We start from the raw sequence: 72089 nt of genomic DNA on the forward strand, positions 1-72089 counted from the left end.
CATTTACACGATTGAGGTGTCTTGTGATGTTTCCTAGCTAGAGTTTATCGTAGTTGACGCTAGTTAGACATCTAGGAGAATAGCTTGATATGCTCTATTGGTTGCATGATTGATCTTCCCTCACATTGCTTGACTTAGCCAATTTAACCTCCCAATTAGTTGATTCCAATATGACTACATGTGGATCCTAGCCCTAGTGCTTATTACATTTGATTTCTTCTCGTTTATTTGCCGTGTTTGTCTTAGTATAGATTTCACACCCTATCTTTAGACTTCGGGATAGCTTGACTATAGACAATAGACAATAGCCCACCATTCCTTTGGGTTCGACCCTCGACTTACCGTTATACCTATATAGGGGTGTGTTGAGTGCTTATAAATGTTGTTTGACCTTGGGTAGGGGTTATCCCCAACGACCTAGCTTCGACCCTCGTCAAAATGGCGCCGTTGTCGGGGAATGGTGTCGTGATTGTATATTGTTGTTGAGTCTATTCCACTTAATTCAAAATCACAAAAAGATTTTCCTTTAGGCTACACTTGTAGCCGTGCTACTAATAATTTCGTTTGAGATTGTGTGCAAGTGAACATGGGAGAAGCTCATAGAGTGATGTTGAAGGAGTTGGGCACGCCGGGCGCTTACAAGTATGAGAGCGGGATTGCTCCATTATTGATCCCTGATGGTGATTTTGAAATCAAACCGGCTATGATCACCTTGATTGAGAGGAAACAATATGGTGGCACAAAAAGTGAAAATCCTCTTAACCATCTCAAGGATTTTGAAAAGTATTGTAATACAATTATGGTAGCCGGAGTTGCTCAAGAATATATAAGGCTCAAGTTGTTTCCGTTCTCTCTCATTGGAAGAGCTTTAGAGTGGTTGGACAAGGAGGTAAAGCCATGGTCCCTTAGGACGTTGGATGAAGTCACAAAAGCTTTCTTGTCTCGCTTTTACCCACAAAAGAAGATGGCGGAGGCTAGAGCCTTAATCCAAAGTTTCAAGCAATTGCCTAGAGAGAATCTCTATGAAGCATGGGAGAGGTACAAGGATTACCAAAGGGAATGCCCTCACCACGGAATTCCGACCTATCAAGTCATACAAATTTTCTATGGTGGTTTGAGCTCTCAAGGTAGATCGAGCCTTGATGCCAGAGCCGAAGGGCCGATTATGAACAAAACGGAAGAAGAGGTTGTGGATGTAATAGATGATGTGGTAAGGAACTACATGGATTGGCATGATGTAGAGAGGGAATCGACAAGCACAAGTGGCTCAATCGATCAATCTAATGTCATCAACAATTTGTCCACATTGGTCTCGGAGTTAGGAAAGGAGGTGATTTCTCTCAAGACCAAGCTCGAGAGTCCTTCACAAGCTTCTAGTCTTCCTTCCCAATTTAAGGGGATAGGTACATCTTCCTACTCTAACCCTCTTTTTGCTTCTTGTTGCATGATAAGAGATTTCTTGATTTGTGATTTATGTGGAAAGAATGATCATAATGCTTCTAATTGCCCCAATGTTCCTTGTGATAGATATGATGGATATGAGAATGTGCATGTGAATTGTGTTGATAATAATGATTTTGGACCTAGATTTAATGCTCAAAAGAATGTTGGGAATAGGAATTATCACAATGATGGGAGCTATGATAATTATAACCAAAAGAGTGGTTATCGTAACCATGTGACCCAAGAGTTTTGTGGTAACCATAATAACTTTTGTTGTAATGATCAAAGCCATGGCCAAGAATATGGGGATCATAACCAAGGTTATGGTAGCCATAATCAAAATTCCAGCCAAAATCATGGTAGGAGTAATTAGAGTAATCAAAGTACGAGAGAATTTCAAAATGATGTTCAAAGAGATACCCCACCCCAAATTACTCCAAAGACTCAAAGCCAAGGTGATGATTTCTATGATCAACAATCCCAATTGAATAGGCTAGAGAATTTCATGATGGCTCAATCCGAGATGTTGAATGAATTCACATTGTCTTGTAACAAAATGTTTGAGGTCCTATTTACTCATAGAAAGATGCTTGAGAACCAAATCAATGAACTAGCCATCCCTTTGAGAGATTGTGCTAGTCCTCTTTCTTTACCCTCACAAGAAGTTGACTCTTGGGAACCGATGTGTGCTATGACCACTAGGAGTGGTAAGGTCCTTAAGGAGAGTGTTCCTAGAAAGAGTAAGGAGAGTGAAAAGGAGAGTGATTCGAGTGAAGGGAATAAGCATGAAGAGCCTAGCAAGATGAGTGAGGATTCTAATTATAAGCCTAAGGTGAAAGAGAGAAAGCAAGATGAGGTTTACAAACCTAGACTCCCTTACCCCCAAAAGCACAATAGGCATAAATTGGATGAGCAATTTGGTAAATTCATCGAGATGCTTAAGCAACTTCATCTTACTCTTCCTTTCACCGATGTTGTAGAACAAATGCCAAACTATGCTAAGTTTCTTAAGGAAATTTTGAGCGGTAAGAGAGATTGCAATATGGTGGAACCGGTGAATTTGGGGGAGTGTTTTAGTGCCTTTATTCATAATGACTTACCCCAAAAGTTGAAAGATCCCGGAAATTTTCTCCGTACTTTGCAAAATCAAAGGAAAATTGTTCCACAATGCTCTTTGTGATCTTGGTGCTAGTGTTAGCATCATGCCTTATTCCGTTTTTAAGAAACTTAAGCTAGGTGAGCTCCTTCCATGCAACATGACCCTTCAATTGGACGATCGGTCTATTAAGTTTCCAAAGGGGAGAGTTGAGGATGTTCCTCTCAAGATAGGAGAGTTCACCATTCCCGTTGATTTCATTATGCTTGAGATTGCGGAAGATGACCATATCCCTATCATCTTAGGAAGACCTTTCTTAGCCACCTCGGGAGCCTTGATAGATGTTAAGGGAGGTCGTATTACCTTGAGAGTTGGTAAGAATGAGGAAAGTTTTGATTTGAAACCAATGCATGAGTCTTTGTCTCTTGTGAAAGGAATTATGTGTGTTAATTCCCCTTGCTCCATTGATAATGTATGCATGATTGATTCTTCAACTAACGATTTTCTTGAGAATTATGATGATGTGCTTTTGAGTTGTGATTGCAAGAAGGTTAGTGAAGATAGAATGATGATTCCCAAGCTTATGGACGAGGAGGAAGTTGACATTCCTCATTGGTTTGAACTCTATCCTCAAGATGAAGGTGATGTTTCCATGAGTTTAGATGGTGAGGAGCCATCTATAAAGAACAACAAGGCAAATAAAAAAGCTCGAGATTCAAAGAAGAAGAGAAAGAGAAAGAAGTTGTGGAAAGAAAAGCTTGCATTTGAAAAGTCTTTGTATGAAATCTCGTCAAGCGACAACGAGAAGTTGCTAGAAGTTGAGGATGAATTTTCTCTTTCCGCCACTTTGAGGAAGGTGGTGTTCTTTGACCCTCCATGATTTGGAGGAAGGGTCGAGCTTAGGACCATAAGCAAGCGCTTCCCGGGAGGCAACCCGGAGATCTCTAATTTTTCTTTTTGATTTTGAATTTTCTTATTTTCCCTTCTTTTAGTTTCTTTTCTTTCACTTTTCTACTTGTTTGGATTTATAGGTTGGATTATTAGGATTGGATTTCATCAAGTGAGCATGAGGAATGAGAAAGTGTTTTGCGGTTTTTGATATGTTTATACTCGATATCATCGAAATTTGAGGTAAAAGGGGAAGAATTTTAGTGAGGTAAGATAGGGAATTTTGTGCTTTAAAAGTTGAAGGAAGTTTGTTTTTGGTGGGTTCATGTGGTGCTACCATTATTTTAGGATTTTGAACCCACTAAAATGGGGTTTTGCTACTGCCTATGTTGGTGTTTATCATCATCATTATTTGTGTACCCACCAATTACCGCGCCCACTGCCATGCCCCTTATCTTCCCCTTCCTTCTTTCTTCTTTCATTTCCCCTTATTTCCTCCTTCTACCTTCGACCCCCATCACCCTCATACCCTCAAAACCGCACCAAACTTCTTCCATAACTCATCAAATTTCATTTATCCAAAACCTTTGGATTCAAGTCCCTTTGAATCCAAATTTTGTAGTCTAGTGTCTTTTAATTAGCTAGTAGTTTAGTTGGTTACTTAGTGTTACTTTGTATCTTCCTTTTCTTCTCTTTTTGGTTTTGAAGTTACTAACCATTTTCTTAGTTCATAGTTTATTTATGTAAACACGGAGGAAGTAAAAAAATATCATGATCGCTTCATGGAAAAGTCGCTTTGACTAATTATGCACTATTCAATCACTATTTTTGAGTTACTGTTTTTTTTTTTTTTTACCTAGAACAAAATGAATAAATGTCATTTTATTGCTCATAAATTTCATTATTTATTTATGTAATATATCATTTGATTACTCATATAGCTTTTTCCATACATAAGGGTACCAAATCACAGAAGGGTACGACTAAATTACAGAAGGGTACTACTGATATTATATTTGATTTAACTATTATTCAAAATATAAGATCAAATGGTAGATAAGAACAAAGTACCCTTTATTGTCACATTAGTACCACTGCATATTAAAAGGATTCCATTAGAATATTGTAGGGTACAACTGAAATACATACATCATTGAGTAAAACGAAAGTACACTTGTCATCTACGAGGGTACAATTGGTACCTACTAGGGTACCATCAATTATATAAAAATCATCTACAATCTACAATAAGAAACTTTTTGCAACATTCTAGCCTAATCAAAAGCTAAAGGAGTTGAAAAGAAAAACTCAGCACTGGAACAATATAGGGTACCATTGGAAAGCAAGCATCTTATCATTGGATACATATGAAAACCTAAGATTAACATTTACAATTATTTACCAATATAAAGTTAGCAAAGGAAGGAAACCACCCTTTAATAAAATTAAGGAACCATTACATCACTCCAAGTAAACGTGAATAGAGTGTGTCCTCTAATAAAAGAGTGCAAAGAGTTTTAATAAATCAAAATTAAGGGAACCATTTAATCAAATAAAACATGTAACGGCCATCTTTTGATATTACATATAAGCCATACATTTTCCACTATTTACCTTATTTACCAATTTAATTTAAGCACGGGGGACTATTTAATCAAATTTAAGGGAACCATTTTGATGAGTGACATTTATGGCACTCATTTGATCTCTTTTAGGATGATTTTCATTTCATTTTGTAGCTCTTTTCCTTAGTTTTTCTTAGTTTTTCTCTTTATTTTGTTAGTTTGTGCTTTTAGTTGTTAGTTTCTTTATTTTGTGCATTTCTTTGTTTATTTGTTGTTTTTCTCTATTATTTGTTTGTTTTCGTTTGTTTTTAGGTTGTGATCGAGTTTCCAAAGATTTCTGAGCTTCCCTCCTACATTTCTCATCATATTGGATACCTTGTGTTAGCATTTGGAGCTTCAAGTTTGGAGGAACTCAAGGGGCAAGTCTAGAGACCGGTGCACGTATGCGGTGGGGGCATCATCTTTGCCACAAACCCACCAAGATACTCATTTCAAGATTGCATACTTTGATGTTCATCACCATCACCAAGCCATGCGCACAAGGTTGATCAAGGTCGAAGAAGGGGAGTAGGAACACCCAGATTGGTGCGGGCACACCCAGGGAAGGTGCGGGCGCACCAGTTGCGCGTGCGGGCGCACCCACCTGGGTCTTTGCCCGTACCCTGCTTCGTGCGCCCTCTTTTCTCCCTTGTGTGGCCGCATCTCCGTGGGTCTATTTTTGGACGATCTAACCGACTTTTCCTTGTATATATAGTATTTTCCTTCTATTTTAGAGAGAGAATCATTAGAGAAGAATTAGAATAGAATTAGAATTAGTTTTTTATCAAATTAGAGAGGTTTTTAGAGAAAGAAACTCTAGGTTTTAGTGAGAGAAATTCATGGTGGATTATTGATGATTGAAGCTTTCTTTAATTCCTTTAATCTTTGATCAAGATTGTAAGATTTCCTTTTCTTTAATTCAATCTTTAGTTTAATCTTTAGTTTGATTTCAATTATTTTGTTGAATGTTCAAGTTTGATTGAAGTTTGATTGATTTGTGATTTAATTATAGTTTGTTCAATTTGATCATGATGAATTTGTTGTTTAGCTTTGTTTTGATCTTGATTTCTATGGATTATGAGCAGTTAGATTGCTAGGGTAATGGTGAAGCATGTATGAGTAATGGATTGATGCTAACTAGGGAAAATTGATGGAGTTGATGATGTGATTAAATTTGGTTGATGATCATGTGCATGTGTGTGATTAATTAAAGAGTAGCTAACTTTGATTGTTGCACTAGATTGCATTGTAAGTTCACATTGATACGGACCATTGATTTGTGGCTTGCATTTACACGATTGAGGTGTCTTGTGATGTTTCCTAGCTAGAGTTTATCGTAGTTGACGCTAGTTAGACATCTAGGAGAATAGCTTGATATGCTCTATTGGTTGCATGATTGATCTTCCCTCACATTGCTTGACTTAGCCAATTTAACCTCCCAATTAGTTGATTCCAATATGACTACATGTGGATCCTAGCCCTAGTGCTTATTACATTTGATTTCTTCTCGTTTATTTGCCGTGTTTGTCTTAGTATAGATTTCACACCCTATCTTTAGACTTCGGGATAGCTTGACTATAGACAATAGACAATAGCCCACCATTCCTTTGGGTTCGACCCTCGACTTACCGTTATACCTATATAGGGGTGTGTTGAGTGCTTATAAATGTTGTTTGACCTTGGGTAGGGGTTATCCCCAACGACCTAGCTTCGACCCTCGTCAAAATGGCGCCGTTGTCGGGGAATGGTGTCGTGATTGTATATTGTTGTTGAGTCTATTCCACTTAATTCAAAATCACAAAAAGATTTTCCTTTAGGCTACACTTGTAGCCGTGCTACTAATAATTTCGTTTGAGATTGTGTGCAAGTGAACATGGGAGAAGCTCATAGAGTGATGTTGAAGGAGTTGGGCACGCCGGGCGCTTACAAGTATGAGAGCGGGATTGCTCCATTATTGATCCCTGATGGTGATTTTGAAATCAAACCGGCTATGATCACCTTGATTGAGAGGAAACAATATGGTGGCACAAAAAGTGAAAATCCTCTTAACCATCTCAAGGATTTTGAAAAGTATTGTAATACAATTATGGTAGCCGGAGTTGCTCAAGAATATATAAGGCTCAAGTTGTTTCCGTTCTCTCTCATTGGAAGAGCTTTAGAGTGGTTGGACAAGGAGGTAAAGCCATGGTCCCTTAGGACGTTGGATGAAGTCACAAAAGCTTTCTTGTCTCGCTTTTACCCACAAAAGAAGATGGCGGAGGCTAGAGCCTTAATCCAAAGTTTCAAGCAATTGCCTAGAGAGAATCTCTATGAAGCATGGGAGAGGTACAAGGATTACCAAAGGGAATGCCCTCACCACGGAATTCCGACCTATCAAGTCATACAAATTTTCTATGGTGGTTTGAGCTCTCAAGGTAGATCGAGCCTTGATGCCAGAGCCGAAGGGCCGATTATGAACAAAACGGAAGAAGAGGTTGTGGATGTAATAGATGATGTGGTAAGGAACTACATGGATTGGCATGATGTAGAGAGGGAATCGACAAGCACAAGTGGCTCAATCGATCAATCTAATGTCATCAACAATTTGTCCACATTGGTCTCGGAGTTAGGAAAGGAGGTGATTTCTCTCAAGACCAAGCTCGAGAGTCCTTCACAAGCTTCTAGTCTTCCTTCCCAATTTAAGGGGATAGGTACATCTTCCTACTCTAACCCTCTTTTTGCTTCTTGTTGCATGATAAGAGATTTCTTGATTTGTGATTTATGTGGAAAGAATGATCATAATGCTTCTAATTGCCCCAATGTTCCTTGTGATAGATATGATGGATATGAGAATGTGCATGTGAATTGTGTTGATAATAATGATTTTGGACCTAGATTTAATGCTCAAAAGAATGTTGGGAATAGGAATTATCACAATGATGGGAGCTATGATAATTATAACCAAAAGAGTGGTTATCGTAACCATGTGACCCAAGAGTTTTGTGGTAACCATAATAACTTTTGTTGTAATGATCAAAGCCATGGCCAAGAATATGGGGATCATAACCAAGGTTATGGTAGCCATAATCAAAATTCCAGCCAAAATCATGGTAGGAGTAATTAGAGTAATCAAAGTACGAGAGAATTTCAAAATGATGTTCAAAGAGATACCCCACCCCAAATTACTCCAAAGACTCAAAGCCAAGGTGATGATTTCTATGATCAACAATCCCAATTGAATAGGCTAGAGAATTTCATGATGGCTCAATCCGAGATGTTGAATGAATTCACATTGTCTTGTAACAAAATGTTTGAGGTCCTATTTACTCATAGAAAGATGCTTGAGAACCAAATCAATGAACTAGCCATCCCTTTGAGAGATTGTGCTAGTCCTCTTTCTTTACCCTCACAAGAAGTTGACTCTTGGGAACCGATGTGTGCTATGACCACTAGGAGTGGTAAGGTCCTTAAGGAGAGTGTTCCTAGAAAGAGTAAGGAGAGTGAAAAGGAGAGTGATTCGAGTGAAGGGAATAAGCATGAAGAGCCTAGCAAGATGAGTGAGGATTCTAATTATAAGCCTAAGGTGAAAGAGAGAAAGCAAGATGAGGTTTACAAACCTAGACTCCCTTACCCCCAAAAGCACAATAGGCATAAATTGGATGAGCAATTTGGTAAATTCATCGAGATGCTTAAGCAACTTCATCTTACTCTTCCTTTCACCGATGTTGTAGAACAAATGCCAAACTATGCTAAGTTTCTTAAGGAAATTTTGAGCGGTAAGAGAGATTGCAATATGGTGGAACCGGTGAATTTGGGGGAGTGTTTTAGTGCCTTTATTCATAATGACTTACCCCAAAAGTTGAAAGATCCCGGAAATTTTCTCCGTACTTTGCAAAATCAAAGGAAAATTGTTCCACAATGCTCTTTGTGATCTTGGTGCTAGTGTTAGCATCATGCCTTATTCCGTTTTTAAGAAACTTAAGCTAGGTGAGCTCCTTCCATGCAACATGACCCTTCAATTGGACGATCGGTCTATTAAGTTTCCAAAGGGGAGAGTTGAGGATGTTCCTCTCAAGATAGGAGAGTTCACCATTCCCGTTGATTTCATTATGCTTGAGATTGCGGAAGATGACCATATCCCTATCATCTTAGGAAGACCTTTCTTAGCCACCTCGGGAGCCTTGATAGATGTTAAGGGAGGTCGTATTACCTTGAGAGTTGGTAAGAATGAGGAAAGTTTTGATTTGAAACCAATGCATGAGTCTTTGTCTCTTGTGAAAGGAATTATGTGTGTTAATTCCCCTTGCTCCATTGATAATGTATGCATGATTGATTCTTCAACTAACGATTTTCTTGAGAATTATGATGATGTGCTTTTGAGTTGTGATTGCAAGAAGGTTAGTGAAGATAGAATGATGATTCCCAAGCTTATGGACGAGGAGGAAGTTGACATTCCTCATTGGTTTGAACTCTATCCTCAAGATGAAGGTGATGTTTCCATGAGTTTAGATGGTGAGGAGCCATCTATAAAGAACAACAAGGCAAATAAAAAAGCTCGAGATTCAAAGAAGAAGAGAAAGAGAAAGAAGTTGTGGAAAGAAAAGCTTGCATTTGAAAAGTCTTTGTATGAAATCTCGTCAAGCGACAACGAGAAGTTGCTAGAAGTTGAGGATGAATTTTCTCTTTCCGCCACTTTGAGGAAGGTGGTGTTCTTTGACCCTCCATGATTTGGAGGAAGGGTCGAGCTTAGGACCATAAGCAAGCGCTTCCCGGGAGGCAACCCGGAGATCTCTAATTTTTCTTTTTGATTTTGAATTTTCTTATTTTCCCTTCTTTTAGTTTCTTTTCTTTCACTTTTCTACTTGTTTGGATTTATAGGTTGGATTATTAGGATTGGATTTCATCAAGTGAGCATGAGGAATGAGAAAGTGTTTTGCGGTTTTTGATATGTTTATACTCGATATCATCGAAATTTGAGGTAAAAGGGGAAGAATTTTAGTGAGGTAAGATAGGGAATTTTGTGCTTTAAAAGTTGAAGGAAGTTTGTTTTTGGTGGGTTCATGTGGTGCTACCATTATTTTAGGATTTTGAACCCACTAAAATGGGGTTTTGCTACTGCCTATGTTGGTGTTTATCATCATCATTATTTGTGTACCCACCAATTACCGCGCCCACTGCCATGCCCCTTATCTTCCCCTTCCTTCTTTCTTCTTTCATTTCCCCTTATTTCCTCCTTCTACCTTCGACCCCCATCACCCTCATACCCTCAAAACCGCACCAAACTTCTTCCATAACTCATCAAATTTCATTTATCCAAAACCTTTGGATTCAAGTCCCTTTGAATCCAAATTTTGTAGTCTAGTGTCTTTTAATTAGCTAGTAGTTTAGTTGGTTACTTAGTGTTACTTTGTATCTTCCTTTTCTTCTCTTTTTGGTTTTGAAGTTACTAACCATTTTCTTAGTTCATAGTTTCTTTTGCTCTTCTTGTTCTCACATGGCTCTATGATGATGCTTACGATCTTGGAACGCAACAAAGGTTGTTCAATCTATCGCCTTTCTTTATTATGCTAAGCATGGATAGCCCGGTGAGACCTTTCGAATTTTTTCTCTTTATTTTATTTGGATGCATAGATTAGGATTAGTTTAGGGGAAGTTGAATGGTTCGAGGATGAATGCTTGTTAACACGTAATGTGTTTGGGATCGATGACAATGTTGTCATTCGATCACTTGTTTGTCGATTGGGATATATGTGTTTAACTTGCTTTCTAGTTCTCTTCTCCATTTATCCTATTCTTCCTTTATCTATGACTTTCCTTTTTTCTTTTCTTTTCTTTTCTTTTCCTTTATTTTTACTTTGTTCTTGTTTTGGTTTGTGGTTTGATTTTGAGGCTTATTTTTCACCATTTTTATTTTCCTTATGAGTTGGACTTTGTACATTGGACTTTGTCTTTTGCATGAATTTCTTCCTAGGTAGTAAAGGTATGCACGGTTTGATACTATGTTCGGTAGACTCTAGGATAGGTGTATGCTAGGGTAGTTGGTTTGAACTAGGAGGATCATGAAATCGGATTCTACTTGTTTGTGGCATGCTTGGTAGTTGCTCCCTATAGTCAATTTGACACCACTAGTGAGTTTTTGCTACATCCATGTGAGGTTCATCGTTTTTCAAGCCTTCAACCTATTTTATATGAGCAGCGTGGATCCTTGACTTTGCAAACCTAATCTATAAAGCTTGATGTATGATTCTTAAACTCGAGACCGAGCTGTCTGGGGAGGACAAAGGAACCTTTTTCGAGGTGGTATTTTTCATTTTTAGGATAGTTTGTTTCATCTTTATTTTTGGTTTTACATTTGCCTTCTTGCAACCATTTGAGCCTATTCCCTTCTTTTCAAGCCACATCTTTAGATCTTTGGCCTTTTGTTTCATTTTCTTCCTCTTCTTGTTTTTGTGAAGCAATTGATCATTCTTGATGGAGTTTGTGGTGATATGGTTGGGATATGTGGTTCCATTGATGCAAGCTTGTGATTATATCTTCTTTGTGAATAATGGCAAATGCTTATGAGTAAAAGCCGTCCTACTTCATAAAAGGCATGGACAAATAAATTGCATTATTGAAAAAGTCGTCCGAATTTAGTAAGAGGCAAGGACAAAGCATATCGAAAACAAAAAAAACAAAAAAAAATTGAAAAGTGAAAAATTCAAAAATATTTTGATGCATTCTTTTCTCCTTCTAAGCATTGAGGACAATGCTTCATTTAAGCTTGGGGGAGAAGCGTTTACGCTTTTTGTATATATTTCTTATGAGTATAGCTTCAAATAAGCTTGGGGGTGTACGTATTTTTGTTTGGATTGGTGATTACTTGATTGTGATTCTAAGAAAGGGCCCGTTCTTAGCTTCACTATTAGGAAACCCATCAAATTTCAAATTTTAGCCTACCTTCACCCTTTATGCCTTACGTTACAACCTTGGGGAAAGACCTTTCGACCTAGAAAGTTGAGTCACTATTCTGGGGAGGGAATCATGGGTCATTGCCCAAGGAAAGGGGATGCATAGTCAAGATTGTCGAGTAGCCTAAATAAATCTCTTTTTCCGGTTCCTTCGAGGAATCATTGGGATGCTCACTAAGGGGAGATTTGAGACTAGTAGGGAGAACACGGTAAGATCGTTTGGGATGAATGTGGATTGTGATGTCTAGTTCCTATGCCTAGCATACCCTATGTTTCAGTCAACCTTAGATATCTTGAAAAGTGCATACCTTGACTACTTGAGAAAGATTTTCATTCATTTGCATTGTAGTCTCTTTGTAAGTCCATTTCGCAAAGGTTTTGTTTTCCTTTTTCCTTTTCTTTTCTTTTTATGGTTTTGCCTCTTTGATGTTGGTGGAGAGTTGTGGGTAAACTCTTAGGATACCCTTACGAGACCTCACTCGTCCTCATAGGCGACTTTGGGGTTTAAAGGGCTTGTTGTAGCTAAAAACAACCGTGATTCCTACGACAATGAGTAGTAGTGTATATTCTCGTTTTGAGTTTTTCTTTTTCTTTTTTAATAAGTTTTTCATCCTTACTCTTTCTTGCTTTGTTTTGCTCAAGGACGAGCAAAAGTTTAGCTTGGGGGAATTTGATGAGTGACATTTATGGCACTCATTTGATCTCTTTTAGGATGATTTTCATTTCATTTTGTAGCTCTTTTCCTTAGATTTTCTTAGTTTTGCTCTTTATTTCGTTAGTTTGTGCTTTTCGTTGTTAGTTTCTTTATTTTGTGCATTTCTTTGTTTATTCGTTGTTTTTCTCTATTATTTGTTTGTTTTTGTTTGTTTTTAGGTTGTGATCGAGTTTCCAAAGATTTCCGAGTTTCCCTCCTACATTTCTCATCATGTTGGATGCCTTGTGTTAGCATTTGGAGCTTCAAGTTTGGAGAAACTCAAGGGGCAAGTCTAGAGACCGGTGCACGTATGCGGTGGGGGCATCATCTTTGCCACAAACCCACCAAAATACTCATTTCAAGACTGCATACTTTGATGTTCATCACCATCACCAAGCCATGCACACAAGGTTGATCAAGGTCGAAGAAGGGGAGTAGGAACACCCAGATTGGTGCGGGCGCGCCCAGGGCAGGGGCGGCCGCGCACCAAGGTGGTGCGGGCGCACCCACCTAGGTCTTTGCCCGTACCCTACTCCGTGCGCCCTCTTTTCTCCCTTGTGCTGCCGCATCTCCGTGGGTTTATTTTTGGACGATCTAACTAACTTTTCCTTGTATATATAGTATTTTCCTTCTATTTTAGAGAGAGAATCATTAGAGAAGAATTAGAATAGAATTAGAATTAGTTTTTTATCAAATTAGAGAGGTTTTTAGAGAAAGAAACTCTAGGTTTTAGTGAGAGAAATTCATGGTGGATTATTGATGATTGAAGCTTTCTTTAATTCCTTTGATCTTTGATCAAGATTGTAAGATTTCCTTTTCTTTAATTCAATCTTTAGTTTAATCTTTAGTTTGATTTCAATTGTTTTATTGAATGTTCAAGTTTGATTGAAGTTTGATTGATTTGTGATTTGATTATAGTTTGTTCAATTTGATCATGATGAATTTGTTGTTTAGCTTTGTTTTGATCTTGATTTCTATGGATTATGAGCAGTTAGATTGCTAGGGTAATGGTGAAGCATGTATGAGTAATGGATTGATGCTAACTAGGGAAAATTGATGGAGTTGATGATGTGATTAAATTGGGTTGATGATCATGTGCATGTGTGTGATTAATTAAAGAGTAGCTAACTTTGATTGTTGCACTAGATTGCATTGTAAGTTCACATTGATACGGACCATTGATTTGTGGCTTGCATTTACACGATTGAGGTGTCTTGTGATGTTTCCTAGCTAGAGTTTATCGTAGTTGACGCTAGTTAGACATCTAGGAGAATAGCTTGATATGCTCTATTGGTTGCATGATTGATCTTCCCTCACATTGCTTGACTTAGCCAATTTAACCTCCCAATTAGTTGATTCCAATATGACTACGGGCCTGTTCTCTTACGTTGAAATTCAGTTCAGTTCAGCTGAGTTCAGTTCAGTTCAGTTCGGTTCAGTTCAGTTCAGCTCAATTCAGTTCAGTTCAGTTCAGCTCCTGATTTCCTTCTCTTATAAAATATTCATTTCAGCTCAGTTTAGTTCAGTTCAGTTCAGTACAGTTCAGCTGAGTTCAGTTCAGCTGAGTTCAGTTCAGTTCAGTTCAGTTCAGCTGAGTTCAGTTCAGTTCAGTTCAGCTGAGTTCAGTCAATGAGAACAAGCCCTACATGTGGATCCTAGCCCTAGTGCTTATTACATTTGATTTTTTCTCGTTTATTTTCCGTGTTTGTCTTAGTATAGATTTCACACCCTATCTCAAGATTTCGGGATAGCTTGACTATAGACAATAGCCCACCATTCCTTTGGGTTCGACCCTCGACTTACCGTTATACCTTTATAGGGGTGTGTTGAGTGTTTATAAATATTGTTTGACCTTGGGTAGGGGTTAGCCCCAACGACCTAGCTTCGACCCTCGTCACATTTAATCAACACACTCATGTATGTGAAGAGTATGGTTCTCCAATTAAAGAGTGTAAAGGGTTCCAATAAACCACTTTAAAATAAAGGGTACCACTAACAAGTTCAAGGCTACCACAACAAATTATAAGGGTACCACTAACAAGACTGATCGATACAATCACACTTAAGCAGTGAAGGGTACCCTTAGTAAGTTAAAGGGCACAGTTAAAAGCATGAAGGGTACTACTGACTAGAGTCAGACCATTGGAACCACATAGGGTACCACCATAACCATGTAGGGTACCGCTGGAACAATGTAGGGTACCATTGGAAAGTAGGCATCTTATCATTGGATACATATGAAACCCTAAGATTAACATTTACAACTTTTTACCAATTTAAAGTTACCAAAGGAAGGAAACCACCCTTTAATAAAATTAAGGAACCATTTCATCACTCCAAGTAAACGTGAATAGAGTGTCCTCCAATTAGAAAGTGCAAAGAGTTCGAATAAATCAAACTTAAGGGAACCATTTCATCGAATAAAATATGTAAGGGTCATATTCTGATATTACATATAAGCCATACATTTTCCACTATTTACCTTATTTACCAATTTAATTTTAGCATGGGGACTATTTAATCAAATTTAAGGGAACCATATAATCAACACAATCCATGTAAATGTGAAGAACATGGTTCTCCAATTAAAGAGTGTAAAGGGTTCCAATAAACCACTTTAAAATTCTAGGGTACCACTAACAAGTTCATGGCTACCACTACAAAGTATAAGGGTACCACTAAAAAGAATGATCGATACAATAACACTTAAGTAGTGAAGGGTACCCTTGGTAAGTTAAAGGGCACAGTTGAGACCATGAAGGGTACTACTGACAAGGGTTAGACCATTGGAACCACGTAAGGTACCACCATATCCATGTAGGGTAATACTAGAACAATGTAGGGTACCATTGGAAAGCAGACATCTTATCATTGGATACATATGAAACCCTAAGATTAACATTTACAACTATTTACCAATTTAAAGTTATCAAAGGAAGGAAATCACCCTTTAAAATTAAGGAACCATTTCATCACTCCAAGTAAACGTGAATAGAGCGTCCTCCAATTAGAGAGTGCAAAGAGTTCTAATAAATCAAAATTAAGGGAAACATTAAATCGAATAAAATATGTAAGGGTCATCTTTTGATATTACATATAAGCCATTTTCCACTATTTATCTTATTTACCAATTTAATTTTAGCATGGGGGACTATTTAATCAAATTTAAAAAGGGAACCATTTAATCAACACACTCCATGTAATTGCGAAGAGCATGGTTCTCCAATTAAAGAGTGTAAAGGGTTCCAATAAACCACTTTAAAATTCAAGGGTACCACTAACAAGTTCAAGGCTACCACTACAAATTATAAGGGTACCACTAACAAGACTGATCGATATAATCACACTTAAGCAGTGAAGGGTACCCTTGGTAAGTTAAAGGGCACAGTTAAAAGCATGAAGGGTACTACTGACAAGGGTTAGACCATTGGAACCACGTAGGGTACCACCATAACCATGTAGGGTACCACTGGAACAATGTAGGGTACCATTGGAAAGCAGGCATCTTATCATTGGATGAGGGGTGGGTGGGCTTAGGAGCTGTAATCAGGGACTCGGCAAGAGAGGTGCTACATGCTGCTACACGAAGAAACCGAGGTAGGTGGCCTCCGGAAATAGCTGAGTGGTAAAGCAATTGCCTTCGGTGTTGGACATGCAAAGCGGTATGGTTTCAAGAAGGTGACAGGCTAAAGTCGTATCACCTAATCAAAAGTAATTACCTAAGTCCTCTAACTTATGCAGATAGGGAAGTAGGGTCGAATCCACACGGAAACTAGTCTTTCTACTCCTAATTAATTATTATAATCTAAATTATCAAAGTAACCAATATTTTTGTTACTAAAAACTATACTACGAAGAATATGAGTAAGAGGAATAAATTAGGAAGAAATCAAATAATAATAAAATTAAAGCCTAGGGCATAGGTTCACTAATAAACAATATTCCAGGGTAAAACATAATAATCAATCATCAATACATTAATTAATCAGATCATAAAGGGCTTTCGCTACGTATTACGATCACATAGTTAATTTACCGGTATTAAATCTCATCTCTCGAATCTCGACCTAACCATTTATAAATTAATCTGCCTATTAAACTAAGCCTAAACATCAATTCTCATCCCTCGAATCTCGAATCAATATTACTAAACTCATACAATTAAACCTGGCCAAATCTAATTGCATAGCATTAAAAAAAATCAATAGGAAATTAATCAAGTATTGACAATCAACAACCATAAATTACCCCTTCATATTATTTATTAGATCCCCATAAACCCTAGAAAGAGAACTACTCAGACATGATTAAAGCTAAACACATCAAAGTAATTAAACAAGGCATAAGGAATTGAAAGAATAAAAACACTGGAATTAATAATATAGAAATCGTACCGAATCGGCGGAATTACAAACGGAGTTTAGGAACAAGAGAAAAATAAAAGTTTTGAGAGAGAAAATCTAAGTAGAGAGAGAAAAGTAGTAAGAGAGTGTAAAGAAGTGTCCTAAACTTGCTTAATAAAATTACATTAATACTAAGCAAGGAGTTCTCCGCTAAACAAAACTAAATTGGAGCTTAATCATCCCTCCAGAAGCTCGCGCCCGGTCGGGCGCCACACCGCCCGGCCGGGCTCGCCTTTTTTTTCCCTCAAACCGCTTCTCACGCCCGGTCGGGCGCGTGTCCGGGCCCGGTGCTCTTTTTCTTCATTGCTCGCCCCACCCGGCCGGGCGCGCCTTCGGGCGAGGCCTCTTGGCCCGGGCAACTTACTTGGGCTATATGTTGCGGACTTCGATTGGGCCTCTAATCCTCGGCCCAATCGGATTTCCTCCTTGGGTCTTTGAACTCGGTCCAAATGCCTCGGGATTTCCAATACCGAGCCCTTAATCACCGATTTGCTTCTTCTAACCGATCTTGGGCTTCAATGAGTGGTCGTGCTCCTCCAATGCTCGTAGTCGCTCCTCAAAAATCCGGGAAAATGCTCCAAATGTGCAATTTCCTGCAAAACTCAACCAAAACTACGAAAACACTAGAAAACACCAATTAGTAATAAAAGTGGCTCGAAAGAGCCAAAAACACTACTAATTACGACCAAGGGACGGGGGCAAATCACTATATAAAATGGACATATCAGAAGGTCATAGTGGAATCGGATAGCAAGATTGTGGTAGATCGACTCTCGAAATGTGCTACTTACTTTTCTGATTTAGACTCTTTTTTAGATGATGTTTTCTTTATTTGTAAAGACCTCGAATTTGTCTCGTGGTCTCATGTTAGAAGGGATGGGATTTCGGTTGCTCATCACCTTGCTAGATTAGTGCCCTTTGGTGTAGAACAAGTGTGGGAGAATCACTGTCCTTCGGATGTTTCTGCGTACGTTCTCATGGACAAATTGTTCATGAATTAATACAAATTGTCCATGAATTAATAATATGGCACTAATCGTTGTGTTTCTAAAAAACCAGGGCCTAAAAATTTCAGATTTTTTTTTTTTGCTTGAGTCAGTACACTTAGAGAAGATTATCATTAGAGTTTTTTTTTTTTTGAAACAAATCAATTCATTAATAAAAAGTCATCCGGCATCTACAAATGAAATCTAAATTAACAAATACATAAAATTGAATCAAATTAGGGTTTCCTTCATCAAAGCTACGATCGTTGAAAAGATCTTGCACTGTGGTACATCTCTCGCACACATCGCTAGAATATACAGCCTTTTCGGAGAGACAGTCTAACGATTTGTTGTAGCCGTAAGGATGATTCTCATCTGATTCGCCTGAACACATTTGAAAACTTGACAACCGTTGCGATCCCGAACAAATCTTTACCAAAGAACTGACAATAGGGCAAAAGATATTGCCTTTTTGATAAACCCTAACACACGAACAAACCCTAAACGAACATAAACAAACCACTAAACTAACAAAAACAACTAACGACTCCACCATAGGGAGACACTCCACCACAGGGAGACGGGCGAATATCTACACTACTTGTGTAGATTAATTGAAAACTAAATAGCAAAACTAAATAATATTAAGAAAAAAGGGTCGGAAATAGTCTAATTTCGAAAGTTTTGAAGAAACCCTAAAAGAGAGGAGGAAAGGAGAGGAGAGGAGAGGCGAGAGAATTTTTTCTAATTTGCTATTTTTATCTTTGTTAGTTTACACCATTAGAGTTTATAAAAATGAAAAATAAAAAAAAAATAAATAAAATAAAAATAAAAAAACCCGATTTGCAGGTCTGAAAAACAATACCCATAAAGGCCATAATAAGACAAGTACAAACACCTAATATATTACCCAAATCAAAATGATTAATTTGCAGTTCATATAATCAAAGTTCAACTCAATGCCTCGATCAGAGACTTGTGTAAGTACTAAAAAGAGTTAGCTGCATAGCACAATTGCATTGACTAAATCTGAACTAATGAATTAAAGCAAGAAAATATTAAAATAAAAAACACAAGTATAAACATCCGAAACACTACCCAAATCAAAATTAATTCTCAATTAAGAAAATAGTTTTAAATATGATCTTGGTGGCGAGCCAAAAAATTGAAGATGTCATCGGAGATTCTAGGCAGCAATAGTAGGTTGTCGTCGGAGATTCGAACAATTTAGAGGAAGGTCGAGGACGCCAAACTGGAAGGCGCGACCGGTGACGCCATAGCAATTAGCAAACCATGGAAGACGAAAGCTTCCTTCTGAATTTTGAGATGAAAGAGATATCCAAATTATTGAAAATTCATGATTAAAAGGGAAAAGGATCAACTTTCTACTCGTATATTTTAAAGTTATTATAGGTATTGTATGTTTTCACTTTATACGTGTATTCTCTTTTTTTTTCCTTGTATTTCTGACCATGTGTTACTTTTACCGTGCAGTGGGCCCATCCCGTTTGGTTTTTCCCTCCAAACTGGCCCCGTTATGTTGTTATGTATTTTCACATACATAACGAAACTTCATTACTATTTCCTCTCAAATCACAAAACCCCATACATAATCTTCCTTTTGGGGTATATAGATTCTCCCACTTTTGCCAATGAAACTTTGTGGTTTCAACGGTTGAACCCTAAAGCAACATAAGGAATGTGTCTCAACAACTAGACATTCCAAAATTTGAAAATACTCCTCCTATAGGTACACTAATATACCTTTAAGGTATTTTCCCTTTTAATACTCCATAGCTCTCGGCTTTATAGTTTATTTATTTATATACGAATAATAATATTTCAACAATATAAATAACAGTATAACACTTTATAAATCACAAATTAAAATTTATAACATTTTTAGATTAGTTGAAATACATTAGTCCATCACAATCTCATTATGTATGAGCTTAAAAGGCTAACTTGTCAAACAAGCCTTCCTCAAGTCTACCTTTGAACCACCTAGTTGTTTTTGCCTCCTGATCATCCGCATCCTCTTTCAAAAAATAAGACTTGGTTTCGAACGCAGACCGATCCTTAGGGACGCTCACACCATGGTTACTTAGAGCTGAAAAGAATAGCATAAGATGATGACAATCTTATCAAATATTCTACAATTTGATATTCGTATATATTTACAAGGAGAAAAATTGAGATACAGGAGGGCACATAATCAGTTCACAATCATACCAGTCTTGAAAGCTTGGAAGTCAACTTTCATTTTTTTCAGCTTAAATACCAATGAAAATATTAGAAACTGACATGTAACAAGAGCTGCAAAAATAACACTGGAAATTCCCTTCAAAATAAAAAAAGCACACGCACAAATATATGAAAACTTCAGAAGCAGATTACCAGGTCATAGCGACCAATTAAGAGATTTACCTCCTCCTCATTAGAAAAGCCAAAAGAATTGCTGAAAACCACCGCAAAGGCAAGATGTTCAAATTGAAGGGACTCTTGAACTGCAGCCCAAGAAAGGGAAAGCTATGTTACAACAGGATTAGTGCTTTTTGCCGTTTACAGCCAACAATATAGACAACCCAAGATTAGATACATGATTGCCCACTTCAAAACAGAAAAATGTCCACAAGGCCACACCATAACAGCTCAAAATTACAAGGCATAGGAAACATACCAGCCTTTGACAACGCAATTGCAGTCTCATATATGTGATAAGGAGGTTGATCAGCTTTATCATCAGCATTTCTAGAGGCTGCAATATCCATAAACATACTAGGGAGCTCTGTGGCAAAATGAACCCAAGAGAATTTGTGTTAATTAACCACTAGTAAGAAAATAGACCTTGAAGAAAATAATAAAAAGCATTTGAGTAAGGCCAATTTCAGAAAAAGTACCATATCCTCTCTCGCGAAAAGCCCACATGAAATGATCCCTGTTGATAAAACGAGCCCCTTCAGCCTTACGACGAAGTTCAGCAACTTCAAAAAAGGGATTTAAATCTTCGGATATAGCCAACATGTTGTTCTCTTTCAACAGTAAAAGATCATAAGGAAATAGCACTCTCCCCACATTATTTTTGACCTGGATAAACAAGATGATAATGGTTGGGAATATTTCACGCTTAAAAAAGAGCAAATATTTTATTGTGTAAAAACAGCCCACCCAGCAAACACACCATCGTTTTTCTCCATAGAATAATTTTGAATAAGTGATGTTTAAGAAGGCGGTCAAACTCTTCATGGGGAGACCTCTCCGTGTCTAGCCACTCAATAATAAAACACAGTGAATGAGCATCTAAGTTGTACAAGGCTTCAATATCAATTATCTTTACAGCTTTGGCGATCAAAAACTCTTGACATTTCATTTCACGATCCGTAAACATCTCTATCAGTAAATCTGTATATTGATCAACCTGCTCCAGGAAAGAAGACCACGTCATCAACACATATCATTTCTTTTGATGGCATTTCAATTTAAGCTGTAAGGTAGATTCAAGTTCAACAACTAGTGATGAGTTGACTGAAGCAACCTGTGGATGCTCTTAATGATGCAGATAAGAAGGAAAAGATGCACAAAATTCATTATCGTATGTACTAATTGAGGAAAACTATAAGACATTTAAAAGTTAGGATTATTTGTAATTTCAATCAAACTATCAAAAACATTTTATTAGGATTTAGAATATTATTATATTTACAACTAAGAAACGACTCCCTCAGTCCCTATTTTTTTGCTCCTTGTGGGCTATGCACACAAACGAATATGGAGAAAAAGAAGAGAGAAAAGTGTAAGGGGGTTGGTATGGCCCCACCATGTGTAAAGAAGTAGGGAGAAATTTTTTTGTATAAAGAGATGGAGCAAAGAATTTAGGACAGCCTTTAAAGGGAAATAGGATAAAGAATTAGGGACGGAGGGAATAGCAGTTGACTTGAAATAGATCATTAGATATATTCTTTTTCTTCAAGCAAGTTTCAGGCTATGATATCCACATATATTATGGTATTATATGGAGTGAATTTAATAGTGTAAGATAATAAAGTATTGGTTGGAGAAGTTGTCCTTCCAATTTACAATCATTCTCCCATCCCACTGTAGCTAAGCTAGAATCCCACCAAAGTCTGCCTATAATGGAGAAGATATCTGATTAAATAAATATATACTTTAGCCCTGTTCTCTACCAACAATCCGCCTTTGAAGTGTTTGAACACACTCTCAAAAGAAACAAAGGATGTTGACTTCACATAACCAATCTTCCATTAGCCGCCACCGCTGTCACCACCATAGCTCAACCATCAGCTTGCTAACATCAAATAAATTGTGAAAACAGATGAACAAAGGCAATTTAGTTTGGATGTGATCTAGAGGTGTTACATCAACTGTACAGATGAGTATTCTTAATCCAAATAAATCTAAAATTAATGCAACAAAACAAAGAAAAAGGTATTAAAAATTTAACATATAGGTTCACTTTAATAATTTAAACATAGTAATATGAATAAAAACAACTAATACTTAGCCAGATAAATGTTTTTTTAGACTTTAACAGCCTCCAGAAATCCAGGATAATATAAGGCAATATTTTCAAATCAATCAAAAGTGTTCATACATCTATGTAAATTATGAACAGGCAATATTTTCAAATCAATCAAAAGTGTTCAATACAAAAAATGATCATCAATAAGCAAACACACTTATTAGTATTTAGAATTTTACCGATAATCTTGGACAAAGCTTTACTTTTCTGATTGCTTTCAGAATGTCATCATGAATAGTACTCTGTCATTACAAACAAGCTCAGCAAATTATGAACATAACAAAAAAGCCTGGTAGTCCGTAGTCAGCAGAAAAGCAAGAAAATCCATGCTACCTTCATATTTTCCTCAACACGGTAATACTGGGGCAACAACAAAAAACAAAGTCAATATACAGTCATACACAGGCTAAGGTTCCTATGGAAAATAGGTACACTAAAACCTTCTCTAATTCAAAGAAAGCATTCAGCTTATTGTCTAGCATCAAGTCATATATTACTAAAGCAATTAACCAAATCATTCATACAATCATCTTATGCACCAAGATGCGCAAAATCTTAACTGGTATATGCACATACCGTATAAGGCTTCTGATATGACAAACTGCTATAATGCTGCACATTGAAAGCAAACATCAAAAGGGATGGAATAATCACATAGAAATGGTAAACGACATCAATAATTCAAAGCTTTACCAAAACCATTCTGCTAAGATCACGTTCGGTCAACAAAGAGTATCTTTCCCGGTCAACCTTTTTATAGAAAATGCACTTGCAAAACTCTAAAACTGATTCATTCTGCAAAAAATACATAATCTTGTGGAATAAACTTGCTAATACCAGTTTTTGACCAAAAGGGAAAAAGACAAAATGCACGGTACATTACACAATACACACACACCTTCTCTCCTACAGGTGCAAGTTCTTCCCAAAACTTGTTTTGTTGATCAATAACCATGCGAGAACTACCCATCCGATATAAATCCTCCTGTCAAGTATAGATGTATAAACAATATAATAAGTATACAGTAGAAAGGAACAATGATCAGACGCATGTCATCATTCTGGTTTGAAACATCCCAAATTTTAAAGAATATAAAGCAGAAAGAGGAAAGGAGAAAATCATAGGAACTTTTAAGGATTATAATAAGTACCTTGTCATACAACAGGTAAACAAGAGTGGCAAGTCCTTCAATCAGACTATCATAAAGTAGACCAGGTAATTGCTTGCAACCAACCAGAAAATTTCCGCAACTATCTAAGATTAACTCTTTTAATGCAGCTTCCTCAATTGCTTCCAAATGCTCATCAATAGTGACTTCATTAAGGTCGCTCTGGTTATTTTGCAATCCAATAGGATTGAGTTAGTTCATAAATAGATTTACATAAAAGGTTTTCTTCAGGACAAAATCTTACTAACCAGAGTATATAATCTTATTTATTTAGGAAGCACACAATCTTATTCATTTAGGAAGCCCACCAGGAAGCTTAGTTGTGTCGCACACCTGGCTTATGGTGAGGCTCGAGACCTCCCTTGAGGGGCATCAAGTTGCTTACCATAACCCTTGTTGGTACGCAATCATTTATTTACTAGTGTAAAAACTCTCTAAATATTGATTATTTAGACAGCATCAAAAATATTGGGGAAAAAAAAAAACTTCTTAATTTTACATAGTAATTAACCTATCCAATTTGCTTACTATAACCCTTATGTTGCTTACCATAACCCTTATGTTGGTATACAAGCTTTTCCCTTTAATAGTGTATGATTCTGTGATTGAACCATTTTTATCCAATTTGCTATTTCCAACTATCTTACTAACCAAAAGTATGTAATCATAACAACAGAAATGGAGAATAATTGAAGAATAAGTAGATAGAAAAAGATTACAGCAAGTTTTGGCTTCTTCGCCAAAGGTTCATCGCCTGGACTTCCGTTGTCCGACAACGTCTTCCCAGCTTCATCATCTGAACTTTCGTTTTCCCACATGCTGTCCCATTTTTCATCGTATGAACTTTCGCTGTCCGACATCCTCATCCCAGCTTCATCTCCTCCGTCCGACATCGCCAGAATCAAGTTGGATAAACAAATTTACCAAATTTAGGCGATTTTCGAAATTTGGAACAAATCACTCAATAATTTTGGATTGAAAATTGAAATATTAAAAGCTAAAGCAGAACAATTCAGAAAAAAAAAAAGTTTGGATAATAATCATAAAAATGGAATTTGGAAAGAAATTCAACAACAATAGGTATAATTATTAGCAAAATTAGAAACATACCGACGAGAATTTGACAAGCCAAGAGGGAGAAGGTCAAGAGAATGAAAAAGTTAGGTTTTTTAGGGTTATGGAAATCGAGAAAGAGGGGTGTAGAACTTTAGATGCAGTGAAATAGGGGAGAACTAAAAAAAGAATTAACAAAAGAATAAGCTTTGACTTTGACTTTTACACTATTCACCACTCATCCTTTGACCGTTGTTTGTGAATAATATATAAGGAAAAAATATATTCATGTGAGATCTTTTTGAATTCGTCTCAATAAGTACTATCATAATATGTAATTTTTGTAATTTTTACTTATGGAAAATTAAAGTTATTAATCGTTAAAATTTTGCATTGGCAAACGTGATAAAAGAAACAGGTCAAGTAAAAAAGAACAGAGGAAGTACTTCGTACCGAGTACTTATTCCCAAAAAAAAAGTTAAAACAAAAAAAGGACGGAGTACTACTTTAACTCGTGGGATAAACATAGGGATGGTAGTAGATCTGCACCCGACCCGAGGGTGGTGGGTATCTGAGGGAGAGGAAGATCGTTTCTAGAGTTTTACGGGGCTAGGGGAGGTTTTTTCGGGGGAGGGAGATCGGGGAGTGGCGGCGAGGGGCGGGGGAGGTTCGGCGAAGGGCGGCCAGTGGTGGAGGGGTGCGGCGAGTGGTGGAGGGGGTGCGACGAGTGGTGGAGTGGTTGGGTGGTGGTTGGAAATGGTGGGAAGTGAAGCAATGTGGTGGTGGTGGTGTGGTGGTTGGATTGGTAGCAATGTTTCCCTTTCTTATTCAAAACAAACAACACAGCAAAAGTGGAGGATTTTCATTCCATTCCTTGCCTTTCCCTTTGTTCATTTCATTCTGATTACCCCCGTGCGAACCAAACGGCCCTTAAAACAAAAAAAGGACGGAGCACTATTTTGCTCGTGCGATACACATAGGGATGGTAGTAAATCTGGACCCGACCCGAATCTTTGGATCTAGATCCGTTTCTCACGTATCTGGGTCTTCAAATTTTGGACCCGTCGGATCCGGGTCCTGCTGTAAAAACAGATTTGGATCCAGGTCTGGCCCCTAGACCCAGACCAGATCCGTTTACCCGTTTTTTAATTTTCTAAAAAAAAAAAAACTATAATTATTTTTTTTTTATCAAAAATGTTGGTGATATTAGTACTTCTTAGGGCCTGTTCACATTTACTGAACTAAGCTGAACTGAACTAAACTAAACTGAAATGAATATTTTATGAGAGAGGGAAATTAGGAGCTGAACTGAACTGAACTGAACTGATTGGAGTTGAACTGAACTGAACTGAAATTAAGTAAATATGAACAGGCCCTTTGTAGTGATAAAGATTAGCCCTTTCAAGAGATGAATTTTTGATGCTCATATCGGATACATCATCGTTGTTTTTTCACTAGCTCATTTGTTTATAATGTTTTCGTTGTTAATAATTTTTTTATTTTAAAATATCATATCACTTATATATAAAGTCGGTCTCACAGTCAGGCCACGAGACAGCGACACTTGGCATTCCAATTTTTCGCCATGTGTCGCGCCACACAGGAGATAAATAGGTATTATTGTGACACATATGATTATAAGTAAGTGATTTTTAGATAGATTTTGTAAGATGGAATTGTTGTATAGAGTTTTATTATACATTGAATTCTAATATTTCATATGTACAAAATTGATCATAACTTTTATAAATATGTACTCCCTCCGTTTCTTATTTCTTGCAACAATTACCATATTTGGGTGGTTCACATTTCTTGCAACAATTTTTTTTTCCTCTTTTAGTAAATTTTTAAAGGTAAATTTACATATGTGCCCTTATTATAATATGATTACTATGCTGATTTATACTAATCTAGATACAATTACCCTAGTTAAATCTAATCAGGAATTAATGATTCCCACCAAATAAATCAACCCCCCTCCCCCCCTAAATCTCCCCTCTTTATATTCATCAGATTGATGAACACATCTGTTCATCTTCCCAAATACTCTATTGAATGCGTTCTTCACCTACCTGCAATAACTCCATGGCTATTTGCTCTCCCCCTCCCCTCTCTCCTCTCTCTCCTCTCTATATAACAATGTCTCTTTCTCTCTCCTGTTCCTTCGAAACCCTAACTCATCTTCTCTCTTTCGCCGTTTCCTTCCTCTTCCATTGATTTCCCCTTTCAGCAATTTCAGATCTGTGAAAAATTCCAAAAAAAGAAAATGAGTTCCTCTTCAACCACCGACACTTCACTTTTCTGCTACAAAAATCTCCCCCCCCAGAAAAACCCATTGATGATATTCCTCCATGCACCACTAGATACATATGTGAGAGGGGATCTAGGAAGATCAAACCTCTGCACCGCCTAGGTTGAGGCCATTGTACTTTCGTTGCCGCCGCGGTGCGAAGCTTACTGAGTACATATCCTCAGACAACGAAAGTGAGGTTAACACAGATCTTGCTTCAAAAAAACCCTAAAAATGTTGTTAAGGTGATAGATCTGGAAGGGGAGAGTGAAGGTGAAGGATCTGGAAAGGGGAAAGGTGCTGTGACTGAGTCCCGTAACAAAGGGAAGGGAGGTGCTTCTGGATCTGGTGGTTCTGCTTCCTACTCTAAGGTTGTGGTTGATGGAGCTCAGTCTGTTTCTGAGAAGCAGCAGAAGAAGGGATCCCTCTCAGGGATGAAAAGGGTGAGATCTAGGTTGCTTGTTGATCCGGAGCAGCTTGCTGATGAGGACTACATGGATTTTCTGAGGGATATCCACCCTGAGTGGTTCGCTGGCAACTAATTCTGCAGCGTATAACCTTTCTTCTCCCTTTAATTAAATTTATTGTGTTTTTTTTATTTTAATAAAAATGCTTGTGTTGTGTGGTTTGAGTCCCTCTATCATTGTTATGGTTTGAGTCCCTGTGACAGTGATGCTATGGTTGACATTCTGTATGCTATATTCTTGATTTTATGATACCCTGCTGCTGTTGATGATGTATGCCATATTGATGATTTTGATGATATATTGATGATATTGATCATGTATGCTGGGTTGATGATGTTGATGGTAGTATGCTTTGTGTGCTATCTTGATGATGTTGATGATAGTATGCCCTAAGGCTGTGCTTCATTTAGTTGATGTTGTTGGATCTTAGTTGCTGTTGAAGTATGTAAGGGTGACATGGTCAGGGGAATGTGTAGTTGATAAATGATGGATATTTTGCATTTGGTTTGCTGTGGACTATGTTGCCTTATGGTGTTCTGAGTCCCTACATTGTTCTCAATGACATTGTAATGAGAGAACACTATGGTTGTATGTTGGGTATGCCATGTATTATGAGGGATAATAAGTTGCCTTAGGTTTGGTGTGTGAGTTGGTCCCCCCTTCTGCATGTCTCCATCTGCCTTTTTGTGTAAACCAAATGATGAAGGGACTCATTTGATTCATTATTGCCTGTGATAGAGTTGCTCCATCAATGGTCTTATGGCCTTGGTGTTGAGGTACATCATAGAGCAGCTTTTTGATATATGCATACCCTTACAGATGGTAATAAGTGCTATGAGTATAATACACCAACACTGATCATGCAATAGAGTAAATTAAGATAACAAAGTTCACACTACATTTCAAAATACTGAGGCCCTATATTACATGACTACCTTACATGTCTTCAGTGTCATTCATCAAAATACACATAACCTAAGCATTAAACATTGATCTTGAACAAAAGGTGGTAAAAGGGTAACTATAACTCAAACATTCTTACCAGAATTTTCAAAATACTATGAAGGTTATGTGTGGCAGTCATTGTGCATTGAGAGGGTCCCTTTTTGTGATGTCTTCACTTCAGTCAGTATCAACTTCCATGTATGCTTCTTCCTCTGTTGCATGTGGTGTTGGGATGAACATTGTGTCTAGCAATGTCACAGCTTGTTGAATGAGCTCCTTTGGGATATGTATATGTTTGGGTAAAACACCTAATCTTTCCAGCTTCTTCTTCTTCATATGTGGTGGTGAAAAGTTGTTGTTCCCTTGCTTTTCTAGTATCTTTATCATGAATTCATGACTGATTGAAGTGTTAGCCATATGTACTTGTTGGCCTTAGCTTCAAATGCATTGTAAGCATTGATCACCTCTTTGATTAAGTCATCCAAAGTAGTTGGGAATACTTGATATTGGAGGGATTGTATGACTTTGAAAAGCCCTAGGTCTAGCACATTCAAGTCAGGAGACTGTGCTGGTTGGTATACCATTTCTATGTTGAACCCATTTGCATGGCATGCAGCAACAAATTCCTCATCTTTTGGCACTTGATGAGGTCTTGCATTATCCCACTGTATTTTCACATTTTTAGGGAGTCCCTCTGGCCACTGTTGATGTATTGTTGGGATGATGTAGTCCATAAGTATTTCCCTGATTGCATCTTTGTTTACATTCTGCACAGCCTTTGTCTCCATTGTACCAGCTTCTCTGTTTTTACTCTTTTTCTTTGCCATCTATTTTTTGACAAATGGAATGATACCATACTTTCCATCATACAAAAGAGTCTCATCTCTTGCATACAAGGGTTTCCCAATCATTGCCATGAACATGGCCTTAACCTTAAACCTCTTTGACTGTTGACACCTATAGGGGTCTTCTTCTTTTGGCAGCAGGTAGAATTTTCTTGTTTCTGGGTTCAAATAGAACCATTTTTCATCAATATGAATTGTGTCTTGCATGTCAACAAACTTTGGGTTCCCTTGACTTGGAATGGGGTTAATGTGACTTAACACCCACTTCATTCTTGCCACCTTGTGATTAGATGTTAAAGTTGGATGATTTGTGCTTGTGTGAGTTCTGAGTCTTCCTTTCTTTCTTAATTTGTGAATTGTTGAATGTGAAACATTAAGTGCTCCAGCATAGCTTCTCTCTGTGGTCCTCTTGTACAGAGGCACAGATTGAAGCCACTCATCAGAGTACTCTTTTGGTTTAGGCCCTAAACTGCCTAATTTCTTTTACCTGACATCAATGACATTCCCCTGTGCCATCTGCTTCTTAATGTCAGCATTTAACCTTGACATTGTTGATCTATGAATGTCAAATTTTCTTGCTAGTTGTGATAGAAAACCTCTTGACAGTTCCCCCCCCCCCTTGCATTTTTAGCAGAAGTACATCTACAATTTGCCTTTTCTGTTCCATGGTGAGGTCTCTCCTCTTCTCTCCTCCCTGTGGTTGTTGCTGGTTGTTTACGATTTGGGAATATGCCCATTCTGCAGCATATTCATCATCTGAGTCACTACTTGACTGTGATGATTCACTTGAGTATGGTTGATTTTCTTCACCAAGTAACTGTTCTAATGAAAAGAATTCTTCATAATCCATGGACAGATATTAACCTCTTGTTTTTTTTCCAGGTCTTGGGATGGTGATGAAGTGGAGGATGCAATTTTTTGGACAACCCTAACTAAACCAACTTTTGGATGAAGTCAAAGTGAAGATGCTGCCCCTAATTTAGCACTAATTAGGTTAGGTAATGTAGGATTTGGGTAATTATGGTAGGATTAGTTGTAGGTTAGTGCTAACTTTTGAAAATTCAAGCTGAAATGTATTCATTAGGAGGGAGTAGAACTTGTTGATTTATTGATGAAACAAAAATTTGTGGCTGTGTTTTGAACATTTTATAACCCCATTTGCTTGTGAAAAGTAAGTGGAGAGAAGAATTTGATGCATATTTGGCAAAATTTGAATTTTGGTGAAAATTTGGGAGGGAAAAGTACACCCTCCCAAAAATCAGCCCATGTGAATGGTTTAAAAAACAAGTGGTCCCTTTAAATTCCCTCCTTTTTTAAAGTTAATCACATGGGATTAAAACTTGCTTTACTCCCTTAAAATTTTTGACTTGGGAATTGCGCTCACCCCCTAATTTGTTGCAAGAAATAAGAAACGGAGGGAGTATAAATAAATTCTATTTCCATCATCAAATTCGTTTTAAAAAGTTCATAAATATAAGGTCCATTTATAGTATAATTAATTAATTACAAATTTTTATACGTAGCTAGCCAATAAAGCCGTGTCACTAACTATTAACGGAGTTAGGGCCTGTTCTCATTGACTGAACTCAGCTGAACTGAACTGAGTTGAGCTGAACAGAACTGAACTAAACTAAACTGAGCTGAGCTGAACTGAACTGAAATTAATATTTTATAAGAGAAGGAAATTAGGAGCTGAACTGAACTGAAATGAACTGAACTGAATTGAACTAAATTGAATTGAACTGAACTAAACTGAATTTCAACGTATGAGAACAGGCTCTTACTTCGTTAGTGCTATAGGGGTTACTTGGTCAGTGTTATAGTGGTTACTCAAATAGCAATAATATAGATGGTTACTTAGTCAGTGTTAGAGGTTACTCAGTTAGTATTATGGGGGTTACTCGGTCAGTTTCGTACGGGTTACTTTGTCCGACCAGATTGTGTGGCTATCCGCATAAAAAATGCATTTGTACTTAATTTATTTTAAAAAAATATTAGAGAATTAGTAAAATTAATTTTATTTTGGTAAAATGCTGATTTAGTAATAATTTAAGTTCAATAAAAATAATTTCAAGTCAATAATAACATAGAAATCTATTTACAAACAAAACTACAAATAGTACACTATTATATAAATAAGCGATATGATATTGTATGTACCTAAACATTTACATAAAAAAAAAAAAAAAGAATGATATAATCATATATTTAACATTCAAGCTAACTTTAGGACAATCCGGTCATCATCTGAGCACAAAGCTATATCATATCATATTAGTAATAAATAAAGTCGGTCTCGCAGCCAAGTTACAAGACTGTGACACTTGAGATTCTAGTAAGTGTATAAGGTGGTTACTTTGTCTTTTTATATTACTAGGGGATCCAACGCGCGCTATGCGCGCGATATGGCTAGTTTTTCTAGAACGGTTTTTGTGGTTGGTGTTATATTTTAGAACCGTTTACATGATCATATTGTTCTTGTTTATTCACAAACCATAAATGATAAATAAGAAGTTCCACATGCATTTGAGCATGAATACTAATGTCGTTGAGTGTTTGTACCTGCATATTGTAAACAATCTTAAAATAGTGTACGGTACGATCATAAAAATGACTATTCTTTAACTATTTGAGTATGAGCCAAAACACCAGCAAAACAACTTTGTAAGGGTGAGAAATAACCTACCTAAAAATGAAGTATCCATGGAAATAATATCTAATACTTGAAGCCACTAACACAAATTGAATACAATACTAAAATTGTTGATAACACTTTATACATACGAAGTATAAGAGTTTAGAGTTCTTCTCTAGAAACCGCTCTTAACCATCTTCTTGAGATCATCTCCTTGCTTGCAATCTTAACATCTCTAAAGAAACAACGTTTCCATGCCAAACTATTGACTTGAGTCCACGGTGGAGGTTAAGAAAGGGATAGAGGTTCGTATATTCCACAATAAAAATATAAATATTGTACATGAAAAGGAGATGTTCTTTTCATGATACTTGTTATAATCATGGACCCATTATTTGCAATTCTTAGACAAACTAAATCCTGTCAACATAAATATCATGTCCTCTTGGTGTATATCAGAGATTGATTTTCAATAATGTATGGCAACTATATATCACCATTAACAAAAGACATGATTTAATGTATGAGATTTAATTAAAAGCATGAATAATGGAGCTCAATCATGCCTAAATGTCCTGAAACATGAGAATAATTTGATGCAATAAACCTAAAGAGGCCATTCTTTAGTAACATACTCTTTAACTAACAACTGATAATTATCCTAATTTAATTCAAAATTTGATCAAAATTTAGCCACACACTTTATAACTTGGGTATGAATTCTAGCTGTATACATAATATGTAAATATATAGCATTATAGTAAATTCAAGCAGTTGCAAACTTGCAATGGATACATGTGACAGATTCCATTTTTAACATTGGAGCGAATTTCGTTGCTAACTTAATCCCACTATCAAACTACCAATTAAGTAATAATAAAAAACCAAATTTTTGTTCACCCTCTCATCTATACAATATAGAAATACAACAATACCAAATAATCCAATCATAAAGTACTATATAATTCAATCTTACAGTTTATTTTGTAATTAGTTTATGAACCTACCTTATTATGGCATTATGCACCTGTTATCAATTACATTACAACAATAACAAAGCCTTAGTCATTCTGAATCTATTATCAATCACACTCAAATACAGTAATTCCAACAAAAAAAAAAGAAAAAAAAGACACTCCCTCTTCCTATAATGGAATTCTAAACATGATCAATCAATGTCGAATTCGATAAACAATTAATTGAAGACGAATTCCAAGCTCAAAATATATTCCTCAAAACATTTAATCCTTATCTATCAGACAAAATCATAAACGAATTCCTCAAATCATGAAATCAAAATCAATTTATCAACACATTCGATTCATCATTTCAAAGTATTCTTCTCAAATTACAATCATATACCATAAAAATGACCAAAAATTACAAATAATTAGTTCAATTATGCCAAAGAAATAAATCACAAATTTTCAACCTAGGAGAAAGAGAAATAAATTACCAGCACAAGTCATATAAGCAATGGAAGCATAAGTTCCATGTTTAATCAAGCACGGTGGAACCTCGAAAGAAGATGTGCCATCAAGCTAAGGAGTTAGACATTAGAGGAAAAGCAAATGAAAAATCGTGATTGAAACTTTAGAGAAGATTTACCAGTCAGGGCCTCAAAGCAATATAAAGGAGAGATAAGGAAAAGGTATCAAAAGTTTAAAACTTTAAATGAGGGTAAAAATGTAAATAAACTTTTTTAGGGGTATAAATGGAATCACACTATTTATAAGAGTTTGTTTCCACTAAGTTTAAAACTTTAAATAAGGGTAAAAATGTAAATAAATTTTTTTAGGGGTATAAAAGGAATCACACTATTTATAAGAGTTTGTTTCCACTTTTTATAAAGTAGGGAATTGTACTCCGTATAACTTTAAATTTGGTTGAAATTAATAACCCCCGATGGAAGTTTGAAATGTATTTTTTAACTCAAACATTTTATAGCAAAAAATTAGGCAAAATATATTGGACCCGTATCCAGACCTAGATCCGTTGGACCCGTTGGATCTGGATCCGGGTCTCCATTTTCCAAACCCGACGAATTCGGGTCGGATCTGGATCCTTGATACAAAAATAGATCTAGATCCGGTCCATTAGAACCCGGTCCAGATCCGACCCGTTGCGATCCCTATACATGAGTCAACATCAATAATCAATCAATAACCAATAGCCAATAACCAATAATCAATAACCAATCAATCAATCAATAACTAAATACTAAAAGACACACCAGCAATGACACGTGTCATCTCATGGTGTGTCCTGTTAAAAAATTAAATCAATTATAGTATGATATCTTATACAATAATAATTTCTTACATATATATATGTTAATAACAAAATAACATATGTGAATAACAAAATAACATACTTATTGATTAGAATTCACATCAAAGTGGTGTGTATATTTATTTTTACTAGCTTAAGACCCGTGCCTTGCGCGGTAAGTCTAATTTTTGTTTGAATATCCAACAAATAAAATTTGATAAAACATACACATCAAGTATAGAAATTATAATGTCATTATATATATATATATATATATATATATATATATATATATATATATACACACACACACACACACACACTAGGTTAAATCCCGTGCCATGCACGGTGATCTATAGTTATAGATTATTGATTGAAAATTAATATAATTATAAATGATTCGTCGAGGGATAATAAAAGTATGTGATAGGTTAATTTTTATATTTGTATTTTTTAATTGTCGCTTCCAATGCACAAATAAATAAAGGTAGACAAAAAAAATCGAGCAATCTTTTTTCTTGTTGTAAAACAAGTAAAAAAAATATTTAAAGTATATAATTTTTGGTTTATAGTTGACTAACCCTTTTTTAGAAAGATTTGTGAAATATTTTTATTTTAATATACTAATAATTACCACATTAATATGGAATATGTATAAAAATATATATATTTTGAATGATTTGCTTACTTAATTAATAAGTAGATTTTTTTAATTAAAAAAAAAAACTAAGGACACACCAGGAGATAACACGTGTCATTGCTAGTATGTCTTTTAGTATATAGTATTGATATAGTTGACTAACCTTTTTTTAGAAAGATTTGTGAAATATTTTTATTTTAATATACTAATAATTACCACATTAATATGGAATATGTATAAAAATATATATATATATATATTTTGAATGATTTGCTTACTTAATTAATAAGTAGATTTTTTTAATAAAAAAAATAACTAAGGACACACCAGGAGATGACACGTGTATATATATATATATATATATATATATATATATATATATATAGGCAAGCAAAAAAAAAAAAAATGGATTTTTTGGGCTGCCTAAACCCTAGAATTTTTTGGGCGGGGCTTGGTTTGATCAGGTCTAGTGGTCATATTAGTAAATACTTATTTATTAATGAATTTTTTATAAACATAAAAAATTAATCAAACAATAGACTAAAATTAATTGATATTTTACCTTTTCCTAGAATTATATGATATAATTGTCGAACACAATATTAATATTACAGCTAGTTATACTATACTCTATAAGTCCTTAATTTATAATAATATATACTTAGTAGTTTAATTTCAGAAACAAAACTATAATTAATTTGAATATATAGTCATATTGAAATTGAAAAAAAAAGGTGTTTTTAAAAGTAATTCCTTTAACATCTATTATATGAATCAATTTATTACCCCTCAAAAAAAAAAAAAAAAAAAAATCAATTTATTATTACTTTTTTTTGACAAAATATAATAATACTCCATTTGAAAGACAATTAAAAAGGATTTGGAATAATTATTTAGGTAAATGTGTATAGACTAATTATGAACACAAAAAAATAAAAGAATATATTGTCATAAAGACAATGCAAAATATTTGGAATGGTATTATTATAGAATCAAAATCAAATATTAACAAAAAAAAAAAAAGTTGTCATAAAGATAACATAAAATATTTGGAATTATATTATTATAAAATAAAAAATAAAATAAAGTTTAAAAAGAGAAGGGAGTTTTGGAGGAAAAAAATAGCATCAGGATGTGACACGTGTCACTTTCGGTGTCTGTTTTAGTATTAAGTTATTGATTGATTGATTAATTATTTTTTATTTTTGTAAAATAACCAATTATAATCAAAATTTGATATAAACTAGTATACTAAAAAGAACTAGTGAATAGCCCCGGGCGTTGACTCGAGTTGCTACTATTGCAGACATGTAATCGAAATTTTTTTTTACAGATTTTTTAAAATTTAAACTGTCATTGTCAAATTAAAATGAGAAAAATCATGTCTCTCAACTAGAGTTACACTGAACCATCTCAAAAGGGTACGTGATCTTTTTGCGTGGTAATGGTAAGGTTAATGTTGTAATTTTAGGTTAACCTTTAGCGCATAACTCCTATTGGTTTAACGAACATATAGGATGAAAAATGTACTATTACAAGTATAATAGGTGACAGGTGGTAAGTATTTTGAGGAAAAATATTCAAACTATAGGATGGTAAAAAGTACCACTACATAAATAATAGTACACAAAAAGTACTATTCAAATAACTTATATTTTAATAGTACATTATACATGCATAATGGTACATTAATGATACATTATAATGTATCACGATAGAGTTAGCTATTTCCAAAAGCTTGCCATATTTACATTTTTGCCCTCTATGCACTGAGGTGCTCTTGTAGTTTTGTCTTAGATTCCTTTATATCAAAATCATCCTCATCTTGGACATCTAATTGTTGGACCAAGATGGAATACAAACTAGGTTCTACCTCCATACCCTCCCAAAAAACCAAGCTAGAACACTAAAGAGAAAAACTAGGAAAAAAAAACAAGGCTTCCACTTCAAAGACACAAAACAAAGCAAGACCAAAAGGAACAATGGAACAAGAACCAACCTAACCTTGGCACCTTGCCGATCGATCGAGTAGCTAAGTGCAGAGCACCTTAGCTTAAACGCTTTATTAAGGGGGGCAAGCTGATACCCACCAATCTACGTGTCGGGATCGTAATCGGCCTTTAGGCTATGCTCCCCGGCGACCAGCGAAAGAGGCAAGGTGGCCGCTGGCGAGCTGCTTTGCTAGTGGGTGGTGGAACTTTCGAGAGAAGTAGGACATTCACTCTCTAGACTTTCTCTCTCTAGACTTTTTTGTTTTCTCAGAAACCTTTTCAACACTATATTTAAATTATTTAGTAGAGCCATTTATAATTAAAGTATTTAAACATCACACCAAAAGAAGTGGCAGCAATGAAATCTACAGAAACAAAGGTAATATAATAGATTAAATTCAAAGTCCTAAACATTGATTCAAACCTAGTGAGGATACTTGTCAAAAGTATGGCAGAGATATTATTTCGTGGTAAACGTAATAAAAAAAAGGCAATGGTTGCAACTCTTGATGTCCTCAACTAGTATGGTAAAGGAACATTGATAGACCACTGGATGAGATGATATTGAATGCTCTAGATTAAGTATGCTTCAGATTTGCTGAAAACCCTGAGTGGAACGTCATATACATCATCTGCCAATACAATTCAGAGGCTTGAGACAATGTTTCCTACGTTTGAAAGTAGGCACCCAAGTAGGAGGGAGTAGCAGTGATGCAGGGCTGCTCTGCTCTATTCCCACCTGACTGAATTGAGCACCCAAGTAGGCACCTTGTTCCTTGATACAAAAATTCATGGATTAGAAAATGGTTTGCAAGCAGGTCCCTTGCAATTGTCCCAAAACGAGTGTCCCCAGGCAAAACCACTGTCACTTTCTCAAAGATCTCCGCAGCCAAAAGTCTGAATAGTTTCTTGCATTCTTCAGTGAAAGCTGTAAAGTGCATTGATCTAGATCTATTCGACACATCAAACTTGAATGTTATGCTGCATATAAGAACAGTAGGTACATATAAGTATAGACAGATTCACTTGCATTAACAATACCTACGGCACCCCTCATGCAAGCAATACTTGCAAGTATGGCAGTTTACCACATTTGTTGCAACCAGGAAACACAACAAAGTCAACATCATGGACTGATCAGGTTCAGGTATAATGACTTACAACCAATGCTTCCCTACTAGGAGTGTGTGTGCGTGTATGTGCGCGCGCGTATGTTGTGTGTGTATAAAGTTGGTATCAGAAGACAGATGCATGTTAAGTATATATATATAATGACAAATTTGTTTCCACACCACAAGGGTTAATGTAAATGAATATGAAACAGAGCATAGAGAACCTTTCTCTGTTTGATGCTTCCAATTTTCTAATGACTTTCTGAGGATGAATTCTAAATTTCCCAAATTCATGCCATTTGGTCGCTTAACATGAGCATATTTGCTGCAACCCTACAGGCACACCAATGGTTTTTTTAAACTTAAGGAGACAATTCGGGGATTGCAAGCATATAACAAATTAGACAGAGTCGTTCATCCTTAAAAGTTGTTGAAACTGCTAGTTGGCAGAGAAAATCCTGTTTGGAAAACATAGAGAAGCACAAAGGCTCAGAATTTTTGTTTGTTTAACAAACTTAGGTTGGTGTAACATAACACCTTTGTAAGCCGATGGTTTCAAGGTGAGGAAATTTTAGGTTATTAGTTTCAGCGAAATCATCCCAAGCAGATATTGTCATCGACTGCTCTGTACTTCACAGTAAGAGAGCCTAAAGTAGGACAAATGACTATCAGTGGAAGAATTAAACTGAGCAGCAGACAGATGGCTAACCTGTGGGTTGTGATCACAATTAATTTTGCGCACTGGATGATCAACTCCGTGCACTGTTGTCAAATTCTAAGCTCACTAACAAAAAAGATAACTCCCAATACATCTGCAAATAGGTTAAAGACATGTGTAAATGGCTGTCAAAGATAACTATTTGCAAAAGATTTATAAGGAAATACCATAGCAATCAGTTTGGTTGTATGTGTGTGGGACAGCTGCAATTGAAACATACTTGGGTAGGACAGGTGCCTTATCAGTACTTAGCGTCTGTATTATGGCTTGGCCTCCAAAACTCATCTAGCAGTCATCAGGCCTGGCTGCGTACCGACCAACAAGTCAACCACTGGTCTAAGTGATGCATTGGCAATTTCATAGTCCTTGACCTTTTGCCAGAAATCTTTGTACTCCTCAATCTGGTTCTCAAACATTGTTATGGCAGAGTGTTTTTCTGTGCATTTATGGCATGCAGACAGAAGCATTAGTTGCAATGCCTTTTGCTATCAATTATACAAGAATCATGTCCACCTGGCTCATGTGATTGTTTTGACTACAAACTAATGTACCTAAGCTAGTTTGGGTTCATTCTTTGTGTATTCAGAATGAATCCAGTAAGGTAGTTCTTTCGTTAGCATGCATTTCATGTCTGTAAAGCTAATGGGGAAAAAAACAAGGAGCAAAGTGGGGGTGGATAAAAGCCAGGAATTTGTATTCAACCGGAACAAACAAAAAGTTAACGATGTACAAATAAGCAGCTTATAGAAAATCGTATACATATGTAGACCAATAAATGAATCCATTATTTTCAACTTATTTTTCCATACCATATAATAATATATATCGATGACTCTACAGAGTACAATACTACATAATAGCCTTAATCAAAGCTAAATAACTAGAAGACATCAACTTCCTATAGACAATCAAACATCAAAGTGATCAAAGTCTTCTTGGAAATTTTATTTTGGTAAAATACAGATTATTTTTTAAGCTCTTCGTTGAATGTTTGCCTCGTTTCTCCTTAGAGGGATTTGAACTATTGGTGGTGCTAGATGTTCTAAAGGATACAGGGATTGCAAAATGGTATTTACAGTAAAAAATATAGTCTGTCACTCTGTCAGTTACAGCACAACAGAGGAGACAATTTTTAAGGGCCAAAAAATTGTTGGACAATGTTCCTTACTTGGCAATAAATCGCGTTTGTGATGTCTCGGAATAATTGCCAAAAGTTGCTGCTGCCTAAGTCCTTCCATCTCCATATACGTGTGGCACGTGAGAAGTTTCGGAAGACAAAATGATAAGCTCCAAAATATAAGATATAAAGAAAAGAAAAAAGAAAGAGATAAGTCAATGTCCTGCCTAGGGAAAACAAATAAATGGGAAATGGCAGCACAAAGCAGAATAATCCACATGGTGATGAGAAAGAAAATATACCTGATTTAGACATGTTACTTTCAGCTCTGTGTTTGACACATCTGAAGTTTGTTGCTCAAGGTCAGTCAATTTGTACGCAACAGTGCCTAGGTGATCTACAGCATTTACTAGGCTCGTACAGCATAATCTTTTAGGTTGTCCAATACCCTGTGGCATAATTCACACAAAAATCATAAAGACTAAAGAAAAAACATCACAAATAACTCAAAGAGTTGTGTGTGTGCTGTGCGTGTGTGTAAGTGTGAGTTCAGTTCGTTTCTTTTCCACAAATAAAATGGATTTAAAACTTTACTGTATAAATATACAAAATTATGTTATCAATATTACTGTTTAAAACTCTATATGAAAATATAGGAGTGATTAGGATCAATAAGTTTCCTACTCTCTTGGGATAGGGGTAGGCACCAAATGAAAGACTACACGACTGATTAATAACACAGGTAAACTTACAATAATTATACAGTAACATTACATTTGTTTCTGCTCACTATGAAGATAAGACTTCTCGCAGTATTCAGCGGCAGAGTAAAGCTGGGGTCTCAGATTCTTGAGTTCCTGTAAAGCAATAGAACAAAATGATCGTAATTAAATAGACAAGACAACAAAGAGTAAAAATACAATGACGAACAGACACAATAATTGACTTCTTAGAAATAATGAAGATTTAGGGATTACTATATGCAGAACTTCTAGTCACTACCATTCTTTTTTCTCCACAGAAACCAATGAGTTAGCTGCATTAGCAGCTTTTTTAGGGGAAGTTACATATTAGGAGTTTTCCAGAAGAAAAAAAATACTACGTAATACATAAAATAGGAATAATTACTGAACCATAGCATGTCAAGCACCATTTATCCACAGCAAACAAAACCAAACTTCTTGTTATAGGAGCTATAACAGCAAATGCAATAACTTTCCTTCAGCACTGCAGTTACTTTTCACCACACAAAACCATCTTTATAATATTGCTTCCCACTTATCCTAAGTTTAATTGCTGCTTAGCAAAAACAGAGTAGAAAGGAAACCACATGGATCAAGCTGAGAAAAAGGTGCAGATGTCTCTCCAGCAAGAGTGCAGGACAGGCTAATTCATTCAACATTACACTATAGTTATATTTACAATAAAGAGCTAAAAAAATGTTCAGCACATATATCCTTCTATGTTTCACAGTATTCCTTGGCGTAATTATTCAACCTTTTATATTCAAAACGAAGTAGATAGATGCTAGGAAATGGGTCAGAAAAACAGAGCAAGTAAGCAAATTAGAGAGAAAAATAGCTAGAACCAGATAGATTGTATTGCAAGTCAGAGTAACTACAATACAACTCCTTTCTTTTGAGAGGAAAGGATGCTCTCCCAAGGAATGAATTCCACAAAATGATTTCTAGATAGATTCCCTCCACAATTATTCCCTTAAATAACCAAAGATAACTAACAAGCTACCATAACAAACTCGGCACACAAAACAAGGACTAACAAACTTATTTCTTAATTACTGATTTACCCCTCCCTGTAACTAACTTCCAGCTCACCCAAAACCAGCTCACTCTCTTCAAACAGCTCCTTGCTTGGGCTTCCTTCTTGTATATGGGCTGATCTCTTGCAATACCTCCCACCCAAAAAAGCACCTTGTCCTCAAGGTGGAAGTGAGGGAAGCAAGCAGCAATGTCATCATGGTCTTCCCAAGTTGCTTCAAAATCTTGCAGCCCCTTCCACCTGATCAGAACCTGGCCTGGCAGCATGAGAACTCCTAACTCCAACAACAGAATCTGGCTCCACATCCATCACCAAGTCAGCAGAGAGCTGGCAGGTAAAGAAGTAGGCACCTGACAATTATTCCAGGCCCCAAAGCTTTCTTAAGCTGAGAAATGTGAAAAACGGGGTGTATTTTGGCAGAAACAGGCAGCTGCAGTCTGTATGCCACCTTCCCTACACGCTCCAACACCTGATAAGGCCCATAAAAACGAGGAGAGAGCTTCTCAGATTGCCTCCTGACCACGGAATGTTGCCTATATGGTTGTAATTTGAGATAGACCAAGTCCCCTAACTCAAATTCCCCTTCCCTTCGAGACTTGTTCTCATATTGCTGCATATAAACCTGAGCTTGCACCAAGTGATACTTCAAATCATCCAAGATTGCATCCCTCTCTTGTAGTTGATCTTTCAAGGAAGAAATGGCAGTGGCTCCCTGAGAAAATCTGAGCAAACGGGGAGGGTCTCTACCATACAAAGCTTTGAATGGAGTGCATTGAGTGGCAGTGTGAAAGGCCGTATTGTACCAATATTCAGCCCAATGCAGCCAAGTTGCCCAAGTAGAAGGCTTCCCATTCAAAAGACAACGCAAATAAGACTCCACCCCTTTGTTGACAACCTCGGTTTGGCCAATCAGTTTGCGGGTGGTAAGATGTGCTTCGATGAAGATTAGTGCCTTGTAACCTGAAGAGTTCTTTCCAGAAAATAATAAGGAAGATTTTGTCCCGATCAGACACAATAGTTGATGGCATTCCATGCAACCTCACCACTTCTTTTACAAAAACTTTAGCAACCATTTGAGCAGTATATGGGTGCTTAAGGAGAATGAAGTAACCATACTTGGTCAGACGATCCACAACTACCAAAATAGTATCCCATCCCAAAGACTTAGGTAGTCCCTCCACAAAGTCCATGGAAATATCTTCCCACACAAGCTCGGGAATGGGGAGAGGTTGTAGAAAACCAAGAGGAGACAAGGTGGATACCTTGTTTTGCTGGCATATGTGACAATTTTGAACATATTTTGTCACATCCTTGCGCATTCCCTACCAATACCATTCACTAGCGAGCCTTTGGTAAGTCTTGAAGTCCCCATCGGAGAGTCATAGTATTCCCTAAGCAACCCTGTGGTAAGATCACTATGCTTGGGAATGACCACCCTTTGCTTGTATTTTAGTACCCCATTTTCCAGAGTAAAGCCCTTGGGAACTGACTCACCAGCTTGTAATTGAGCAGTGAGTTGCTGGATGGTGGTATCTTGCTTGATAAAAGAGTGGATAAGCTGCCACTGAATCCCACAAGAAGTTACCACAGAAGCACATTCAACTTGAGTACCATGCTGTCTGGACAAAGCGTCTACCACTTTATTAGTTGGCCCCGGTTTATAGTGTATATCAAAAGAGTACCCCAAAAGCTTACTCACCCATTTTTGGTAAGCTTGTCCTACCACCGTCAGTACGCACCACAAACTTCCTCCCTAACAAGTAATGCCTCCACTTCTCGATGGCAAAAACAATTGCCATGAGTTCCTTCTCATAAATGGGCTTTGCTCTAGCCCTTAACCCCAAGATCTTGCTGAAAAAAGCAATGGGATGGTTGTTTTGTAAGAGAACAGCTCCTAATCCATGTCCCGAGGCATCCGTTTCCACAATGAAAGGTAGAGTGAAATTAAGAGCTGCTAGAATAGGGGCTTTGATCATTGCAGCCTTGAGTGCGTCAAAGGCCGAGGTAGCATCATCAGACCACCCAAAAGAATCCTTGCGCAATTGATCGGTTAAAGGTTGGGTAATGAGGGCATATCCTTGAATGAACTTCCTATAATACCCCGTGAGACCAAGGAAGCCACGCAATTCTTTAATGGAGGTTGGCACAGGCCACTCCATCATAGCCTAAACCTTGGAAGCATCCACTTCCACACCTGCTGCTGAAATTACATGCCCCAAGTATGCCACCTTAGTTTTACCCACCTCACACTTCTTAAAATTCGCATACAACTGATGAGCCGCCAATGTTTGTAACACTTGTCTGAGATGATCATGGTGGGACTCTTCACTTGGGCTGTACACCAAGATATCATCGAAGAAAACCAAAACAAACTTGCGCAAGAAGGGCCGAAACACTTCATTCATAAGTGACTGAAAAGTTACGGGTGCATTGGTGAGTCCAAAGGGCATCACCAAAAACTCGTAATGCCCTTCATGGGTGCGAAAGGCACTTTTAGGCACATCATCTTTGCGGACCCTAGTCTGGTGGTATCCAGATTTTAGGTCAAGTTTCGTGAAAATGGTGGAACCACACAATTCATCCAATAACTCATCAATCATTGGAATAGGAAATTTATCCGGCACTGTGTCTTTGTTCAACGCCCTGTAATCTACACAAAAACGCCAACTACCATCCTTTTTCTTGACCAGCAGAACAGGACTAGAATAAGCACTAGTGGATGATTGAATTATACCTGCTCGTAGCATGTCAACCACCAATCTCTCAATCTCATCCTTCTGAGATTGTGGGTAACGGTACAGGCAAACACTTATGGGATTTGCTCCATGCTTGAGGGTAATAGAATGTTCAATATGTCGAGAAGGGGGTAGGCCATCAGGCATGTGAAACACTTGTTGGTACTCCTCAATTAAGGGCTGGAAATTGGCAGGGATAGAAGATGGCTCCTCCACCGTACTCTCCAAGTGATTGAACTCGAGTAAGAAACCTTGACCCTCCTTCTACAGGGACTTAATCATGGCTTTGAGCGTGATACAAGTTCTGCCTAAGTGAGGATCCCCTTTCAAAGTGACCATCTCCCCTCCTACTTGAAACTTGAGTGATTGGGTTTTCCAGTTTGTCATGGTGGTGCCTAACTTCTCTAGCCATTGAACTCCCAAAATCAAGTCCGAGTTGCCCAAGGGTAACACCAAGAAATCCTCCACAATTGTAACCCCTTGAACATCCAAGACTACTCCCCTACACACGCCACTGCCCTGCACCATATCCCCGGTTCCCAGCGTTACCCCAAAATTCGCCGCCTCAGTCACCGGAAGCTGGAGATGTTGAGCAGCCACGGAGGAGACAAAATTATGCGTCGCCCCGGGTCCACCATCACCACCACTTCTTTGTCTTTAATAGAACCGATCATGCGCATAGTTTTAGGGCTCGTAATCCCCATAACAGAGCACAGGGCCACTGTCGAGTTGGTTGTGGGTTCAATTTCGGGTGGGTTAATGTTTAGGTTGGCTACAAGCTCACCGGATTCCTCCCATACCTCCTCCTCGTCGTCCACCGTGAGCAGGACACTCAATTCGCGGCGGCGACACCGATGATTGAGGTTCCACTTTTCGTCGCATCTGAAGCACAATCCTTGCTCCCTCTTCTGCTGAAGCTCTTTCTCAGTCAGCCTCCTTATTTTGCCGGAGTTTCTGGGGTTGGTGGTGGTGTTTTTGGTGTGTGGGTATGTGTTTAGGTTCGTGTTTAGGCCTGGGGAGTGTTGGATCTGGGAGATCGGGTTGGTACGAAGGTTTGGAAAGGAATTTCGCCACGTGGGTGGGTTAGGGGTGGGTTTGGGCCTAGGGCTAAGTTTAAGTTTCTCCTCGACCCGCATGGAAAGATCCATGGCGTGATCCAAAGAATCCGGGTCAAGGATCCGGACCTCCACTTTGATTTCCTCCTTCAACCCATTAATATATTGCCCCTTCGCAATTTCCTCTGGAACTCCATCAATCGGAGCGAGAAGCTCGATATCGACCACCGTTCCCGTCAGCTAATGCGCCTGCCATTGCTCGTGTAGAGTTCCGGTAGCGGTGATTCGAAAGCAACAGAGGATCAATTTCTTCATCGCCTCCCAAGACGACACGGGGTGACGCCTATGCTCCCACTGATACCAGAGTAAGGCGTCGCCGTCAAGTGCGACGATCGCCGCCTCCCGCTGATCTTCAACCGTCAAACGGTAGAAGTGAAAAAACCTCTCCGAGGATCCACCCATCTAGGTTCGTGCCATCAAACAGAGGTAAGTCTAGCTTCCTCAACCGCCACAGCCTGATCGCCGCCGTCTCCATACCCCAAATGCGGTGGCGCACCCGCAAAAGGGTTATCCCACTGATAGGGTGAACCATTCGCCGCCGTTGAACGAGGCGCAGTACGAGGCCGTTCCTGCCCAGCAGCAAACTGCAGTGAGGTCAGTCTTAAACACCTCCAACGCCGTCGTGATTTCCTGAGATACCCTCGCCGGAATCCAAGCAAGCTCCTGCTCCATCAAATCCATGCGTTGCGCATTAGTGAGCCGTGCCATTTTCAGCTCCGATCGTCACTACTCTGATACCAATTTGCTAGGAATTGGGTCAGAAAAACAGAGCAAGTAAGCAAATTAGAGAGAAAAATAGCTAGAACCAGATAGATTGTATTGCAAGTCAGAGTAACTACAATAAACCTCCTTTCTTCTGAGAGGAAAGAATGCTCTCACAAGGAATGAATTCCACAAAATGATTTCTAGATAGATTCTCTCTACAATTATTCCCTTAAATAACCAAAGATAACTAACAAGCTGCCATAACAAACTCAGCACACAAAACAAGGACTAACAAACTTATTTCTTAATTACTGATTAACCCTTCCCTGTAACTAACTTCCAGCTCACCCAAAACCAGCTCACTCTCTTCTAACAGCTTCTTGCTTGGGCTTCCTTCTTGCATATGTAAACCGGACCTTGGGACTAGGCTGATCTCTTGCAATAGACCTTAGTAAAAATATAATGAAATCACTCTTTTCAGTGCGATGCCTGTGAGGCATGAAGAGCTCTATACAACATATTAACTCAAGATTCTCAATCGAGCAACCATCCACCAACCCATCAAGATTTCTAATCTGGAGGAAGATGGAGACGACATATGTGGCTACAATATCAATATACAAAGTTTTAATTAAATAATCACCATTATATCTTTATTAGAGTAGAAGTGCATAAATATTCATAATCCCATAGCTTATTAAGCTTCAAACTTCATCCTACAATGAGCTCTGGACATCCTATGAGGCAAGGAAGCACTATTAACCATCAACTCACTTTATTACAAGTATAGCACCATGTTTGGATAGCTATTTTACTCGAGCAAAGAATTGTCAAATCCTTATCACTTTTAAACAAGAAAAGGACTTATTAAGCTCTAGGCATTAAGCCCCTCTCAAAACACACCAATACCGTTCGTTTTCTCTTTAACACTCCCCCCTTACATCTTTGTATCCCAACATTAAGCTGATAATTTTCCTCAACAACCAAAAGAACTCCTCTATCATATACATATAATCCCTATAGCACTCGTAACAGAACTGAACACGCTCAATGTAGTTTCCTGAATGCAACATTCGTCAATTCATCAAAATTTTCCCTGAATACAACAGTTTATTTCATCGTGCCCTTCCCCGAATACAGCAGCTAATCAGCTATATACATTTTGCATTTCTAGTAAAGCACTTGCTTATCTTGCAAACATAACTCGAGAAAGTGAGCGCCAAAAACAGAAATGTGACTTCCATTCACATCATCTCGATTCAAACCACAACATCAGTATAATTCTACTAATTTCCCATTCATTGTTTAATTGTTAAATACTTTGGAAGCATTTGTCCGTATCAGTCCAAACTACCAGTATAATCTTTAAGATAAATAATGTTTACAGTACATTACAACGTTACAAGGTTCGCGGTACGGAGCCACGAATCGCGATCTGATTCGTGCGAACCGGAACGCGGAACAAACGCGACCTGGGTCGCTGGTGGTCGCGAACCAGAACGCTGAAGGTGGCGACTCCTAGTTGTGGCTGAGCAAACACGGTTGTTCTTCCTCTGCAACCTTTAATGGCTTGTTTCCCGACATTTTCAATGCAGTTTTCTCTCTCTTTCTTCTTTCACGTGAATTTACTTATTTAATTTCTGAAGTTTTTGACTTTTTTTCTCCCTCCTCTCTCCTGATTTACCTAGCAGTAACATTTTTTTTTTAATATATGTGCACACTAAGGGTGGCGGCTAAGGTTTTGTTTTAATTGGTAAAAAGCTTAAAAGGCCTTAAACCTATATCTGTCTATCAACAACTTGGGCTTTTTTAAATAAACAACTTGGGCTTTTTATTTTGTTTACTTTTTTTTAGCAATCCACTCACCTAGATATAAAAATCTATCAATAAAAACCACCTATATAATTTATTTATTAATTTACTTATTTCGTACCCAATTGTACCGGATTCACCACGGGTAGCGTTCCGCGTATTCGTTTCCGTACCACGTTTCGAATCGAATCCCGTCCCATGTAACGTTGGTACATTAATTTCTGAAAATGTAATTTGTATGAAATAAACAATAAATATAAAAATAGAACTACGGATTAGAGGCATTAGTCTATATTTAGCAAGAACATAATGAAAAAAAATTATTAGAAAAAATATAAGATTAAAAAAATCCAATTATAGCCATTCAATGATTCATCATGCGAAAATCACTTTATAATAATTGAATCATCAAGAAAAACACATAATAAGTCTTACAAAAAAAAAAAAAAAAAAAAAAAAAAAAGATCAAGCTCAAAAACATGGAAATCCAGATCTAGCAATATGAAAGTGAGGTGAGAGAGAGAAATTACCTCGTCATCCTCAAAGAATAGCCGTTGGTACCATGTCCTCAAACATTAGCTGTTGACTTAATATGCCTATATCGTGGGGTGAGCTCACAAAGCAGGGCCTTGTCACTCTTTTCTGGATTCATCATCCTGAAATAGACAGTATTCCTAGTATAGATGCCAAAGAGAAGTAAATGTAGTCAAATTGGCACTCATGGCCTTCAATAATTATACGACACATTTGTAAACTGTATGAAACACAAGTACAGAAGAAACGTGCTTTTCAAGAATATTAGAAACATTCATTGTAGCAAATATGGCGAGGGGATGGATGTGGGTGTGAAAGAATCATACAAAGGAATACCTAGTTTTAATTAATATTCTTCCAGGAATCAAAACAGAAAATGGGATATATGCAAATTTAACCCTATATATCTGGAACACATCTAGACTAAAGTACATCTTATTCAAAGCCTTCTTAAAGTGGCTGGCATTCTTCACTAAATTTAGATGATTGCAGGCTGACAATTAACAAATGAATATGCTGATGAGATGCTTGACAGAATCCCATAGGCCAAAGAACAACAGAAGAGACCAAAATGAAATAAGTTACCTGGTGCAGATGGAGGAGACCCAAAATGCAAGGCAGCTCTAGAAATATAAGTACAGAAGGAATAAGAAGTCTATATGGCCTTTCAATAAGTCTGAGAGAATTGAACCCAAGGCTTTTGTATGAAGCCCCCATTTGCCCAACAAACAACACAGAGGCACTCCTTGTAGTCAATACGGATGTACTGGATAGCAGGTCGAAGACCCAACAGTGCCCATTTCCACATAGCAGGCACTGGTTTCACTCTAGAAAGGTGCTCAAGCTGTTGGCGTTTAAGGTTAAAGAAGCGCCCCCAATGCCCATACATTCGGACCTTATCATCTTGAAGTCATCTACATGGACACAATAACGATTAATTAGAGAGCCAAATGATGTCGTGGCATCTCTTTCAGAAGACTCCTCCATGCTGGCAGCTTCTCCACCAAAAAAAAAAGACAAATATCTGAACAATTCTCTGCCCACACATGGACACTACATTATTTGTCCGAAAATCTACAAGTTCATAGACTGGCTTAGGAAAATGAAGGCATTCAGACATCTGGGCCAGTAGAGGCGGGATTGGAATGCAAATTTTGCCCGGAGCTGGAGCCATGACCTGTAATAGGCAAAGCTAAGCTTAAGACGATATAGCAGCATAGACATAACGCTGTAGTAAAGCGTCCCACCCTGCTAGGCTATCAAAAACTCTTCCAATATTGGTTATCTTCCAATATTGTGTACTATTGGTTATCTTAGGTTTGTCTAGTTCTTTAGTCTCCTTTATTAAGAACACAACAGCTCTCTAGTTTAGCACATTAATATGAAAATAATGCATACCTAAAATCAAATTAACACAAAAGATAGAATAAACCTAAAGACTAAGCTTGCTCAAATTAAGAACCACCCAATTCAAGTCATGATGAGTAGAAAAAATTATACCATCATAATGGGTTGTAAGCGCCAAGAGGACTTTTCAAAGAAGGAGCCCTGCAAACATCACAATTTGATGGTAAGGACATAGCATTATAAAAAAAAACTTTGGTAAAAAACAGAAAAGATAAAATATAATACTATGATAAGAAACATACGATAATAAATCATTAACGCCGCTCACAACATCGAAAGATAATCTACTCTGCAAGTTTGCAAATTCGATCATATGCTTGGGAAACACATGTTGAAACATGTGTTGTATTTCTTCAAGCGAATGGCATGTCTGAAATTAAAATAAAAAACATACAATTTGAAACATTAACTTCTCATAATCAAATTAAAATATTAACCATAAAACAATAGGCAAACCAAATCACATGACAAAATGCAATGAACCCACACCCACCACCAGTTACCTTGGTGTACGGTTGGGGACAGAAACAGAAATAACAGGTGCAACAGAACAGCAGCAGCATACAGAGCACAAGCAACATAGGCAACAACAGTTCTTTAAAATGGCAGGCAGCTTTGGATCATTAGCTATTGTACTGTAGGTAATATAGCAAGAAGACAAAGTATAGTAAAGGTAGCAATTAAGGCACTATGCCACTTATGCATTACAAGTGAGTAGTATAAATAGAACTAGCTTTAGGGAAAGAAGGCAAGCAAAATATTATTGTAGTGAGTTCTTGGAGAGTGATGGCCTAAAGCCATTTACGTTGTACGCAAGCCTTGTGCATTATCTATCAATCTAACCTTCCGACCATTTATTTTCCGTCTGAACCACCACGTTCGTTGCACAAAATGAATATAAAAAGGTAAAAATAAACCACTTTAGGTCGATATAAGAACAAATGTAGTTTTAACAAGTAAAAAATGTAAAATAGCATCTCGCTAGCATTAGGACATTAGGTTATGCCGTTATGGGGTCTAACAACTTTAACTAAAACTTGTATTCAAGTTCGTAAAATGGATTTGAAGTTAATTCACAAAGCTTATCTATACAGCAACTCTAACAGAATAGATAATTAGCAGCAAACATTAATTTCTTTGTTTGTAGTTATTCAAGCTTGTATTTATAGTCTTGACTAATAATCCTTCATCCAAGCCAAAATTTAGATGTCTTCTTTATACATAAATAATAAAAATCATACATATTAAAGCGATTTATACAAGAATATAGTCAAAACTTTTAATAAAAAAATTACTTACCCCAATGTTTTTGAAGGCATGTCGATATGCGTCCCGAATACGTGTCAATCCTTGTTCTAATATATCACTCGGATTGCTCGCTAATACATGTGAACGCGAAGCACTAGGGGAAGCATTCCGCAAGTTCTGCTGCCAAGCTGATAATTTCTTTCTATAATCATAATCCCCTTCTACTAACAATTCCCTGAGAACGGTATTGTTTGATCTCTTCATCATTTCACGGAAATCAATAGCTGTTTTATCATTAGGATCTACAAAAGCCTTTGCACATGTTGGGTGGAGACTAATGATATGATGCTCCATGAGATCATGCAGTTCGATTACAAACATGATTCGCATCTGAACACTCCAGAATATAATATTTTGAAAAATCAAGTTCGGATTTCTGCATATCAACAAAAAGTCAAATTAGATTATCTAAACATCTCATGATAAACTAATTAGCCTATCATTAAATTGAACGAATCAAAAACACCAGCCTATGTATCTCATTTATACTTTGATCAAATCATCACCAAATTTTTTTAAGATAAGAAATGTTGGTTAATCTGTTACAAAAATATCATTAATTTTAGGAAATTTTGCATATAACCACCTTTTAAATCTTTTTTTTTTTCAAAAAAACCACCTTTTAAAAAAAATGTAGTTAAAGACTACCAATTTTTATAAAAATGGTGCAACTTACCACCAACTGCCGAAAAGTGGATGTTCACAACTTTCTCCAGCGTTTATCTAGTCACATGCGTGACACGTGACATTTTACTCTTTCGATTTCCCCCTAATGACATTTTTTCTTTCGATTTCCCCTTTAATGAACCGTAATTCCCCCCCAAATGACAATTTATCTTTCAATTTCCCTCTTCTCCTCCTATTTTTCCCTTCCCTCCCTTGTCAAGTCACAACCCCTCTTCTCCCTCATCGAATTGCCACTTAGATCTTGGGTTTTTGAAGGGAAGTGGGTTGGTTTTATGATGGGTGGGTTGTTCTTGAATGGTTTTTCGAGGTGATGGTAGCGAATGGGTGTAGGTAGCTACTTCACTATCGATAAAGGGTGGCTTTGCGGTTGGGTTGGCTGGGTGGGCGGGTGGGTTTTGCTATGGAGGCAAGGTAGCTGGGTGGTGGGTAACTCGTGGGTGGTGAGCGGCCTGTGAGAGGGGATTGTTGGTGGTGGATAACTCGTGGTTGGTGGAAGAATTAAAGCAGCAGCAATCAACAATAATTAGGGTTCCTAACAAAAATTCCTAAGAAAACTTACCTCTTGATTTGTAAAGAAGTAGCAACAACATCAACAATGGAGGAACAAAAAGTAAAAGAAAGAGTAATAGAGGAGAAGAGGGAAATCAAAAGAAGAGAAAGAAAGAAAGAAAGAAAGAAAGAAAAAAAAGGGGGGGAATTAGGGTTCATTAATAGTCACATCACTAGGTCAATGCCGGAAAAAGTGGTCAACATCCACTTTCGGTGGTATGTTGCAAATTATTTAAAAAAACTGGTGGTGTTTAACAACATTTTTTTAAAAAGGTAGGTTTTTGCACATAAAAAAAATTTAAAAAAAAAAAAAAAGGGATTTAAAAAGTGGTTATATGCAAAATTTCCTTAATTTTAGTGATTATGTTGTTTCTTTAAGTCTTTTTCTCATAGGAATCATACATATAACCTATATGACATTTGTATTATTGTGGAAAACTCAAATTTTCGTATCTTAATTATGTAAATTTAATAGTTATACAACTCAAAAAAAAAATACAAGAACAAATTAAAAATAAAAAATCAAGTATTACCCAAACTGCTATTTACCCCAACCAAATAGCAGTTTAAATTATCATCATAGCAACAAACATCTTAAAACTTTCGAATTCCAAAACACCAACTATACAAACAACACAAACAATGATAATAATAATTATTATACCCAATTTATTAACTAACTAACCATACTCACCCTAGAAGTTGTTGATGAGTATATTTTATCAATGATTTACCAAACGATTTGATCTCTTCACGTATGGTAGTTGAATGTCTGGCTTTGTTTTTTCCAAGATTGTCGAATAACAGATAAAGTTCCTTTGCCTCATATGCCCAATTATGATTTTGACCTACAAAGTTAAATAAATCAATCAAAACAAAAATAGATTATTTAAAGATAAATGTATACAAGTTAAAAAGAATAATTATTACATCTTGATTCATAGTAGGTGAAGACAACATTGTTGTCTTCACCTACATACATGTATCTAACATCAAGGATAGGCCGAAACGGCAAGACAACAAATGCAACAACCGTGCTCACAATGCTGAACACAAATTTCTTTAGTTCCACAGTCATGTACATAAACTCTTCAGCCGATTTATTCTTTAATGAATCATAAGATACTAAAACTTTCTGAAAACACCAATCGGTCTTTACTTTTGAAAATGGATCAGATTTTGCACACTTGACCATTGAAACCGGATGAACACGCTCATCAATGGTAAAAAGAGGGAGATGGTTAGGAACTATGTGGTTGTTCATAATGTGTCTTATATTTTGATAAAGGCTCTCTACTTGATTTTGAGGGTTACAATGCACTTCTCTATAAAAAAGAGTATCATTTTTCCAATAAATTGTGACTTCTCCGTTCTGAATTTGTGAATGACAATCAGGAAATTCGAGCACCATGATAAAATGTTCGCGTCTTTCTTCCAAGCAAGTTTCAAAACCTAGCAAAAAACAGATCAAAACCTTGAATCCCTTAATCCACCAGAGAAGTGTAAAAGATAATTAAGATTCATAACATGACACAAATACTAATATAGTAAAAATTCATTACTTGGAAATCAAAAACACTCATATCAACCTCTAACTAATTAAGTCATGGGAAAAATAAAGCCAGACATTCAATTCAGAATTGTTTAGAACATTGTTGGCTGAGGAACATTGTCAACCCCAGAACCTAAAAGGTATAAAATTTCCCTTCAGCACCGAAAATAAAATTACTGAAAACACCCTTGATTCACCTAATACGGAGATTAAAGGGAATCATAGAGCTACTCAGCACAACTAAATCATACAAATATAGAGAATGCATCTAATGGAACACATAGCAGGCACTCACGTAGTGTATGTACTTCAGCAGGAACATTTAACAAATGAACTGCAAGAAAACACATATTTTGCATTTTTTTAATCTAACAAAAACCAAATAAGCAAACAAAAATCAAGAATTAAATAATCAAATTAAACCCATTATCAGAAAAACCAAAACAGTCTCCAAATGACAGTGAAAAAATCAATTAAAAGGGTTTCGTGAAAGTAAATGAGCAATTTCAGAAAATAAATCAATACGAAGTATAAATTCGGGAGGAGAAAGAAAGAGAAGAGAGTGTTACCGAAGAGTGATGGAGAAAAGGAACAGACTACGGAAATCAATTCGTATTAGGTACTACGAGGCATGAGACAGCTAGGGCTTCAGCAACCCGCAACAAAGCCGACACCTTCAGGAGCAACTACAGGAAGAGGATGATGATCTTGCAGCAGTAGACGGCAATTCTGTGGCGATGGAGGTGATGGACAATGGTGGATTAATGGCGGCTCACTCAACTCTCTCAAAGTCACTCTAACAGGAGTACAATAACAATCACTCTATTTTTTTTTTTTTTTTTTTTTTTTGAATGGGAAATAATAATGACTACTTTGTAAAATAGAGATTTTGGGTTTGTTCTGATTTATTGAAAGACTAGGTTAGATCTCGTGCCATAAACGGTAATACATTATTGATTAATAAATATTATAATATAAAATTAGTCAATTAATAATAAAAGTATATGATACTGAGTACGTTGATTTAGTATTTGCATTTTTCAATTGTAGCTTCTAAAACTCAATTTTTTTTTAAAAAAAAAAAAATATGCAAAATTTTGAGCAATATTTTTTTAGGTAACAAATTATTTTAAGAGTTTTTTGATTTATAGTTGTCCATTTTTTTTTTAAGAAAGATTTGTGACATCTATTTATTTTAAATGTAATAATTACTATGTATTGATATGAAATATGTATAAAAAAAAAAAAAAATAATATCTTTGTAAGTGATTTGTTTCCTAACCTAATAGATTTTTTTTTATAAAAAATCATCTAAGGACACACCAGGAGATGACACGTGTCATTACTGGTGTGTCTTTTAGTATATAGTTATTGATGATTATTGATGATTGATTGACTAGAGACTAGAGTTGTGTTTTTCAACAAAAAAAAAAGAGACTGGAGTTGTGTTGTTTGATTTTTTGCCATTGCTACCACTTAATCATTTATGATATTTATAATGGGGGTTATGGTTTAATTACATAAAAACATTATTAGTCACTAGTTAACGAATAGGTTGTTGCTTTATGTGGTAAATAGTAAAAATTAACGACTTACACATAATTGTAGATGAATTGAGAAGAAAGAAAAACAAACTGACTACAATGAAAAGAGTAAGAAAGCAAGAAAGAATTCAGGGGAATTATTATCAAGGTGGACTCAGAGGCTACATGTGGGCCTGCATATTGCTTATTCGTATTTTGGTACTGATTGCTTTCTCTTCATCATTACTATAGTATTTGGTATTCCTAAGTTGTGACTGCGTGTCTGCATAATCTTAGTGCTTTAACATTTTGTGTTGATAATTGTTCACAAATATCTTGGCTCTACTTACTTGTGTATATAGTTGCAAATAGTAAGTGATTGGGAAACTTTTTCATTATATGCATCAATAATGTTGGATTTCTATTAGTATATAATATGTGTTTTATGATTTGTGACGAATTGTAATCTCTTCCCATTTAGGGGTGTAGATATATCTCCAACGTTACAATGTTCAATAATTGTATAAATATTATCTGAGCAGAAGTTGAAAACCATTAGTTGTTGTGCAGGAGAAACCGAAAAGACCAGCTTGGGGTAAATTTAAGGGCTTGTGCTGAGGCATAAAATATACTTCTATATGTGATGGGTATGCGCAGTTATTTTAAAATTTGGCACACAATTCACATATTTTATTTGAACAAAATAAAGATATTTTCACTACTTAAATAACGTTGTTGCCTATTGTATCAGATTTTCCGGAATATCCTACAACATCGAAGACACGAATGAGCCATCAACAACGGACAATTTTGGAGATTCCTAAACCTAAACGCCAAAAGCAATCAAAGACAAGTGAATGTCTCTGAATAATAAGCTACCCATTTCTCTGAATAATAACCTACCCATTTGTCTAAGTTTTTAAAAATTGTTTCGACTGAATGTTTAATTATTATTGCTTTTAGCTGGTACTAAACCCATAGTGTTGTCTGCCCCTCATTTTTGCGATAATTGTCGTGTCAAAAAGAACTAGCCTTTGAGTCATTGCATTTTTGTTGTTGTGATGGTGAAGTTGAAAGTGCTTCTAATGCTTTATCCACTGAATTAGATAAACTTTCTACTTCTAATGATGATGATTCTGAACATTTTAAGACATATTCTCGCCTTTACAATAACCTATTTGCTTTTAGCTCAATTGGTGGATCAATGGTAGGAATACTCATAAAGGAATATATGCTTTCAAGGTTCATGGACAACTCTATCATTATATTTCTGACTTGTTGCCTGATAATGTACCACCACAATATTTACCAATCAGTGGTTCTTGTAGGCGGATGCACGATCTGCATGGTGCATCCAGTGCAAAACGCACCGGGTTGTGAATAAAACGCAAATGTTTTGTTTAATTTTTTAAAAAAGCGGAATGTACATCATGTTATATCATATTGTACATGGCTATAGAAAAGAACATATTGTTCAATTCTAATGTGCATGAGTTATTTTGAGCTTCATTTTATAAAAAAGGAAAAACCATACAAAAATTTCAAATCATTTCAAATTATATACTCTCTCTCTAGAACTTTTCTCTCTCTAGAAGATTTCTCTCCCCCAAAAAAAATTGAAAATCGCTTCAAACTCATTAAACCCAAAGAAAAAAATCGTGAATTTCGAACTTTATGGTGGAAGATGAAAGACAAAAACGAAAGGTAAGATCAGATTCGACATTCATACTTGTTTATTTTGAGTTCAAGTGTTTGTGTTTTATAGATTTGTTGAAAATTGTAATATTTGGTTATATTTTTTGGGAGGAATTAATTTGTGATTTATGTGGTTTTGGTGTTGCAATGAGAAATATGAGATTCTTGAAGAAAACTGACCAATTATTACATTTTGAAAAGAAAAAAAAAACAAGCAAATAAAAAATTCAAAAAAAGTTGTAGTAAATAATACAACGGAAATTTCACCAAATGCCCCTGAGTTATTTTTTTATTCACCATATAGCCATGAAATTTTTCAAATTCACCATATGCCCCTGAGTTTACAAAAATTGTTACAAAATACCCAAATGACTAACGGACGTTAACTGTGTTAGTCATTTAGGCTTAATTTGCCACGTGGCAGCTTATGATTGGATGCCATTTATATTTTAATTTTAAAATAAATGTTTAATAAATTATAAAAAAAATAAAACAAATAATAAAAAAAAAACCTCCAAGCACCAGCCAGTCCCCGACCGCCACCATGTACCTGCCGACAAGGATTTCGCCTGAACTCTCACGTCGGCGCTACCGCCAATTCGACACCCCATCAGCCGGAACCCTTGAACCACCAATTCCCCAAACCTAAAACCGCCCCTCCTCTCTATTTCGAAAACCTCTCCCCTCCCCACCGCCGGCGCCCATACTCCCATCCCCGAGCCGACGAACTCAAACCACCACTTCCGCTGCCACCTCCATCCCCTGAACCACCTCAACGAAACCCCTAAATAAAATAAACCCCAAAATCGAAACCCTAGATTTTTATTTTTAGGGTTTCGATTTTGGGGTTTAACGGTTTTGGGCTGGTGGTTTTCGGCTAAGGTAGGAGGTGGCGACGTCGGGGATGAGACTTAGGCTGCCGGCAAACGGGATTTGGGGTGGTTGTTTGATGTTCCTCTAAGGTGGAAAAGGGTTTTTGTGGTTCAACGAGAAGGAGAGGGTATGATGGTTTGGGGAACGAGCGGGCACTAGCGCAGGGCTAAAGGTAAGGTGTCGCCGGCGCGGTGAGGAGGCACGGTGACGGTGAGGCTGGGCTAGGTTTCGCGTGTCAGTTTTGGGGAGATGGATGGGCTAAGGTGGCTCGTTAGTGGTGGTTAGAGGTGGTGTTTTGTTTTTTTTTTTGGAAAATTTTTTAAGCTATTTTTATAAGATTTAATTAATTAATTTAATAATAACCAATAACATGCTTCCACGTGGCATAATTAACCCTAATGGTAAACGGAATTAACTGTCGTCAGTCATTAAGGGGTTTTGTGACATTTTTGTTAAACTCAAGGGTATGTGGTGAATTTGAAAATTTTCATAGATACTTATAGGGAATAATTTCAAGCCTTAATCCCACTAGCTTGAACCCCACTGTGATCATACACTAAAGTACGGTGGCGTCCAAAAGGGAAGAAGATAGAGAAAAAGAGTCGCCAACAAGTTTTTAAGTAACTTGTAAACCGTTCATAGGATGAAGGTTACACCCCTTAACGATCCAAGAGATCGTCAACTCCATAAGGTCTAGAACCAAATAAGAGTTCGGGGATGAAGGTACAAATCCAACCTAAAAGAGATTGAACCTGCCCTAATAATAGGCCTCTACCTTATTCTGCTCGTATTCATGTGCGCTTTCCGACTAACATGCAAGCAATAGATTTACCCTAAACCTTTTTATCTATGTTGGTTGAATATAATGCAAAAGTAAATCTATTATTGGCGATCACTTGAATTATAATCACAATTAACCCTAACAAGATTATTAAACATCTTATTAAGCGTGATCACAAGTACCAAATTCCCTTTAAACATGCATAAAAAGTGTGATCAAGCAATAACAATAAATACCAAGCAACAATAATAAATTATCAATATCATGACGATAAAATTATAATAATAATCATCATCATAATCATATTCATGTTAATATTAAAGCGTAATAATAATAGCAAGATCCTAGGCATGATACTAACAAGATTAATAACAAACTCTAGCATGTCACTAAGCAATAAAAATCAAATCTTTAACCCTAACATGATACTAACAATCATAAACATTAGGAAGAACATAGGAAGCATCATAACAATCATATTCAATATTAAAATTACCCTAGACATGATACTAGGAATCATAATAACAATGTAAACATGATTTCTACATCATAAATCAATTAAAGTACTTACTTTGATGCCTCGTACCTCTTTCTAATAACAAAATACACACGTTAGTAACTTCAAGGAAAATAATAATCAAAACAATTAAATTAAATAATTAAAATAGAGATTTGGGACCAAACCCTCAAAAATTAAACCTTTCACGTCTAGGGCGAAGGCAACTTCGAATATGGCTAGGTGTTTCTAGATCTTGCGAATGCGGAATTTTGTATAAGAAAACAAAGTTTTGAAAAAAGATGAATGAGAGAGATGAATGATTAGGAGAATTAAAAGAATGCTAATGAATTAATGATTTGAAGGTGAATAACTCGCGAATGAGGAGAATTGGTGAATGATAGATGTAGATGATGAATGAAAACGGAGTTTTTAATACGATATTTATAGAGAAAATCAGCCAAAAAAGATAAATTAATAAAACTGAGTCTGACGCACAGAAAACAGAGCTGGCGCCAACCCTGGCTAGCTGGCACCAAGCGCCAGCACTAGCGCCAGGCGCCAATGGCTAGCGCCAGGCGCCAAGCCTGGTTCCAGGCGCCAAGGCCTGGGGTTGGACGCCAAGCTTGATTTTAATGCGTTTTCGAAAATCCGATAAGTTTACCGTACTGGAGGATAAAATAATATAATTTCTTCGAAAATGCTATTTGATCTTGATTAAAACTCTGAAAAGTCAACAAAAGTCAACTTATCAATGCTAATTGAATTAGGAATGAAAAGAACCTTCTAGAAGAATCTAGAAAACTAACACCATTCCTAATTGTATTAGGAATGATAAATCATATTAGGCCCTCCCCTAGATCATTGGGCTGCATATAAAGCTCAAACCGGGCCCAGTTTGGTAAATTGGCCATAACTTCCTCAATATTCATCGGAATTGGGCTTATAATATATCGTTGGAAAGGTCTTTGCAAGCCCCATCCAACTACACCACTATTGGACCCATATCATGGACCAACCAACCTGGATTGGCTGTTTTCTTAAAATAAAGTTTTCAAAAACAGAGAGAAGAGAAAAGAAATAAAAACTTTCCGCAACACTAGACCTTTCCACACTTTCGTTTCATTTGATTATGATTCGACGTGAAAGGTACTCATCACTGGGTTTGGTTTTGGGGAGACACAAATGGGTGTCTATAGAAGCCCCCACTTTGACTGAGTTTGGAGAAACGCGAGTTTCAAAAACAAAAGTCAAAGTATCGATAGGGACGGAGAATGATTCAGAACGTTTTGCGATCCTAAATCACTCTTGTAACGATGATACCTGCAAAACTAGCATTAGTTAAACAGATAAAAGAGTTAACAAACGCGTATCTTCCACCGTCGAGAACACGTCTCTGAAGGTAACCGATTGTTTTGATGACCTCCTACAAGCTAGAGAATGCCATCCCGCTTGAAAACCGCTACGCCCGTAACTGCTTCCAAATTAGAAGATTGCTTCTCCTGAAACTATCCTCTCCGCAATGATAATATTCCACATCCTAGGGAACACTATCGAAGATTATTTCTCTTGAAACAATCTCCATCTGCATTGACAATATTCCACATCCTAGGGAATATCATCGAAGATTATTTCGCTTGAAATAATCCTCAGTTGCCCGTGACAACTCTCCGCAAGCTAGGGAACGTTGTCGAAGATATCTTCTCTTGAAGTCATCCTCATTTGATGCGATAATTTTCCAAAGGAAATTACTGAAGATCCACGCCTGTCGATTTTTTAAAGTTCACCTGAACTTTGCTTCCGCTATGCCTGTGCGTCGGCGCTCTTTTGCTTTGAACCTGTATGTCGGTGCCTTTTTGTGCTTTTGAACCTATATGTCGGTGCCTTTTGCCATTGAGCCAATGCTTAGGCGCTTTAAGCTAAGTGAGACGATCTCTTATCAGGTCGATCACTTTATGTAATCAAGCCGATTACTAAATCATGTCAAATTGCTTAGAGGGGCTAACTGGCGTACCAAGGAACCCAAAAATATGTTGAAGAAGGCTAGCACAACCTCATCAAGTGGCTGGATGCTTTGGCGTCGCTAAAAAACCATCAGCGCCAGCTATTAGGCGTTAGTGTCAGGTGCTGATGTTGGCGCCAGGCGCCAAGCCTAATTTGTGACGCCAATGCATAGGGACTGGCGCCAGCACGGGAATTTCTTTAAATACCCATTTTCTCTTCATTTCGCTGCTCTGTTCGTCGCGAAACTGCTCGAGGAAACCCAAAACTTCAATTGCTCATTGCTCGCTCGTTTTTCAACCGAATTCGCTCAAATTTGTTGCAAATCAAAGCTTTTCTCATCTATTTTTCTGATCTATGTAAGTTTTCCTCAAACTCACATCAGTTTTTATGAATTCTTGGCATGTTTATTCACGAATTTCATGAAAATTCGAAATTTATAATGCTTAATTTGCTTTGTTTGTCAAGTTTTATGCCATGAAATTGCTTTATTATGTTAGTATATTGCCTTGGGAGTAATTTGAGACTTGTTTGACTCAATTTGGTGAAGAAATGAGCAATTTGCCATTGTCGGACCTCTTAAGGTCGTGAAGAACAATGTGACTCGTTCTTGACATTTTTGCTAGCAATTCTTGTTCAATTTGTCACAATAATCACTATAGTGTTGCAAGAAATTGTTTGATTGCTTGAAAAAATGTTGTCATGCTCAATTTGAATTTGTGCTCTGTTTTAGTACTATGTACTCTGCTTTTGCGAACATAGTATCATGCGGCTAGGCGAACCTTAGATACTATAGAACCTTAATTTATGATGATTCTGCACAATGTAGCATGGCTAGACAACGAGGCTCGGGTTCACGGTCCCGAAACACTAGACGGGAGCATGAGCCCGTGGAGGACGACGCCACGCCATCCACTTCGCTTGGTCGGCTTCCGGAGTGGGATGAACGGACCCTGTTCTTCGCCCCTGTCCACCACATTTCTGAGAGGGTGAGACGGGGTACCGAGCCCGGGAGGACACGGCATCACGGCTTTGGCTGTGACGGTTTAGGCGATTTGTACAGGATGTACATCGCTAGGGATCTTGAGACGAGACTCCTATGGGAGTCTTGCGGGCTAGCTACTCTGTTTGAGACCTCCGAGGCTATGGTCGCCTCCAACGGGGTCATCACGTAGTGCGCGCTTTGGTAGAGTTCTTCCGGGACACCACCAACACCTTCCATTTCCCTTGGGGCGAGATGATGGTCACCCCTACGGATTTCAGTCTCATCACAGGACTGGAGTTCACTTCTGTGCCACTGCCGTTCGACGGTGGGATCGACGTCTTTTCTTCAGAGGTCGAGGAGTTGTTGGGGCCGATCGCTATTCGAGCCCGAGCTGAGGTCGAGACGACTCAGTTCAGTGCTAGAGGGATTCGCCGCTCGACGTTGGAAGCGGCTCTTGATGACGATGCGACCACCCGAGAGCAGCGGGTGCGCATCTTTGTGCTGATGTTGTTGTCGGGGACATTCTCCCCTGACAAGGGTAGTAGGGCATTGCTTTACTACCTCCCTGCTGTCCGTGATCTCCAGCGGATCGCGACTTATGACTGGGCCAGCTTGGCCTATGCTGACTTCGTTCGTGCGCTGAGAGACTCGTGTCGTCACCAGTCCTTTAGGACGAACGTCGCTTTGTCTGCTTTTTGGAAGGTCGTAGAGGTAAACATTATTCCCTATAAAGTTTAGCCCTACATATTAGTTAGCATTTATTCACACTTTTAACTCCTTGTAGATCTGGTTCTACGAGTACTTTCCTTCCATTGCGCCGACGAGACCATCGCCGAGGGGATTTCCGGTGAGCGCCTCTTGGGGCGGCCACCATGTGGACATGTCTACTACACGTGTCCGGAGCTGGATCATCTCGGCACGACTTTTATCGTTTATCTTGCTTTTCCGCGGTGCTTTAAATATATTCTTGCCTGATTGATGCTTTTTATAGGGACCTGAGGTGGTATACCGACCGTGGGGCGGTTGGACAGTCCCTGGATTAGCCGCGCAGTACTCTGCTGAGTGTCGTTATTTTCTGGGGACCTATGGAGCGGTCGCGTACTTAGGAGAGAGGGTCGCTAGACAACACTCTTCTGATGTCTTCATCGTTCCTGCCACTCCACCACGTCATATGTTCGACGAGGCGCGGTTGTCGAGCATGTCTGAGGGAGCTGGTACCCCTTGGCGGTCCCATGTGATCCTCGGGCGGTGTTACGCTGAGGAGCTACTACCTTTATTAGCTCCAGCCCCTGTACCGGCTGAGGATGTGAGGGTAAGATTCTTAGCTTTTTATTTTTCGCTAAGTAGCCCCCAAGTAATACTTTACTGATTTTTTCTGTTTTATCAGGACGGTGCTGCTGAGTTCGTGCCACCCCGTATGTCCATCCACTACCAGGGGATGTACGGGCCGATCGAGGAAATGATTCCTCCAGCTCCCGAGGGCGAGCGCTTCGTAGAGCGGTCGATTCCTCGCCACCAGACTAGTGTAAGCCTAGTTTTAATTCAGAATTTTTGTGCTCATTTATCATGCATTTTTACTGACTTATTTTTCTGACAGTTTTCACGCGAGGTGGTTTCGGCTATGGCACGATGCATAGATGCCTTCTGGAGCCAGCTCGTCCGGATGAGGAACGCGGCCACCTGTCGTCGGGATGATGTTGTCCGAGAGGTAACCTTTCTTTACTCATTATTTTTGCATTGCTGCTTCAATTTTACTTTGATTCTGACTTAATTCTTTTTGCAGGGCCAGCCTATCGCTTCTCACACCCGCACGAGACCTGAAGGGCGGAGGGATCCGGCGAGGTCTAGCTCGAGACGTCGTCGCACTTCGTCAGGGGGTAGAGGAGGTCGTTCTGAAGCTGCTCGAGCCGACGTTGCTGAGGGCTCAGGATCTTCTTCTGAGGGTGCTCTTGCTGCACCGGTCTGAGAGGCTACCTCGACTTTCAGAGGTGGTGGGATGTACGAGGTCGGCTCGTCATCGCAGCAGCCTCCGCGGCCTCAGCCTCAGGTTGATCCTTGTTGGAGTGGTCCTATCCTGAGTCTTCCTACTCCTACGGAGACTGGTGCCGAAGCTGGAGTTGGAGCCGGTGGAGAGGTGACTCCTCGCACGGCGCAATTTTATGGTATGATGGGCCTACGTCCTCCAGCGTCGTAGTTCGTTCCTGTGTACATTTTATTTTGACTTTTTTTTATAGAACTTTGCCTTTGACTCATTATTTAGAGACACATTTTGTATTTTTATGTTATCATGAATTTATTTGATTTATGTGTATGTTTGTGTGTGCAAAAGAAGTGTGACAACAATTTTGCGCAAAAAATTCCGTCATTTTTATTATTGATGGAGGATATTATCCGACTCTCTCCCCCAAAAAGAAAAAATAAAAAGGAAAAAATCAAAAAAATGTCGGGTTTTGGAATTAAAAATAAAGTCCAAAAAAAAGAATAATATAAATTAAAAATAATAGTTATATTTAATTAATTAAGAAAAAAGATAGAAAAGATGTTTAGGAATATTAAACGAGCTATAAAGTCATTAACCGAGTCGAGTTTAATATTAAAAACGCAAACTGAGCACGCGCGGCTGTCTTGGTGACTTGGCGCCAGCTGGCGCCAGACTATGGCGCGTGGCGCCAGGCGCTACACTTAGCGTGTGGCGCCAAGCTCTGGCGGTTGGCGCCAATCTCGGGGATGTGACGCCAACTGACGCTGACTCCATGTTTCATTCTGATTAAAACTCTTCGCAATTTCTGTATAAATAGCCCCCTGCCCAGCCGATTCTTCTCATAATTCCAGCGAATAAAATTATTCTCTTCTTTAGAAAAAATAATAATCATGTCTTTAGCCACTCAAACCTTCACCCAATACACTCATGAATGGTGTCGATCTCTTAATGCTAGAGACAGAAAAGAATTAGATTTATTTCACTTGGGGGGAATTTATGGCATCAAAGGGGTAGATCTAGACCTAGACTTCATACATACCACTTTAGAATTTTGGAATGTTGATACGCATTGTTTCAGAATAGGGTATGATGAGATTAGCCCTTTGCCAGAGGAATTTGGTGCTATTTTAGGCTTTCCTGCGATAGACCTCGTAGTAATCCCTAGAGAGGATGCATACTATTATAAGGATTTTGAGCGCTTCTTTAATTTAAAGGAAAGGGATTTATCAAAAATAGTAGATGGCAATATGGTTAATTTGAAAGAATTTGCACGCTATTATTTTGATATACCTTTTTCTGAATCCTTTCATATATATAGAAGAAGGGCGTTCTTATTTTGCATGCTCAATCAATTTTTTCTTAGTAGTGGTAAAAATAATGAGGGTCAATCAATTATCACCACTGTACTAGAACAAATTGAATCAGGGAGGAATCCAATGCCATTAATAGTTGGAGAGACCATGATTAGTCTCGATGAATTGAAAAGGGACCCAAAAGCGCCTCTTCGCGGTTCTCCAATTTTATTACAGGTAGAAAAATAATATTTTTAATTGCAGAAATCAAAAAATATATTTTTGTATTGTAATAATAATTTATTTGCATTGCAATTTTTTTACAGATGTGGCTAATGGAGAGGCTAGGATTAATTAGCCCTCCGGACGACATTGAAAAATATACTCCCAATTGCTTCGTGAGAAGAAAGAAGCGCATCCCTAAAATTGGGCGCCATGGGTGGAGAAAAGTATTTGAATCACGTGATTTTGCTATCAAGTGGGTCATCCCATGGTGGAAAATAGAAAGGATGGTTGGTGTTAACAAGCAACCTTTCTGCCGTCTTCCAAGCTTGTCTCGTGTAACATATTATTATCCCTGCAGGGTAAAAAGACAATACGGCTTGCTTCAGAATATTCCTTCCGGGGATCTTCGTCCTCCCTATGAGTACCCTGTATCTCACGAGGTAGATAAATTTGATGCTTACTAGAGCACTATACCTTTTATGGGAAGTGATTACCCAAAAGGTTCCTCCTTTGCCCAATGATGTAAAGAAGTGGTTGCTGAAGAAATCCTCGATTGATCAAGGTAGAATCGATGTGAAGAATCGTCTAGGTGACAGGGTGACTCCTGCCAAAGAACTCTTAGGTGCAAGAATTGAATTCAAAACACCTACAATGCCTAAGAAGAAAAATACTACCAAAGACAAAGGAAAAAGGAAAGCTAACACCACAGACAAAAAAGTTTGGGTGGAAAAGAAGCATGGAGTGCTAGCTGAAGGGGAGACCATCTACTCCAAAATTGAATGTAGGTCCTCTAGCTAAAGGATGCCTACTAGCTAAAGTAATGGATGAAGAGGAGGAAGCAGAAAAGAATTGGAAAAGAGCTAAAAAGGAAAAGAAAGATTAAGAGCATTGCTTAGCTTTAGATTTATTAGACTTAGATTGTTGTTTTTATTTAAAGTTAATTTATTTCAGCCTTATTTAAATTCCATCAATAATGCAATTTTATTTTATTAATGAAATTTCAGCTTTCAATTAAATTGTTTACTTTAAATTTATTTTATTAAAGCAATGAAAATCGAAAAAAAATAATTTTCCAAAAATTCTTCGAGTACGGAAGTCGAAAATTTTCCGAAAACACCGAAATTCGCCCAGATTTTATTCTCAAATTGGCGCCAGTAATTGGCATTTGGCGCCAGCTATTGAGGTCTGGCGCCAGGCGCCAATTCCATCGGCTGGCGCTGATGACTTCTGGCTGGCGTCAGGCTCTGTTCTGCGACGCCAATAATTTGCCGATTTTCTGTTGACTTTTTAATTGATTCTGGAACGCGGAGATGTCGAAAAATAAAGTGGCCGCACTCGTAAAGGGTTGCCTACGTATCCTTTCTTAAGGAATCAGGCCGAACGTAGCTCTCCTGAGTATCCTACTCAAGTAATTATGGGTAGTATTTCTTAAGTTGGTCAAGATTGGTCATGTTTGAGAATTCATTGCCATCCATATCAGTTAGTTTTTCTGCACCTCCAGACAGGATTGTTTTGACAATGTAGGGGCCAGACCAATTAGGTCTAAATTTTCCCCTTGGGTCTAAAACATTTTTCCTTAGTGCTTTTAATACCAAATCTCCTACTTTGATATTTCTTGTCTTGACCTTCTTATTAAAATGCCTAGCCATACGAGTTTGGTAACACTGAGTGTGATGTAGAGCTTCTAGTCGTTTTTCGTCGAGTAGAATCAATTCTTCATATCTTGCCCTAGTCCATTCAACTTCATCGAGTTTACTCTCTAGCGCGATGCGTAGAGATGGTATTTCTAGTTCGACAGGTTGTACGGAATCCATTCCATATACCAAGGAAAATGGCGTATTTCCCGTTGATGTACGGATTGACGTGCGATAACCCCACAATGCGAAGTGAAGCTTGTCAGGCCAATCCTTATAATTTTCTGTCATTTTCTCGATGATAGTCTTTAGATTTTTATTAGCTGCCTCGACTGCTCCGTTTGCTTGAGGTTTATAAGGGGACGAATGATGATGTAGGATGCCATATTTTTGTAGCAATTCTTCACATTCGGCTTGAAAGTGAGTTCCATTGTCACTTATCATTTCATGTGGGAATCCATATTGACAAATAATATTTCTTTCGATAAAGGTGCTACATGTTTTGCAGTGAGTTTAGCGTATGATTGCGCTTCGACCCACTTTGTAAAGTAATCAATTGCTACTAGAATAAATTCGTGGCCTCCTATTCCTGGGGGAGTGATTTTGCCAATTATGTCAATTCCCCATGTAGAGAATGGCCATGGCGATGTGTAGGTGTAGAGCAAAGATGGAGGGACATGTTGTAAATTGGCATAAATTTGGCACTTAGGGCATCTTTTTACGTATTGATGGCAATCCCTATTCATTGTGGTCCAATAATATCCTTCTCGCATTATTTTCTGGACTAACATTTTGCCATTTACATGAGTGCCACAGATTCCTTCGTGAACTATTCTCATTAATCTTTGTGCATCCACCTTTCCTACACATAGAAGAGCTCGACCTTTAGGTATCCTTTTATGTAGCTCGTTGTCTATGAGTACATATTGAGAAGCCAAAAGTCTCAATGCTCGCTTTGCTCTTTTGTCAGCATGAGGAGGGTATTATCCATTGGTGACATAGTTGAGTATGTCTGTGTACTATGGTTCTTCTTCTTGTTCTTCTTCTTCGCCTTGGACTAAGTCGTCGTCTTCTACAGCCTGGATATATGCTGGTTTGTGCCTTTTTTCGATAGTTAGAGGCATTTGCTCGATTTCCGTGGGAATCCTAACCATTGAGGCTAATCTTGCCAAGGCATAAGCAAATTGGTTTTCTTCTCTAGGTAGATATGTGTATTCTACCTTCTCTAACTGATCGGTAAGAGTTTCCAGATATGTTTGGTAAGGGGCTAGGCTTTCGCTCCTTACTTTCCACCTTTTAGATATCTGATTGATGATCAAAGAAGAGTCTCCGAATATCCTTAACTTCTTTACTCCCAATGCCAAGGTTGTTTCAAGGCCTACCACGCATGCTTCATATTCAGCAGCGTTGTTGGTAACGTCGAAATCAAGCTTTATTGAGATTGGAACGTGCTCTTCTTTAGGTGATACTAGTAGCACTCCGACGCCACATCCCTTTTGGTTTGAGGCTCCGTCGAAATACAAGGTCCAAGTATCATCTTCAGTGACCATTAAGTCTTCATCTGGAAATTCATTGTCTTGTATTGGCGTCGAGTCTTCTATTGGAAAGTCTGCTAGAAAGTCTGACACCACGGATCCTTTAATAGCTTTTTGGGGCATAAACCGTACATCAAACTGGGCTAGATTGACTATCCATCTTGAAATACGTCCATTGAGTGTAGATTTCTCGAACAGATACTTGAGTGGATCTAATCGGGAGACTACGAAAACGGTATGCACCAACATGTAATGTCTCAACTTAGTTGTGGCCCACACCAAGGCGAGGCACAATTTCTCGAGCGGTGTATAGCGTGTTTCGTATTCGAGCATCTTTTTACTTAGGTAATAGATTGCGTTCTCTTTGCCTTCTACCTCTTGTGCTAGCATGGCTCCCATTGTCTCTTTGGTAACCGTCAAATATAACCTAAGAGGTATTCCGGGAAGTGCTGGCGCTAATACGGGAGGATTTGCGAGATAGGCTTTGATCTTTTCAAAGGCTTTTTGACACTCGCCATCCCATATTACTGGTACATTCTTCTTGAGCTTCTTGAAGATTGGTTCACATATCGTTGTTAGTTTTGATATGAACCTACTTATGTATTGCAACCGGCCAATAAATCCTCGAATCTGTTTCTCAGTCTTGGGCGGTGGCATTGACATGATTGCTTTAATCTTGGTTAGATCTACCTCTATTCCTCTAGAGCTTATGACGTATCCCAAGAGCTTGCCTGAGGTGACTCCAAAAGCACATTTCGATGGATTCAACCTCATGTTATATTTTCTTAGCCTTTCGAAAAATTTCCTTAAGGCTACTTGATGGCCTAGACGGTCTTTTGATTTTACAATCATGTCGTCGACATATACCTCAACTTCTTTGTGCATCATGTTATGGAGTAAGGCAGTTGCTGCATGTTGGTAAGTAGCACCCGCGTTTTTCAACCTAAATGGCATTACCGTGTAGCAGTAAGTGACCCATGGTGTGATAAAGGTTGTTTTTTCCATGTCTTCTTCTGCCATGAGAATCTGATTGTACCCTGCGTATCCATCCATGAATGAGAGAAGCGCGTGATTTGCCGTGTTGTCTACCAGAATATCGATGTGTGGCAAAGGAAAGTCGTCCTTTGGACTTGCCTTATTTAGATCTCGATAGTCGACACACATCCTTACCCTTCCGTCTTTCTTTGGAACTGGGACAACGTTGGCGACCCATTCGGGGTATTTGGATACCTTGATGAAACCTGCAGTTATTTGTTTTTGAACTTCTTCTTTTATTTTAAGTGCTACGTCTGGTTTCATTCGACGCAACTTTTGTTTTACAGGTTTCATTCCTGGAATTAGTGGTATAGTGTGTTGAGCTAACTCTCTATTAATGTCTGGCATATCTTCATATGACCAAGCAAATACATCGATAAATTCTTTAAGCAAGTTAATTAAATCAGTTCTTTCTTGTTTATTCAATGTTAGTGCGATTTTAACTTCTCTTTTATGAGTTGAATCATTCGAGATGTCCACTGTTTCAGTTTCCTCAATTACCGGTGTTTTCTTTTCGAGTGTTTCCATTGCTTTAATAATTTCTTTGTCTTTTTCATCGTTAGCTAAGCAATGTTCGTCATCTTGGGTTAGGGAAGAACACAAGAAGTAAGGAGAATGAGAAATATTATTGTACTATGAGATCATTACATCAAAGAGTGATATGTCCTCAGGGACTGGATCACTAACTATCCTAGGAGAAGAAATAGGAGGGGGAGGTGTTACTACTAAAGACTTATAAGACTCTAAAGGGGAAGACTCTGACTCAGACGACTCTTCGAACATCGGTCCTTGCTTTGTCGTGATTGATATCTTCCTTCCGCTTGGAGTAGTCACTTTGATAGTCTTGCGCCATCCCCGTAGTGATCCTTCAGCTGGAGTAATTAGCTTCGAGGGATCGAAGCTTTCACTTTGTAGGACTGTTTGAATGAACGAGGAGTTATCCTCTTCATAAGTTGGCTCATTCTTTTCTCGCCCAAACAGTAATCCCATGACGTTAAAGTCAAAGCATGGGGGTGCTTTCTCCTTATGGACGGGAGTTGGGATTTCATCAGTGAAGTAGCAATGCAAGAAAATCTCGAATCCTGGTTGTCGTATGCCGTTTACAACAAATGGCTCGGGAAATTCATGGCATGGATAGTCCTCTCCTTCTTTTATGAACTGACCATTAAGCGTAAGAGGGTATTGATCCATTGGAATTGCTTTCTTCTGAATGCGAGCGTCCCTACGTGCTTTCAACTTGTCCTGGGCTCGCTTGAGATCTTTTCGAGTCGGTTCGAAACCAAGTCCGAAAGTATCTAGCTTAGGGAGGCCAGGTGACTCCAGCGATTTTGCTATCCCTTTCTTCTTTCCTAGGGTCATCCCAGGGAAGTGTCCTTGTTTCTTCAGCATGGTGTTGACAATCATGTTGAATGGGGGTCAGGGCAAAGAGATGTCCTTTCATCCTCCTGAATTAAGGAGACTTCTTCGTTAAAGCCCCATAGGTCTTCATCATCTTCATCGTGCTCCACATTAATGATTGGATTTTCTATGGATTTGATTCTCATTGGCGAAGCATCGATAGTGATTGGAATTCCTCCAACTATGGCTTTTACTTGTTGATGGAGAGATGAAGGGACGACCTTTAGATCATGAAGCCAAGGGCGTCCCAACAACAAATTGAATGAGGCTTTGATGTCTACTACTTGAAAAGTAGTAGCATGTTCTATTGCTCCTGCCGTTACATTTAGGGTTATTTTGCCAAGAGCTTGACGACGAGTATTATCGTAGGCTCTTATTCCTTGTGTGGACGGAGTTAAGTCTTCATCCCTTATGCCGAGCATCCTCGCGGTTCTAAGTGGACAGACATTGATAGCCGATCCATTGTCTACAAGGGTCATGGGAACATTCATCCTTTTGCAGACTACCGTGAGGTTTAATGCCTTGTAATGTTTGTCACCTTCTGGGGGTAAATCTTTGTCAGAGAAGGTGATTAAATTAATCGGACTAGGAAGGTCACTTGTGAGGAAGTTGGCTA

The 72089-nt window shown here is 37.7% G+C and overlaps 2 protein-coding genes, 1 long non-coding RNA gene and 2 other non-coding genes across 9 annotated transcripts; all 5 read right to left on the reverse strand.

Moving 5' to 3' along the window:
* Positions 1–971: 971 nt before the first annotated feature.
* On the reverse strand, positions 972–1077 carry LOC145637537 (small nucleolar RNA R71). The gene has a single exon (XR_014114310.1). It is a non-coding gene; the product is annotated as a small nucleolar RNA R71 (small nucleolar RNA).
* Positions 1078–7289: 6212 nt separating this feature from the next.
* LOC145637538 (small nucleolar RNA R71) lies at positions 7290–7395 on the reverse strand. Its single transcript, XR_014114311.1, has one exon. It is a non-coding gene; the product is annotated as a small nucleolar RNA R71 (small nucleolar RNA).
* A 12478-nt stretch (positions 7396–19873) lies between these two features.
* Positions 19874–24958, reverse strand: LOC145636105 (uncharacterized). 3 transcript variants are annotated; one of them, XM_081687558.1, is made up of 14 exons: positions 24863–24958; positions 24472–24623; positions 23735–23914; positions 23482–23568; positions 23277–23378; positions 23160–23195; positions 22917–22943; positions 22763–22825; positions 21225–21461; positions 20944–21130; positions 20724–20831; positions 20471–20550; positions 20276–20315; positions 19874–20153 (listed from the first exon to the last, which is right to left on the reverse strand). In XM_081687558.1, the coding sequence occupies exons 2-14, from the start codon at positions 24616–24618 to the stop codon at positions 19996–19998; spliced, it is 1452 nt and encodes a 483-aa protein (XP_081543684.1). In that variant the 5' UTR covers positions 24619–24623; positions 24863–24958; the 3' UTR covers positions 19874–19995. The 3 variants fall into 3 exon arrangements, with proteins under 3 accessions (XP_081543684.1, XP_081543682.1, XP_081543685.1); XM_081687556.1 differs by lacking the exon at positions 24863–24958 and having other exon boundaries at positions 24472–24753; XM_081687559.1 differs by lacking the exons at positions 20276–20315; positions 24863–24958 and having other exon boundaries at positions 20039–20153; positions 24472–24750.
* Positions 24959–37248: 12290 nt separating this feature from the next.
* On the reverse strand, positions 37249–39154 carry LOC145636107 (uncharacterized). The gene is made up of 3 exons (XR_014114025.1): positions 38887–39154; positions 38711–38813; positions 37249–37870 (listed from the first exon to the last, which is right to left on the reverse strand). It is a non-coding gene; the product is annotated as an uncharacterized LOC145636107 (long non-coding RNA).
* Positions 39155–39887: 733 nt separating this feature from the next.
* Positions 39888–54845, reverse strand: LOC145636106 (uncharacterized). 3 transcript variants are annotated; one of them, XM_081687562.1, is made up of 11 exons: positions 54589–54845; positions 53398–53919; positions 53162–53315; positions 51223–51607; positions 50166–50293; positions 50017–50064; positions 49102–49693; positions 48513–48638; positions 40589–40693; positions 40139–40285; positions 39888–40006 (listed from the first exon to the last, which is right to left on the reverse strand). In XM_081687562.1, exons 2-6 carry the CDS (start codon positions 53876–53878, stop codon positions 50019–50021), a joined length of 1194 nt encoding a protein of 397 aa, XP_081543688.1. In that variant the 5' UTR covers positions 53879–53919; positions 54589–54845; the 3' UTR covers positions 39888–40006; positions 40139–40285; positions 40589–40693; positions 48513–48638; positions 49102–49693; positions 50017–50018. The 3 variants fall into 3 exon arrangements, with proteins under 3 accessions (XP_081543688.1, XP_081543687.1, XP_081543686.1); XM_081687561.1 differs by having other exon boundaries at positions 40611–40693; positions 48513–48656; XM_081687560.1 differs by having other exon boundaries at positions 48513–48656.
* Between the last annotated feature and the right edge of the window lie 17244 nt (positions 54846–72089).

Source organism: Chenopodium album, chromosome 6, assembly GCF_948465745.1.
Source record: "Chenopodium album chromosome 6, dcCheAlbu1.1, whole genome shotgun sequence".
NCBI lineage: Eukaryota > Viridiplantae > Streptophyta > Magnoliopsida > Caryophyllales > Amaranthaceae > Chenopodium > Chenopodium album.

Excerpts from the sequence above, each read along its gene's own strand:
- LOC145636105 (XM_081687556.1), bottom strand. The coding sequence starts at position 24,645 with ATGTCGGACGGAGGAGATGAAGCTGGGATGAGGATGTCGGACAGCGAA. Across the intron at positions 23,569-23,734 it reads TTTACCTGTTGTATGACAAG|GAGGATTTATATCGGATGGG; the intron begins GTACTTATTATA and ends TATACTTGACAG. Across the intron at positions 20,316-20,470 it reads GCTTTTCTAATGAGGAGGAG|CTGAAAAAAATGAAAGTTGA; the intron begins GTAAATCTCTTA and ends TTGGTATTTAAG.
- LOC145636106 (XM_081687562.1), bottom strand. The coding sequence starts at position 53,878 with ATGGTGCTCGAATTTCCTGATTGTCATTCACAAATTCAGAACGGAGAA. Across the intron at positions 53,316-53,397 it reads CACCTACTATGAATCAAGAT|GTCAAAATCATAATTGGGCA; the intron begins GTAATAATTATT and ends TTAACTTTGTAG. Across the intron at positions 50,294-51,222 it reads ATGCCTTCAAAAACATTGGG|ACATGCCATTCGCTTGAAGA; the intron begins GTAAGTAATTTT and ends TTTTAATTTCAG.